The 72,089-nt window shown below is 38.1% G+C and overlaps 1 protein-coding gene across 2 annotated transcripts; it reads right to left on the bottom strand.

Annotated features, from left to right (window-relative positions):
• Positions 1-27,503: 27,503 nt before the first annotated feature.
• NMD3 (NMD3 ribosome export adaptor) lies at positions 27,504-60,480 on the bottom strand. Of its 2 annotated transcripts, none has more exons than XM_021702583.1 (16): positions 60,458-60,480; positions 59,784-59,840; positions 58,537-58,671; positions 56,323-56,419; positions 50,206-50,286; positions 49,312-49,440; positions 48,736-48,826; positions 39,614-39,692; positions 38,828-38,924; positions 36,628-36,745; positions 35,390-35,535; positions 32,950-33,062; positions 32,107-32,179; positions 30,119-30,225; positions 29,094-29,164; positions 27,504-28,655 (listed from the first exon to the last, which is right to left on the bottom strand). In XM_021702583.1, the coding sequence occupies exons 2-16, from the start codon at positions 59,825-59,827 to the stop codon at positions 28,522-28,524; spliced, it is 1,515 nt and encodes a 504-aa protein (XP_021558258.1). In that variant the 5' UTR covers positions 59,828-59,840; positions 60,458-60,480; the 3' UTR covers positions 27,504-28,521. The 2 variants fall into 2 exon arrangements, with proteins under 2 accessions (XP_021558258.1, XP_021558257.1); XM_021702582.1 differs by having other exon boundaries at positions 60,382-60,476.
• Between the last annotated feature and the right edge of the window lie 11,609 nt (positions 60,481-72,089).

Genomic DNA, 72,089 nt, shown 5'->3' on the forward strand with positions numbered 1-72,089 from the left:
TTTGTCTCTTGTCCTCCACTAAATGAAGGCAGGTTTCTGTTTTATTCACTGCTCTATTCCCAACACCTAGAAGAGGGCATGACGTGTAAAGTCCCAATAAATACGTGTTGAATGAATCAATGAACAAATTTATCACACTGTATAGTCAATTGCAAAGGTCCCTTTGAAACACCTGTAAGGGTAAGTCAGTCAAAAAGTGAACCTGTAAGTTGTCTGGACTTTTCAATCATCTGGTAATAATTTGAGAAAGACTTTGGAAGTCTTATGAAACTTTTTGGTAACAAAGGTAATTCCCCGCAGATTTTAGGTGGCATGTACTGTTTTATATCCTTAGGGTGAGTTCAGAATCAGCGATTAAGAGTCACTTTCAGCAGGGGCACAGCTAGATGGAATAGTCAAAATGCGGAGTAAGAATAAAGCATTATTGGAATCAAATCATCACTCTGTCAGTTCTTAATGGAGCCAGTCCAAATAAATCACAGGTGTTTATCATCCAGTTCTCTCCTGACAGCAAAGCAAGGACAGGAAAGCCAGTTATTAATGAGGACATCTTATTTCATGCATCAAAGGAACTCAAAATCCCATGCTTCCTAACACAAAGGCAAGTGTTAAATGTGCAGACCTTGGGGAGAGACACCAGGACACGTGCGGCTCCCGCTTAGCACTAATAGTTCCATGTCTGCACAGGCCTCTGCGGTTAGCAGCCATCTTTTCAATCAGTAGAAGGCAATCCAGCAGAAAGAAAACATGCCTCAGAAAGAATAACAGAAGTCAACAGATCAACGAGGTGAGTCAAGCTCCAGGTGGAGCTGGGAAACTTCCCAGTCCCAGAGGCAGATTGACCCGTGTCATCCACTTGTGGTGATAGGCCAAACTCAAGCAGTTGCCATTTCTGTACACCACTTTTTAGCCAAACTGAAAGGTGTGGGGAGGTTTTGGCTTTCCCATGGCTGCAGTATGAGAGCTAAGAATATTTCCATGATAAATGAGATTTCTTTATAAGGTATTCAGAAAAAGAAAGTTGGATTGACTAAGGCCGCATTCTGAGCATTCTGGGGTTGTCCTTATCTTTGTTCATGTCAATTGTGGCCTGAGCACAGACCTCACTGAGGTTCCCAACACGAGAGAGAACTGTGTGGCATGAATGGATGGTTGTGAAAGCACCTTGCTTCACGGCCCACAAAGCCATCCCATGTCCTCAGCTCACACCAGCCCAACCTCTTTCCGCTTGGGCCTCTACTCCAGTCTTCCGACCCTTAGTTCAATTCAACCTCATCTACTCCATTCTTTCTTTTTTTTTTAAGTGTGATTCTTTTCTCACAGCTAAGCTCTATAGCTTAAGGGACAGGGACCGCATTTTACAATTCTTCTCTTGCACCCAAAAAACTGGGCACCATTGCATTAACATAGAACATTAACATAGAACATTGTGAATTTACACATAACATTGTGAATATAACATGTAACATTCAACCATTGAATTAACATATAACATACATGTTATATAACATATAACAAGTTTAAGGTATACAATATGTTGATTTGATACGCTTATATATACCGTGATGTGATTATATTACAGGAGCATTAGTTAACGCCTCCAACGCTTTTATCTTTTCACCACAAAAACCAATTCAGTTTCATTGACTTTTTCTATTGTTTTTCTAGTCTCTATTTCATTCATTTCTGCTCTGTTATTTCCTCCCTTCTCCTAACTTTGGGCTTGGTTTGTTCTTCTTTTTGTACTTGCTTGAGGTGTAAAATTAGATAAAGATCTTTCTTTTTTCTTAATGTAGGTCTTTACTGCGATTAACTTCCCTCTTAGAACTGCCTTTATCGCATCCCATAGGTTTTGGTATACTGTTTCCATTTTTGTTTGAAGATTTTTTATTTTGCTTTTGATTTCTTGGATCCATTGGTTGTTCACTAGCATATTAATTTCCATATATTTGTTAATTTTCATATTTTATTCTGTTGTTATTGATTTCTAGTTTCATACCATTGTGGTCAGGAAAGATACTAAAGATTTCAATATTCTTAAATTTGCTAAGATTTGTTTTGTGACTTATCATATGATCTATCCTGAAGAATGTTTCTTGTACACTTGACAAGAATGTGTATTGTGCTTCTGTTGGGTGAAACATTCTGTATATGTCTGTTAGGTCCATTTGGTCTGAAGTATATTCAGTTCAAGTTCAGTTTCCACACTGATTTTCTGTCTGTATCCATTGTCAAAGGTGGGGTATTGAAGTCCCCAACTATTATTGTATCACTGTCTATTTCTCCCTTCAGTAGTATTTGCTTAATATATTTAGGTGCTCCAATGATGAGGGTACATATAATTGTAATATCATGTTGATGAACTGACCCCTTTATAATTATATAATGACCTTTTGTTTCTTGTTACCACTTATGGCTTAAAGTCTATTTTGCTGATATAAGTACAGCTACTCCTGTTCTCTTTTAGTTTGCACTTGCATTAAATATCTTTTTCCATCTCTTCACTTTGAGTCTATGTGCATCCTTAAAGCTGAAGTGAGTCTCTTGTAGGTAGAATGCAGTTGGGTCTTGTCTTTTTATCCACTCAGCCACTCTGTCTTTTGTTTGGTGAATTCAATCCATTTACATTTAGAGTAATTATTGGTAGGTAAGAACTTACTAATGCCATCTTGTTTATTACTTCCTGGCTGGTTTATAGTTTCATTGTTCCTTTTTTCCTTTCTTTCTGCCTACCTTTGTGAATTGATTTTCTGTGGTACTCTGCCGATTCCCCTCTCTATCTTCTGTGAATCTACTAGATTTTTGCTTTGTCGTTACCATGAGGCTTACATAAAATATCTTGTAACCAAAACAGTCCATTTTAAGCTGAAAGCAACTTCAATTGCATACAAAAGGTCCACTTTTCCCCCTCCTTTTGTTTTTGATGTTATAATTTACCTTTTTATATTATATATTCATTAACAAATGATAGTAGCCATAGTTATTTTTAGTTCTCTTGTCCTTGGACCTTATACTAAAGTGTTAACATACCACGATTCTACAGTATTAGGAATGGTCTGAATGTGACTATACACTTAGCTTTACCAGTGTGTTGTCTATTTTCATATTACTAATTAGCATCCTTTTGCTTCAGCTGGAAGAACTCCTTTCAGCATTTCTTGTAAGGCAGGTCTATTGGTGATAAACTCCTTCAGCTTTTGTTTGTCTGTTAAACTCTCTATCCCTCCTTCTTTTCTGAAGGGTAACTTTGCCAGATACAGTATTCTTGATTGACCGGCTTTCTTCTTGCACTTTGAATATATCATCCCACTCACTCCTGGCCTGTAAGGTTTATGCTAAGAAATGCACTCACAGTGGGGGGCATTGAAGCATGCAGAGCATTGGGGGTGCCTATGGGCCAAATGAAGGGATCCACTAGCATTCATGTCCCTTTAATGCCCCCCAAGAGTTCAATTTGCTGCCCTCCCAGCTTTTTCCTACCCCCTGCCACCCCAGTCATGGAGTTCATGACTTAGTACTCTGGATAGGGTGAGAGAGAAATGAGCCTCTGTGGCAGGGTCCCACACAGCTGGGGAAACCAGATGCTCACTCACATATTCCTTTCCCTCCACAGGAGAGATCACAGGCCAAGAAGATCTCTCTTGGCCCTAAGCTGAATTGCCTCGGGGGAGGAGTGATACAGGTAAAGTCAAACTGTTCCTCTTACCCTTCCGATGCATCCAAACTCCTATTTTGTTTGTTTGTTTGTTTCAATGGCATGCTGGCACTTCTCCACTGAAACTTGGCTCTTTTGTTTGTGGATGATTGTCAAGGACAGTGTTTTCCAGGGGCTCCTGGACTGCAGCCAAAAGAGGCTAGGTCACTACAGAGTCCACAGCCGGGACCAACGTCCATATGCCTATTACCTGTACACAGATGGGCAAGACTCTTCCCAGATCCCGTGGCATATGGTACTGGGTACCAAAGCTCCTACCAAGGCACTCTGATGGAGGTTAAATTGTTGTTGTTGGGAGAGAGACACAAATGAGGGGGATCTTAGTCAACCATAAAGCTGACATCACTCCCCAAACAGAGCAGCCCTGTATCTCTCAGCAAGCTGGGCAATTCAAGAACAGAAAACTATAGACATTCCAGCTCTCTTTACCACAAAACTATTGGATCCATCAACTACCTAACTCTTAACCTCCAGCTCCATTTCTTCAACTTTCAGCTTCATCCTTGTCCAGTATTTCTTCTAAACTTTGAACTCTGTCCCCTGTTTTCTATCTCATGCTTGCCCTTTGGATTTGAAATAGACTTGGCTTCTCTGATTTGATCCCCTCCTTACTCTCTGGCTCCATTCATCCTAAGTATTTACTGTAGGATGTCAAGCCCAGGCTCCTAGGACCCAACCTGTCATTCTCCACCACTCTTGAGCTCATCTAGAGTTCCCCTTGGGGAGAGCTGGGAAGAGAAGACGATGGTTGGACATGCTACAATTATCATGAACACAGTCAGAAGGGGAGGGTACAGTTCTCCTCCCTGTCTGCTGCTCCTACCACCAGCATCAGCAGCACCTTTCCTCGTCCTGGATGAGTGAGAAGGAACAGTGTGGCTGAGCTCACCACCACTGGGGCAACATGGCATGAAAACAGAGAAGACTACAAGACTACAAAAGCTCTGTGTGTCTCATTCCTAATTGCTTCTTCAGCACATGCCAGGGTCTAAGATGTTAGTAGGTTCTTGATAAATTTGTTGAAATAATTAATCAGGAAAAGAGTGGTACTATTTTTGATCTCCATCTCATTGTCCTTTAAGAGAATTTAAGTCAATAAACATGTATGTTCCAATCATGATGTGAGGCCCTGCAAATATACAAATAGATCAAATGAGTTACATGTGGTCTTTCCTCTCAAGAAGTCTACAGCTCCCTTTAAGCACAAAAGCAGACCCATTTTAGACACTGTGTGTTAAGAGTTTCACTAGAGGTATGGATAAAGTACTAAGGGCACGCAGATGGCACTGCATGGTATAGTATGCATATGTATGTATAGTAATTTATTCTGTTCAAGTTGGGAGCCTGCAGGGGGAAAAAAAAAAAGTGACATTTGAGCTGGGTCTTGAAATATGAAGCAGTATTTCAAAGAAACTTAAAATGATGAGATTGAAACTGACCACATTAGGACTGTATGAGCAACAGCCCCACCCTGACAGCAGAGTGGCATTCAGGGTGGCTCGTGACCCTCTGGCAGACAGAGCTAACTGCTGACAGCAGTCTCTAGCACAGAGAGTCCAGGACACACTTGAGATGTCCTGTCAGAACCATGGGGAGCACAAGGCGACAACTGCAACTCTCCCCAAAGGTCAACTAATGATCCATGCAGCTCAAACTGGAAAATGTCTCAGGACACTCATCAGTTCTAAGGCTCTCTCCAGGGTTTCTGGGCTATTCTGAACAGTCCCTGGGGATCTAAGTCGGACGAGGACAAGTCTGGTTCCTCAGAGAGTACCTGGAACCATCCGAGCCTCTAGACATGGCTGGCTCTCTGTGGTCACTCCAGGAAGGGATCTCCTGTAGCAATTCCTCAGCTCCTGAGACCACCAGAGAATAGAGCTTCCCTGGAGACCCAGACTGGTCTGCACATGTGTAGACATAAACTAGGGGATACCCTCTTACCTGCAGCACTTATACAATCAACAGGATATAGGCTGGGATCCAGATACTGATGCCCATATGGAAAGAAAAAGTCTATGACCAGTAAGAATGTGATGGGGATATATTAAAGCCAGAAGTTTCTCTCTCTTGAATAGAAAATAGCAACTCCACAGAGCAAGAAGCTAATTATACATAATTAAAAGGAAATGAGACCCCAAGCAGCACTGAATGCAGGTGACCTGGAGACCCTAGGAAAGCACCCCAGGCTATGAATCAGGACATTCGTCTATCTCCCCAAACTTCATCAGGGCTCCAGCTGCAGCATTGCTACTTACTGTTTGCCTATGGACAAATCACGTTTTTGTTAAGTAAAGAAGATTATCTACTTAAAAAGATAAAATCTTAAAAAAAAAAAAAAAAGTTGGGGGGGTGCCTGGCTGACTCGATGGAGCGTGCAACTCTTGATCTCAGGGTTGTGAGTTCGAGCCCCATGTTGCATGTCGAGCCCCTGAAAAGTTACTTAAAAAAATAAAATCTTTAAAATAAATATTATCAATAGTATTATCATAATAGAGGAATGAATCCATTCGCAAAGGAAAAATGAGCCTCATTTAAATTATCTCTATTATGAACTAGAATTGATGAGTAACAACAGCTTCTTTAGTAGTATGTAAGTTTCAGTTTTCAAGATACTTTCCCATTCATCATTGTATATAATGCTCATTATCCCTGGTAAGGTGGGCGAGTAAGACACTAACAGAGAGGCTACCTGGACCTCCCACTGTTTCATAGCAAATCAGGAGTCAAGCCCAAGAATTCCCAGTTCCATGGTTTCTTAATCCTGGCCGTGTGGCCACCGAGAAAAGCACTGTGATCCACTCATTTTACTTAGCTATTTCCAGATTTCCTCTGTGAGTTGCTTTCCATCTGGTATTTCTCTGGTGACAAATTGCTATTCTCAGCATTCAAAATACCTAACTTCTTAATACCTACTACATACTTTATGAAAATGTTTTGTGGTAGCGTCTGAAACAAATAATACTCACCTTTATTCTGTGTGTTCCCTTTTGTATCTGGTAAGAGGAATATAAAATAAATGATCTTTGTATCAGGCTTGTCTGAAATCACAATCTGGATAAGTGTATGTTTAGGGTAGATAGGACATGCTTGTTTAGGGAGTTCTGAGGAACAATTCATCACAATTCAGACTTCTAAAAAATTCCATATATTGCCTTATTTTAAAATCTGAATTCAGGGAGCGCCTGGGTGGCTCAGTCATTAAGCGTCTGCCTTCGGCTCAGGTCATGATCCCAGGGTCCTGGGATTGAGCCCCGCATCAGGCTCCCCGCTCAGCGGAGAGCCTGCTTCTCCCTCTCCCACTCCCGCTGCTTGTGTTCCCTCTCTCGCTGTGTATCTCTGTCAAATAAATAAAATCTTTAAAAAAAAAAAATCTGGGGGCGCCTGGGTGGCTCAGTTGGTTAAGCAACTGCCTTCAGCTCGGGTCATGATCCCAGGGTCCTGGGATCGAGTCCCACATCGGGCTCCCTGCTCTGCGGGGAGCCTGCTTCTCCCTCTCCCACTCCCCCTGCTTGTGTTCCCTCTCTCGCTGTGTCTCTCTCTGTCAAATAAATAAATAAAATCTTTAAAAAAAAAAAAAAAAAAAAAAAAAAAAAAATCTGAATTCAGGAATCAGGAAGGATGCCAGTGAAGTCTTTAACTGTTTGCCATTATATGGGAAGTGCCTGGTGCCCACCCCTGAGCAAGCAGGCACTCCGTCGGGGAATGCCCACTGGCCCACGGCACACCTCGCTTCTGGTCACCATAATGCTCACCATCATCTCCAGTCAGGATATGTGCCCCCTTCGCCACCTGGTGTTGCACTTGCAGCTTTGTCTTGTCTAAGTTCTGGCTCGGGTCTCTGTAATCAATTAGCACAAGCTTGAAAAGAAGCATCGGCCCACATGTTGGGTGGGTAATAAACTTATACAAAATCACAGAGGGATAAATGGAAAGCCCAGCAACACAGCTTAATGAAACTTGGCAGCAAGCATCAAATAAAAATGTCCTGCTCCTCTTTTTAAATCTATTTTTCGTGGACCTTGCTGCTGATATTATTTGGAGTGCAGCCATAGCAACGCCAAAGAGATGAGGAAAGGAATACGGAAGGAAAGAAAGACGGTAGCTGGCCAGGAGGCTCTAGCCTCACTCCGTTAGTTTTGCTCAAAATGACGAAGTCTCTCTGTCACTCAGTTTAATACATTAGTCTTTTAAGAATATATGTAACAGTTGAACCCAAAGAAAACTCAAAGGTTTGATATGTTAGTAGACAGAATTTAAGAGACTGTGACACCTAAATAAAGAAACTTAGAGGTAGGAAGTTTCTTGTAAAGACCTCTTACACCATGACACTCTTTTTAGATTTAAAGACAAATCTCAGGCACCTGGGTGGCTCAGTTGGTTATGTGTCTGCCTTCGGCTCAGGTCATGATCCCAGAGTCCCAGGATCAAGTCCCGCATCGGGCTCCCTGCTCAGCGGGGAGCCTGCATATCCCTCTGCCCCCCACACCTCTCTCTCAAATAAAATCTTAAAAATAAAACAAAGCTCAAACTTCATTATAAATTCTCATTAAAAGTTCTCACAACTCATCCTATTTATGTATTTATTTATTACATTTTTTTAAAAATGAACTCTACCCCAGTGTGGGGCTCGAACTCATGACCCCAAGTTCAAGAGTCATATGCTCTACTAGCTGAGCAGCCAGGTGCCCCTTGCAATCCTCATCCTAAAAGAAAACCATAAGACTCTACCTGTCATGTTCTGACTACACCACAGTCCATTCCTCTTTGGTAATCCATAAGCTTTTCTCTGATGCCAGACCATGCAGATTCCAATTGGTTCTGCCACTTACTAGCTGAATGACTTGGGGCCAAGTACTGACCTCTTTTTCACCACTTACTAGCTATATAACCTGGAATAAGTGATTTAACCCTCTTTCACCTCAGTTTCCCCATCTGAATGGAGATAATCCTATTAGCCACTTCATAAAGTTTTTGTAAGGCTTACATGAATTAATGTACATAAGGTACCTAGAATGATGTCTGACATGCAGTAAAAGCTGTTTGCCATTATTATTTCCTTTTAAGAACAGACATCCTATAGGCCTGTGATCTCAACTAGCGTCGGTTATGCAAATACCAACCAGAAGCCCTGGGAAGTACAGAAGAAAATAAGAAAACAAATACAAAGCAATGCTGAATCACAAATTCCACACTCCTTTCGCTAGCTTTAACCAGTGAGTTGCAGTTTCACTTTCTCTCCTTTCCTTTGCTCACCCTTTTGATCTAGTGATACAAGAAAGGTGATGAACTTGGAAGGCAAACAGCAAGAAGTAGGAATCAGGAAATAAGTGGTGGGCTTCAGACTGGACAGGCTGCCCTTGGTGTGGAATGCCTCACCTGCCCCAGTGCCGCTCCGATGCAGTTCCACCTCTTTCCTGCCTACTTCCTGGCTACAGAGGCATGGACCGATGGAGAGAGGACTCTGCTAGGACTGGCAAACTTTCAGAGCCATAAGATGCAGAAAAAAGGGCATGAATCAGGGAATCAGGCCTCTCGTCTGTGGCTCTGTCACCCACCTTTGAGTGTCCTGGGGTGAGTCACCTGAATTCTCCTGTTCTATTGCATCTACAGAATGAGACCTATGTTGTAGACCTCATAAAATGTGAAAATAAGTTGTAATAAGGCATGTGAAAGCATTTTGAGAAATACAAGGTACTATAAAAAGTTACATTAATGACAGGGTTTGCCTTAGTAGTTTTCCCTAACGTTAACATGTGATACACAAAAAAGGTTCTATTATCAAATTAATTTAGCAAATGCTGGGTTAAGAAAATTCTCCAGATTTCTCTACTTAGGATAGTGATGCCCAACCCAATTAGATCTAATGTGCCTTTGTTGTAAATAAATTATCTTTGTTAACACCTCCCTTACTACCCTGAAACAAAATTCACAGACATATCCTACATAAACGATTTCCAAAAGGACCACCACCAATAAAATATGTCTTTTAATACATAAATGCTTGAGAATAACTAAACCAAAAGACATAAGTAGTGAGACACTTGTATAGAGAATCATGAATATGACAGCTCAAACAAAGCTACAGAGTTGTGCTGTATCAGTGACTCAATACAACCAGCGGTGTTTGCTCATGATGTGCTTTTCTAAAATAGTAAATAATTCTTGGCAAAGCTCCAAACAAAATACAATCCTCCCTGGATTTACATGGTCATTGTACTCCTAAGACATTCAGTGTCTATTATAAAAATCACAATTACTTTGTATTTATATGTAAAACAGAGTTAGGACCTACCCTAATTATAAACAGATTTTTCAGCTACATGGCCACAAGGACAAGAGGAAGTCCCAGAGGGCCAGAGACAACTCTTGCTTTTGTGGGACTGTCTGTACACTGCAGGCTAGCTAGTGTCCATAACCTCTAGGCCAATCAGTATGACAATAAAATACTCCCACAGGGGCACCTGGGTGGCTCAGTCGTTAAGCGTCTGCCTTCGGCTCAGGTCATGATTCCAGGTCCTGGGATCGAGCCCCGCATCGGGCTCCCTGCTCCGCGGGAAGTCTGCTTCTCCCTCTCCCACTCCCCCTGCTTGTGTTCCCTCTCTCGCTGTGTCTCTCTCTCTGTCAAATAAATATAAAAGAAAATCTTTAAAAAAATAAATAAATAAAATAAAATACTCCCACAAATTTATAATTTATAAAACATTCCCTAGGGGACAGTACCTCTCCACTGAGAATCATCGGTATAGGGCTTCAAGAATGAGAAATGGCAAGCAAGACAGAAGTCACACATCTTTTAACACGGCAATGTGACCAATGAAGAGGAAAATGTTAGAACACTTTAAAACAGAACACTTTTCTTTCCCAAATAGTTTCTAAGAAGACTATGGTTTCACTAATCATACTTTGGGAAATATTGGTATTGATCATTTTTTAAAAAGGAAGATTTACTAGAGAAAGCATACTAAGTAACCTGCCACAGGTGATACGTTTCCCAGGAAAGTCTGATGCTTGGCTGGACCTCTCAATGTGTTACCATCTTGGGTCCTTGGGCTCTCCAAGCAATCGAAATTGACTGGGGCCAAGCAGGAATTTCAGGCAAGACTTTTATTGGGGCCTATGCTCAAGCACAAGGGAGATAGCACAAAGCAAAGGGTCCTTCAGGTTGACTCCTCAAGCAAAGGCCAGGGAAAGTTTTTAAAGAGGCTAAGGCAGGAGAGGGAGGAGTGCCAGCTAAGCACATAGGGGTGGAGAGAGATACAAAAGTTGGGTGCACAGGCGCAGTGGACAGCCCATGCTTCCTCATGCACCTCATGTCTCATTAGCATGTTTAAATCCACTCCTGGGTGTGATTTTCAGTATTAAAATGAGGGAAACAGTTGGTGAAAGCTCAGCACTGGAGTCCACCTTGGCATAGACTGGTTTGGTCTTCGCCGCTCTTCCTAGTCAAGTCTCCCCTTTGGTAAGCATACTGCTTCCGCATTCCTACAAGATATGCTACTCAAAGGGGCATAGTGTTTCCATTATCAAGGAACCTGGGTTTTGCAGTCAAGATTGAGGGGACCCGACTCCAGTCCCTGCTCTATCTCAAATGTATCAATAACACAGGAAAAAATATCATCTCTTCAAACACAAGAAAGATGGAGCTCATAGAAACTTTTCTAGGACACCTAGACATCACAGACACAGAGCCTGAATTTCATTAGTGCCATTCGGGATAAATGGTATGAAAGTTTGGTATTTGGAGTCCAGACTTTTGCTTCGAAGTCACTTTTATGGTCCTTGGACAGATTAATACATAAATTTATTTTTCAAGGCCTGTACATTTCTCTTCTGTTTATTTCCCAAAAGTAAATGGGATTTCTAGATCAGTCCAGTGAATGAGGCAGATAATGTTAACTATTTTTTCATTATCAATTCAATATATAAAATTAAAACAATGAAATATTTATCTCCATTAGTTCTCCAAACTTGCATTTATAAGCATTGAAAGATACATTTAAATTGTAAAATCTACATTTTAGATTTCACTTCTTCCAAACCTGGCTTTAACTCATAACCTAGTGACTACTAAAAAAATGACAGCCTCACTATTTAGGGCATACTGAGGCTAACAATGTCTCAATCTCTATCTAAGTGGAAGAAATAGGGGTGGGGCTCCCTGCTCAGCAGGGAGTCTGCTTCACCCTCTGCCTCTGCCCGTTCCCCCCCCCATACTTTCTCTCTCTCAACTAAATAAAATCTTAAAAAATAAAATAAAATAAAATAAAATGGAAGAAATAGACTCCAGTACATAATTACAGAGCAATCAGGTGAATGCTATTAGCTACAGGACTCCAGAGGAAAACACCTCACCCAACCAACCTGGAGACTCAGAAAAAGTTTCTTGAAGACTAATTTGTAGGGAGTCAGAATTATCTCCTTAATTACATGGTCAATACATTTTTAACAGATTTTAAGAGAAGTGTGAGAACAGTACATCTGATTTTGTAAGTACCTAGTGTGCACTGGTGCCATCTGGTGGACTTTTTTTTGAAAGCAAGCAGAAACTATACTTTGCAATATAGTTTATCTTACAGTTTCTGTAACTTGGGGACCAATGTATCAATTTACTTCTAGGTTTCCCTATCAACCTAACTCAGGTTACTTACTACATGACCACACGTCATTTTCATTCAGATTTGTGGATGAGTTAAGTTACCACATTATATGCAAAATAAGTACTTGACAGTGGTGCAGGCAAAGGAAATTCATATGAAATGGGCAACAAAATAATTTTTTTCCATAGTTCTAAACCCACTTCAAGTCATCCAAGAGTTTTTAGAGGAAAGACTTACTTAAAAAGTCTAAATTATGGATATCAATGGTCCTACATAAACAAGATCTAGAGAAGCACAAACCTTAGGGAGAAATAAATTATGATCATAACTACATCAGAGTTAAATATTTGTTTAATGAAGGACATTTGCAAATTTAACAAATAATAAAATGAGTGAAGATATCTGTAATGTCTGAAACCAACAAGGGCTATTTACACAAGACATTTCTTCAAATCAACACAAGAAAGAGGAAAGAAATAAGCACTGACCAAAAAAAGAAATGAAATACAGTATACATAAAATAAATATAATTAAAATGAGGTATCACTTTACACCTATCAGGTTGGCAAAATATAAAGGATATTAGCAAGTGCTAGTGAAAATGTGAGGAAACAAGCTCTCAAGTATTTCTGTTGGAAAGAAATCTGGCAGTACTTAAGTATGCATATATTCTATAACCCTACAGTCTTGTTCCTGGATATATTAGTCACTTATTGCTGTGTAACAAATTACTCCAAGATTTAGAGGCTTAAAATGACAAACACTTATTATCTCAAAGCTTCTGTGGGTCAGGAATCCAGATGTTTGGCTAGGCACCTGTGAGTTTGAGTTTCTCAAAAGACTGCAGTCAAGGGTTACCTGCGTTACAATTACCTCGAGAGTAAGTGGGGAAGTAACTGCTTCCAAGTTTTCTCACATAGCTGTTGGCCGGAGATGTAAGTTCCCTACTACACAGACCTCTCCATAGGTCAGTTCACAACATAGCAGCTTGTTTCCCCCAGAGAAGAATGAGAAATGGCAAGCAAGACAGAAGTCACAGATCTTTGGTAAACTATTCAGAAGTGACATCTCATCACAGTTGCCCTATTTTATTCATTAGAAAAGAATCACTTGGTCCAGCCCACATTAAAGGGTAGGAATTTAAACAAGGGCATGAATATCAGGAGGCAAGAACCACTGGGAACCATTTTAAAGGCTGCCTACCACACTGGGTATATGTCCCAGAAACTCTCAACAGATGAATAATAAAACAGGGATAAAGCTGTTCATTGCAGTATTGTGTGAAAGATAGTAGCAGGCAACTTAAATGCCCATCAATGGGAAAATAGATGAGAAGAGAAAATGTGATATAAACATATGAAAAAATACTATGCGATGAGAAATGGTGAACCAAATTTATATGCAGCAACATGGATCTACTTTAAAAACATAAGGCTGGGGCGCCTGGGTGGCTCAGTTGGTTAGGCAACTGCCTTCGGCTCAGGTCATGATCCTGGAGTCTCAGGATCGAGTCCCGCATCGGGCTGCCTGCTCGGCAGGGAGTCTGCTTCTCCCTCTGACCCTCTCCCTCTCATGTGCTCTCTCTCTCAGTCTTTCTCTCTCAAATAAATAAATAAAATCTTTTAAATAAATAAATAAATAAATAAAAATAAAAACATAAGGCTGAGTGTAACAAAGGAACGTACAACAGCCTTTATTTAAATTTAACCCATGAATAACATTACATATCTTTCAAGAATTTCCATGTATCTACATGAAAGCATGGAAGGCAGACATATGTGACAAGGGTGACAAAGGGAGAAAAAAAATGGGCATGATGATTTCCATGGACAACATGCCATAAAATGAGCATGAACAATTCAATTCTATGGTTCTAAAGGCGTGAAAACCAAGGCCCAAGAGACGGGAGTGTAACTAATGCATCCCTCTGTGGTGGTGCTCAGGCCTCCGAGTTCTTCCAGGGAGAGCCAGTTACTGACGATAAAGTCACTTTACCCTTCGATGTGCTATTCTGAACATCTTGGGGCTGGGAGACGTCAAACTGTGTTTCTACTCTCTTGCCAGGTGGCTTCCTGTTAGGCAGGGAAGGGAACGGAGGAAGCTGAAGAAAAAGAAAGGCTGGGGCTCCTGGTGTGCGGCAGTTGCTGGCAGGCGCCTGTGCTGCTATGACAACGGGTGCTTCCGGGTGAGCAGCCGGGCAGTTTTGGTTAGCCAAACGCCCTTCGGTTAAGTGACATCTCCACAGTAGATGAGACCTGCCTCTGAGTACAGCCACAGGTCACCACACAGGGCTTCAGCGTCTGCAGCTCCTCATCTTTTGATTGCTCCAGGCCCACTTGCCGTCTTCCTTTTTTGTACTTCTGGCCCCTTTATGTCAGTACACACTACAAACCAGCTGGAAAATACTGCTTTTCTGGGGTGCCTGGGTGGCTCAGTCATTAAGCCTCTGCCTTTGGCTCAGGTCATGATCCCAGGGTCCTGGGATCGAGACCCGCATCAGGCTCCCTGCTCAGCGAGAAGCCTGCTTCTCCCTCTCCCACTCCCCCCACTTATGTTCCCTCTCTCGCTGTGTCTCTCTGTCAAATAAATAAATAAAATCTTTAAGGGGTGCCTGGATGGCTCAGATGGTTACGCGTCTACCTTCGGCTCAGGTCATGATCCCAGGGTCCTGGGATCGAGCCCGCATCGGGCTCCCTGCTCGGCAGGAGGCCTGCTTCTCCCTCTCCTACTCCCCCTGCTTGTGTTCCCTCTCTCACTGTGTCTCTCTCTGTCAAATAAATAAATAAAATCTTAAAAAAAGAAAAAAATGGGCTCTTTTGTGAGACTCTTCTAAATAAATTCCATTAGATAGAACTGAATAAACACACATACACACTCTTTAGTCACTTTCACTTTTCTCTAAGGAATATCTCAGATTATCAAAGATGAATAAATTGCACAATAAAATGTCAATATTCACTCATTTCTTTCAAATAAATCACTTGATAACAGCAAAGAATTCTTTCTTTTCCTCTAATATTAGCTCTGATCATGGCACTGCTTTTGATCTTTAACTTTTAATTCTGAAATAATTATATACTCACAGGAAGTAGTCAAAAAAAAAAAAAAGTACAGGGAGATCCTGTGCATTTTTCATCCAGCTTCCTACCACGGTAATCTTACATAATTATAGTATAGGATCAAAACTGGGAAACTGATACTGACACAAACCCACAGAACTTATTATTCAGATTTTATAAGTTTTACAAGCATTTGTGGGTGTGTGGGTGTGTGTATGTGTGCGAACGCATTCACATGTGTGCACAATTTTATCACCTGGATAGTTTCATGTGATCATCACCACAATCAAGAACTATTTCATCACTGGGGCATCTGGGTGGCTCAGTCAGTTAAGTGTCCAACTCTCGATTTCAGCTCAGGTCATGATTTCAGGATCAGGAGATCGAGCCCCAGGTCAGGCTCTGTGCTCAGCATGGTGTTTGCTTGAGAGCCCCCTCCCTCTCCTTTTGCCCCTCCCCTGGCTCATGCTCTCTGTCTCAAATAAATAAAATCTTTTTTTTTTTTTAAAGATTTTATTTATTTGACAGAGAGAGACACAGTGAGAGAGAGCACACAAGCAGGGGGAGAGGGAGAAGCAGGCTCCCCACTGAGCAGGGAGCCCGATGCGGGGCTCGATCCCAGGACCCTGGGACCATGACCTGAGCCGAAGGCAGACGCTTAACGACTGAGCCACCCAGGCGCCCCTCAAATAAATAAAGTCTTTAAAAAAAAAAAAAAAAACTGTTCCATCACCAAGAGGCTCTCTCATGCTACCCCATTAGAGCCACATACAACCTCCACATACACCCCCATCCCTAAACCCTGGCCGTCACTAAGCTGTTCTACATCTCTATAAGTTTGTTGTTTCAAAAATATTACCTAAATAGAACCATACAGTATGTAACCTTTTGAGATTAGTTTTTTTCACTCAGCATAATTCCCCTGAGATCCATCCAGGTTGTTGTATCAATAGTTCATTCCTTTATATTGATGAATATTATTCCATGGTACAAATGTACAAGTGTGTTTATAGCAACAGTATTCAATTTCCTAAAAAAAAATACTCTTCCTAACAAAATCTTACACGAAAATCAAATATCTACATAAAAATGAAGCTGCTCAGCCTGACACAGAGTCAGGAAAAATTGGAGTTAGGTCATCTTAACCTTCCCCACCTGCCCAGGGCACCTTCCAGAGCACTAGCTAAACCATTAGAACCTATAATACAGAAAGGAGAATATATGGGAATGAAACCAAAATAATTTTTGTGCATACTCAGAATAACAGCGAAAGTAGGAGTGAACGTCAGGCTGCTCTGAGGGAATCTATAGGAGTACATCGACTGTCACCTGAACTTTAACCCTAATTAAAATTGCAAGTAGGAAAAAAGGAGGTTGCCTATTCCTATAATAAGAAAAAGTATTATCCATTAACTGCTTAATGAAACAAATTTTAAAGATGCAAAGACTATCAGTTATTGCCAATAATGCTGCATAAGAAACCACCCCAAAACTCAATAGCTTAACAATAATCACTTACTCTCACACTCATGGATTTATCAGCTGTTTAGGATGACACTACTTTAAATGTTCCATTCTGAGCCAAGTTGGGGAGGGCAGTGACTACTACCCAGGGATATTCTTCTTACAGTGATGACAGGACAAGAGCACCAAGTGCAAATAAGCAGAAGCATTTTAATCCTACCCTCTTACCATATCTGCTAACATCCCATTGCCAAAGCAAGTCACACAGCCAAATCCAAAGTTAAGGGGCGAAGAAATACATTCCACCACCATGAAGATGGGGCAAATATAAAGCTATAATATGTTACTACAGAGAAATTAAGAATTGTGACCAACAATTCAATCTATCAGACACAAAAGACTTGCTATCTCCCCAAATATTTCCTCCATCTGAATATGCCTTTGCTTAAGCCTTTGGTCCCTGACAAAAATGAAAATTCTGTCAGGGGTAACATTTTACTCCATAACTTTATTTATCCCTTAGTATCAAAGTATTTCCTATGAAAAGAGAGAAAGGGCAAATGTGACTAGGGAAGGCAAAGAGTAAGAGACTGAGGGAACCACCCCAAACAAACTTTTTGCTATCTTACAAATTTACCTAGGATCAGAGACTATCTATTCTCACAAAATAAAAGACAAAATACCACAATGGAACTCTATAATCAAAATACAAATTTTTTAAAGATCCTCTTTGAAGACAGAATTCCACATCCCAGACCATTCAGAGTTATTACCACCCCAGAAATCTGTCTGGTAACATTCCACGGAGACTTGTACAGCACTTAACAGTCACTCTTGAATCCAGATGAACACTGATTTATCTCAGCCTTTCTCAAGTAGTCAGCCCCTCGACATTATTCTGATCCAAATGTATAAATACAGGAAAACACAGAAAACACATTTTGTACTTGTGGAAGACCACCCAATAAATTCCTTTCTGATTAGAGAACAGCTTCTCTGTATAGGTCCTCTGTCCATGTGGTTATTTATAAATAGCATTTGTGCTGTTATATACAGTAAAGTACCCTGGAGGAAGACAACAATTTACTGTATTAAGCTGAACAGTGTGTGTTACACTACAACATCAAACCTCTGTGGTTAACTAATTAGCACTACTCACATAAAATCTACCAAAGTTTAGAATTAGATGCAGATTCTATTTCTATAAATAAAATGAAGTCTTGAACATCATGAACAACTCTCCCTATAAATCCCACTTACCATCTCCAATGCCATTAAGATCTGCTTGGTTTCTTATTTTATGGATAGACTTGTAAGGAATTAGTTAAAGCCAAACTATACCCAACAAAAATTTCTACCCATTTTCAAATTATTCACATAAATCAGATAGTACCATTAACTACTTATTTGAGGACCTGTGCATTGTGCTATATCTGCACTGCCCTAAAGAAATGTATAGTCTAGTTAGAGAGAAAGACAAATACATATAAAAATAGTAATAATAACTCAGGAGCATATAAAAACTACCAAAGTAGGACAGATAGTAACCGCTATAGAAGTTAGATCAGTGTGGACTGGACCTCACCTGAGTTAAACTAGAAAACATTAAATGTAGAGAGAGAGGATAGTACAAAATAAAATAAAATAAAATAGTACAAAATAAAAGAGACACTCGCATAAACCGTACCACATGGTAGTTATCTATCTAGAAAGGATTTTGTAATGTCCTGAGATTCTTATATACTCTCTGACAGTTATTTCCTTCATAAAAGAATAATGAGGAAAAGGGCGGGATGTGGTAAGGGGGGGGGGGGGGGGGGGGGGGGGGGAGGATGGAAACCAACCTGGAAATGCTCAACTTCAGAGACTAGCTAATAAGATATTGGTATATCAGTCTATCAATTGCCTAATGCCACAACAACGCTGTACATGACCCGAGCCGAAGGCAGATGCTTAACGACTGAGCCCCCCAGGCGCCCCCTATTTAAGACTTTTAATGGCTTAGAAAAGACTTATAAAATAATGCTAAGAAGTAAAAGAAGGTAAAAAAAAAAAAATTATATAGGCAGTACGATCTCAACTCTACATAATCATGTAGAAGTATGTGTATTACATATAAATAATTCATATACATATATTATTTTCATATATATTTTTAAAGGCAAGCCACAGACTAGGAGAAAATATTTGCAAGATACATATCTGATAAAAAGGACTTGTATCCAAAATATACAAAGTACTCTTAAAACTCAACAATAAGAAAACAAACAACCCAGTTTAAAAATGGCCCAAAGGTCTGAATAGATACTTCATCAAAGAAGATATACAGATGGCAAATAAGCATATAAAAAGATGCTCATGACATTGGTCACCAGGGAACTATAAGTTAAAATAACAATGAGATACCACTACCCACCTATTAGAATAGCTGAAATCCAAAAAACTGACAATGCCAAATGCTGATATGGATGCAGAGAAACAAGAACTCTTATACACTGTTGGTGTGAATGCAGAATAGACAGCCACTATGGAAGACATTTGGCAGCCTCTTCCAAAACCGAACATACTGTTACCACAAGATCAGCAATCATGCTCCTAGGTATTATCCAACTGATTTGAAAACCTATGTTCACACAAAAACCTGCACAAGGAAGTTTACTGCAGCTTTATTCATGATCACCAAAAGCTGGAAGTAACCAAGATGAATGAATAGGTGGATAAACAAAGCATGGGATATTATTCAGCAGTAAAAAGAAACAAGCTAGCAAGCCACAAAAAGACAGAAGAACATTAAAGGCATATTGCTAAGTGAAAGAAGCCAGTATGAAAGGCTACATATTATAGGATTTCAATTATATGACCCTCTGGAAAAGGAAAAACTAATGAAATGGTGAAATGGTCAATGGTTGCCAAGGGTTTGGGGTTCAGGATGAATTGGTGAAGTAGAGGGCATTTTTAGGACAGTGTTAAAACTATTCGATATGATTACCATAATGGTGGCTGCAAAACATCAATCTGTCAAAGCCCATAATACTTCATTGTACAAATAATGAACCTTCATGTATGCAAATTAAAAAAAACATTTAGGTCAGGGGATTGAATTCAGACTGTGACAAGAGATTCTAACTGCATTATAAATATATAAAACAAGGTCATTGAAGGGGATCTGATCACCCTGAAGGTGCTGATCTAAGTAACTCTAGAAATGAGTGCAGTCTGTAAGACTAAGGCAAAAGGAACCGCACATAAGCATAAGTTGTTTTTCATGGGATACAGGTTAACAATTTTGTATACTAGAATTGAACAATTAAATAAATGGATGGTAGAAGATGAGAACAATGGCTAAAGTTAGAACAATTCAAACAAAATAAAGTAGTATTAGATAATCACCAAAAATATAAAATAAATATTCATGAATCCATATTGCTATAAATAAATGAACAAATTAGTACATGGGAGAAAAGAAACAAATCTTCCATAAAGAAAAATTCCAAATAATTTATAGAGATATCCCACCCTCAAGGAGTGACAGTATGACTCACTACTTCTTAGGTATAGTCTGTGCATAATGACTTCCTTCTAAAGCGTACATTATGGAAAGGGGGGAAAAAAGAGTAACTTTACAGTGGAGAAACCAGACAAATACTACCTCAGTCAGGTGATCAAGGCCAACATCAACAGTGATAAATCATGTTGATAGTATGTGCCTTGATATAATGTCATGAAAATAGCACTTTGCCTGTGGTCTTTCTCCCAATAACCTATAACCTATAACCCCAGTTCCTTGAGAAAAATATCAAATTCCAATAGTGGGGTATCCTACAAAATATTTGACAAGCACTCCTTAAAACTGTGAAGGCCATCGAGAACAAGGGAAGTCAGAAAAACTGCCACTGCCAAGGGGAGACTAAGGAAACATGACAACTAAATTTAACATGGTAACCTGAATGGGATCTTGGCGGGGGGGGGGGGGGGGGCGGCGTACATTAAATAAGAACTAAAGAAATCTAAATAAACTACTAAACTAAAAAAACGTGAGTTAATAATAATGTAACAACACTGACTTATTAAGTAACAAAAGGAGAAGATGGGTGTGGCATATATGGAAAGTCTTTGTACCTTCCCAATTTTTCTGAAGATCTAAAACTATAAAAAATAAAGCCTATTAAAAAAAAATCAAAAACTTTAACAGTGATAATCTCCTTATATTGGAAATATGGGTAATTTATGCTTTTGTCCTTATAGTTCTCTGTGCCACACAGACTTTCTAGGATAAGCTCTATGTTGCTCTAAAAAGTGTAAACTTGTAAACTAGTGTTCAACTTGTTTAAATAGTAAACACCAGAACTGTGATTATAAATTTTAAAAGCAGACACTATTTATTGAATAATTACAATATGCTATATATTGTAGGCTAAGAATTTTAGCAATACTCTGTGTAGTGAACAGTATTATTCCTTTTTAAAATGTGAGGAAATAGAGCATTAGAAAGGTTAAGTCCTACAGCTAATAGGTGCAGGTAAACTGACCCCAACATATCTTTTTATTTCTATATAATACAGCTTCCCCAGAATTACTTGTTCAGCACTTCATAAACTAATGCTAGTACATATAGTATCTTAAATTACTTCACAACAGTGCTATGAAGTGAATTATAAAAAGCCGTATTTATGTGAAACTGTGTCACAAGAAAAATGTGTGGCAGGCACCACTGCAGGGCTAACTCCACCAAAAAAGAAAACAAAATCTCCATCAGATAACAACACAAGCTGCACAGCTATAGGAGAAACACAGTGGCTACCAAACCTACACCTAATAAGTTTTAAGTATTACAGAGAACTTGTTTTACCAGAAGGTATCATGAATCATACCTTTTCCCTAAGTAATAAAGCAGTCCTTTCAAAATGTGTCAAGTCAAAGAACTAAAATTGAATATTCTCCTCACACTACTTTGAAGTTCAAAGAGATATTGAGACTGACTTCTTGCCTTCATCAAGGCTTACCACCCCACCACTGCTCAAGTTATTTCAACATGTGACAGAATTGATAAACAGAATGAATAGCCTCTATCTGTGCTTTTTATGATGCCATTTCATGATTCCTTAACTCACAGGGTGACTCGACTGAGGCTCCTCTATTTTTAGGTAAATTGGTCTGTATCATGAAAATAAGCCAAGAACAGAGTGGGGCCTGAGCAAGGGAAACCCAAAACCTGCCCAAAGAGTTACATTAAAACATCAGTATCCATGAACAAGATCAAATACATGGATAATAATGTGGAGAACAGAGACAAAAGAAAAAAAATAAATTCCCTTACAACTTACAGCATTGACAAGTCCTTGAGACAGGCAGAGTGACCTTCCTCTAGGAACTCAAATGCCTCAATGTTTATACTTAGCTAAGGGTGAAAGGCAATCTTAGCTTGACATTAACCTGACCTCCATAGATCTCCTTTAACATATAATTGGAGGGGTGCCTGGGTGGCTCAGTCATTAAGCGCCTGCCTTTGGCTCAGGTCATGATCCCAGGGCCCTAGTATCACTCCCTGCTCAGCAGGAAGCCTGCTTCTCCCTCTCCCACTCCCCCTGCTTGTGTTCCCTCTCTCACTGTCTCTCTGTCAAATAAATAAATAAAATCTTTAAAAAAAAAAAAACCATATAATTGTGAACTTCTTTTATCTCTATCCCCACCCCCAAACATCCTCCAAGCATATGGCCCATTGATATACATCTGAAGGATTTCATGACTAAGGTTTTACTAGACAGTAGTAAATTACACTTTTCCTACTAACAGCTAGACCCTCAAGGTCCTGGAAGCCTTGCTTCTGAAATTCCTTAGAGACTTAGGCTATCCCTAACCACCTCCCAACTTGAAAGTATATATAATCATTCACTCCTCACAACCCTGGTACAGCTTTTTCTGCCCACAAGTCCTGTCCCCGTGCTTTAATAAAACCACCCTGTTTGCACTGAAGATGCCTCAAGAATTCTTTCTTGACCGGTCACTCCTGAACCCCAACATTTCCACATCAGATAAGAGCCTATCAAAATGACATAGAAGCCAGATTGATGGGGTACCCACTGGCTAATTCTGGGACAACAAGAGCATCAAAATAAAAAATTCAGGGGTGCCTGGGTGGCTCAGTCGGTTAAACCTCTGCCTTCAGCTCAGGTCACGATCCCGGAGTCCCAGGATCAAGCCCTTGTATCAGGCTCCCTGCTCAGGGGGGAGCCTACTTCTCCTTCTCCCTCTGCCCCTCCTCCTGCTTGTGCTCTCTCTCACTCTATCAAATAAATAATATCTTTAAAAAAAATTAAAAATTCGGGGCACCTGTGTGGCTCAGTCGTTAAGCGTCTGCCTTCGGCTCGGGTCATGATCCCAGGGTCCTGGGATTGAGCCCCGCATCGGGCTCCCTGCTCCTCGGGAAGCCTGCTTCTCCCTCTCCCACACCCCCTGCTTGGTGTTCCCTCTCTCGCTGTGTCTCTCTCTGTCAAATAAATAAATAAATAAAATCTTTAAAAAAATAAAATAAAATAAAAATAAAAAAAGTTTTAAAAATTTAAAAATTCAACCTATAAGGAAACAAACAACCCAATTTCCAAGTAAAGACAAAGGATGTGAACAGCCATTCTACCAATGAAGTTATACGAGTAACAAATAAGCACATGAAAAGATGCTCAACATAATTAACCATTAGGGAGATGCAAATTAAAACTACAAGAAGATTGCAATGACGTGGATGGACCTAGAAGGTATTATGCTAAGCGAAATAAGTCAATCAGAGAAAGACAAGTATCATATGATCTCACTGATACGAGGAATTTAAGAAACAAGACAGAGGACCATAGGGGAAGGGAGGAAAAAATGAAACAAGATAAAACCAGAGAGGGAGACAAACCATAAGAGACTCTTAATCTCAGGAAACAAACTAAGGGTTGCTGGAGTGGTGGGGGATGGGAGGGATGGGGGACTGGGTGATGGACAATGAGGAGGGTATGTGCTATGGTGAGCGCTGTGAATTGTGTAAGACTGATGAATCACAGACCTGTACCTCTGAAATAATACATTATATGTTAAAAAAAAAAAAAGTAGGAAAGGAAAAATGAAGGGGGGGAAATCAGAGGGGGAGACAAACCATGAGACTATGGACTCTGAGAAACAGAGGGTTCTAGAGGGAAGGGGTAGGGGGATGTATTAGCCTGGTGATGGGTATTGAGGGCACGTTCTACATGGAGCACTGGGTGTTATACGCAAACAATGAATCATGGAACACTACATTAAAAACTAATGATGTAATGTATGGTGATTAACATAACATCATAATAAAAAAAACTAATGATGTAATGTATGGTGATTAACATACATCATAATAAAAAAAACTAATGATGTAATGTATGGTGACTAATATAACATAAAAAAAAAAACAAAAACTACAAGAAGACATCACCAGCCACCTATTAGGATGGCTTTAAAAAAACCTGGCAACACCAAGTAGTGGTGAGGATGCAGAGTCACTGAAATGTTCACATACTGCCAGTGGAAAAGTAAAATGGCACAAACCATTTCAGAAAAACAGTCTGGCAAACTTTTATAAGTTAAATATACATTTACAATAGGATCCAACAATCCCATCCCTACTTTTTTACCTAAGTAGAATGAAAACTTGTACAGAAATATTCACAGCAGCTTTACTCCTAATCATCAAAACCTAGAAACTCAAATGTCAACAGGGGAATGGATAACTGGAACACCGTATTACTCAAAATAAAAAGAAACAAACTCTTGATATATACAACACCTTGGATGAATCTCAAGTACACCATGTTGTGAAAACAAACAGACTCAAAGGCCACATACTATATGATTTTATTCACATATTTTGGAAAAAACAAACCATGAGGTCAGAGAACATCTCAGAAGTTGCAGGGTGGGTGGTGTGTGGTTAAGGATGAGGAAAGGGCTTGAAAACAAAGGGGTAGCAAAGGGAATTTGTGGAGGGTTAGGGGAATGATAAAATTGTTCTGTTTTGATTGTGGTGGTAACTGCGTGAATCTACATGTGCTGGAAGTTATGGAACTGTACATCACAAGACTGAATTTCACTGTAAGTTAAAAATAAATTTAAAAAGAAAAATCAAGCAAAAATAATGATTATAAAGGAATAAATCCTCTAATTCCTTAAAACAGAAAACCAACTAATAACCAAGGAAGCTTAGGGACATCTGGACTAATCAACAGCACAAATCTCCTGATACAAATGCACTGAGAATTTGGTATTACTTCTGGGAATTTGGTATCACTTTTAGTCCTGCTAAAAGGGTTTACCCTAAATCTAATCATGAGAAAATATCAAAGAAGCCCAAATTGCTATCATTCTACAAAATAACTGGCTTGGACTCTTCAAAAATGCCAATTACATAAAATGTAAAAACTCAAGAACTGGTCCAGAAGAAAGAAGTCTAAAGAAATATGAGAACCCAGTACAATACACAAACCTAGATTTATTTTTTCTATAATAGACTTTGTAGTTGGGATAAACTGACAAAATTCCAATATGGACCACTGATTAAATCAGTACTGTGCCAATGTTAATTTTATCATTTTGATCATTGCACTAAGGTTATATAAGAAAATTCCTGGGCGCCTGGGTGGCTCAGTTGGTTAAGTGACTGCCTTCGGCTCAGGTCATAATCCTGGAGTCCCTGGATCGAGTCCCGCATGGGGCGCCCTGCTCGGCGGGGAGTCTGCTTCTCCCTCTGACCCTCCCCCTTCTCATGTGCTTGCTCTCTCTCATTCTCTCTCTCTCAAATAAATAAATAAAATCTTTAAAAAAAAAAAAAAAAAGAAAATTCCTTGTTCTTGGGCAGTGGGGGGAGACACTGAAATATTTGGGGGGTTACTTTAAATGGTTCAGGAAAAATTAATTACAAAGAACGCAAATGAAGTGAGCGTTTGCATTTGGCAAATCTGAGTGAAGGGTATCCAGGAATTCTTTGTAATAAACTTAGTCTGAAATTATATCAAAATTAAATTATTATTATTTCTTAAGCTTTTATTTATTTATTTCAGACAGAGAGAGAGAATGAGCAGAGGAGAAGGGCAGAGAGAGAAGCAGGCTCCCGGCTGAGCAGGGAGCCCGACGCGGGGCTCGATCCCAGGACCCTGGGATCATGACCTGAGCCGAAGGCAGACGCTTAACCGACTGAGCCACCCAGGCGCCCCTCAAAATTAAATTATTAAGAAAAAGTAGTAACACCCTTGGGCTAAAAATAACAGATCAAGTAATCTAAAGGACAGAATCAATATGAACACATTTACTAAAATAGTCCAGGGAAAACTTGGCACTTACTCAGTATTGACTACAGAGGAGTAGTGTCTAGTCCTGGCACTCAGCCTGGAGTTCTAGATTCTACTGTGGCAGATTAGCTTGATGCTGTTAAATATCTGAATTACACAAGTAACTCTCTCCCTCAACTGTTTACTTGCTCATAAAATGACTTTCGACTACAAAACAACACTTTCAAGTGAAGATCTGACTACACAAGAAGCTAACTGACCATATGGCTTAGAAATCACTCCTGTATTATAAATCAGCTTTTTGAGAATCTGATTAATACCAGCCTTCCCAAACTGTATCAACTCTGGGACAACAACAAGAGTATTTGGGAAACCACAGCCTGGGAACTTTAGAGTAACTATACTCTAAAATGGTAGGTTTATCAAGGCTGTGTAACTGAGAATTCGGCTTATTAGTTTTTCTATTACCTACATTCCTTCACCTTGTCACAGCATTCTTTCAGTCAACAGGTTTCATTACTCATAAAGACAACATCAAAAAGAGTAAGACTAGGGGCGCCTGGGAGCTTCAGTCATTAAGCGTCTGCCTTCGGCTCAGGTCATGGTCCCCGGGTCCTGGGATGGAGCCCCGCATCGGGCTCCCTGCTCCGCGGGAAGCCTGCTTCTCCCTCTCCCACTCCCCCTGCTTGTGTTCCCTCTTTCGCTGTGTCTCTCTCTGTCAAATAAATAAATAAAATCTTTAAAAAAAAAAAAAAAGTAAGACTAAATAAGTTTAGTGGGAAATTATACTTCTCAGTGAGAAAATCATATGACAAGTACTTAAATAATTCCACCTAGGAATACTGCATAAGATACTCTTGTCATTTAAATACAACACTAATACAATCACTTCAAGGACACACAAAAAAAGGGGAGAATGTTTTTATTTTCATGCTTTTTCAGGTCTTGACATAGAAGAGGTAAACACAAACCACAAGTGAAAATTTTAACTAAATATGCAGACAGAACAGGAACGACTATATAAAGTTCAGGCCTTTACCCATAACTTCAGAATTGGGGAGTCTAATCTTAAAAAAAGGAAATGCTCCATTCATCGCTTACTCAATTTCCTTATGTAGTGGTATAGCTAGAGTTTATGAATTAGCTTTTGGTTCTGGCATACTTATTAAGTCTAATCTTGCTTATAGAAATAGGATCTTAAAATTTCATTCTCCAAACACTTTAAAACTCAAGCCAATGCTTTTCTTTTTCTTTTTTTTTTAAAGATTTTATTTATTTATTTGAGAGAGAGAGCACATGAGAGGGGGGAGGGCCAGAGGGAGAAGCAGACTCCCCGCCGAGCAGGGAGGCCGATGCGGGACTCGATCCAGGGACTCCAGGATCATGACCTGAGCCGAAGGCAGTCGCTTAACCAACTGAGCCACCCAGGCGCCCAAGCCAATGCTTTTCATTCAAGGATGTAGAAGGCATTCCTTTTTCAAGTCTGACTCATGGTTTTATAAAGCATAAAGATCATTTTTATTATTTCATCATCTCTGTGGTAGATCTTAATATTCTTTTTGATGGTGATATATTCAATGACAGAAACTTATATAAAGAAAATTCCTTCTCAATTTGTAAACCAAAATTTCAAAAGCAAAAATGCTTGAAGTGATAGGAAGACATTTTTATGACACAAGCAAGCTACTGGTCTAAGCTGCTGGCATGAGCAAAAATAACAAAAGTACAAATTGTTAGTTAACCCTTAAATAATCTATGTTTGCTACAAATCCACAAATACTTTAAATATATTTTCTTCTGCAATAAAAATTAAGATAATCCCAATTTAAGCTTTTGAAGATGTTAATATTATGAATAAAATAGATTAACTTCCCCCTGAATGTCCAGTAATAAACTGAACCCCAACTTACCTATCCCAATGACATAAAAATGATCTAAAGTGGATCAAAGTGCATTAACAAGTTCATATAAAAATGATTCTTCATATGCTCTTTTACTAAAGCCATCAATGCAAAAAGAAATGTAAAAGCTTGTTTCATACTTGAAGATTTAGGTAACCTCCAAGGCATCACAACTTTTGAGATTTCAAATCTGGCGCTACAGTATGCAAAAATATTAGGGTATCCTAAAAAGGCAAACTTAAAAAATTCCACAATAAAATGGCCTAAATATCATTAATAATTACATTCTTCATAATCTTTTATCCAAAAACTTCAAAGCTATCAATCTCGTTCAGTGCTTTGAATGAGCAATCAAAATAGTCCTATTTATTCAAGTTTAAAACTAAATTTCTCCTTTCTCAATATGGAAGCATAGGCGGAATAGACAATGAAAGTTATTTCATCCAACATCCTGAGTCTACAGACATGGAAATCATCTACAACACAATCTCACTGTGTCATCATCGATTCAGCTTCTTCACCAGTAGCATCCTGGGAAATGTGGAGGTCTTCAAGCATCTCAGCCAGACTAATTCGAGGGGCTCCTTCATCATCTGTGTCACTTTCCACAGGAATGGTTGAATCTAAAAAAAAAAAAAAATACAAGGAGGATTTCAAATAAATACAAATATGGAAATATGCAAAATGCCTCCCCCCACCATCATTACTATTATTTAACCATATTATATCTGCAGTTCTTGTATCCTATCTAGAGCAGGCATTTATAGTCACTAAATGAATGAACTACATAAATGTATGAATAAATATCCATTAGTGTAAGAATCAGGAACTTGAGGGATTATAGCAAGATACAAATAATATCAAATGTGGTAAAACAACATTTCAATAAGTCTTACTGTTCTGCAAGTATTTTTATTTTTTGTAAATGTTTAGTCAAGTTTTAAAAACAAACACAGAAGTCATTAATGGAATGAAAGTTTAAGATACCAAAATACTTATACTGGGGTAATATATCTATACAAAAGCAAAAGATACAACTTAAACACTCCTAAAACACTAACCTCTATAAATGTTTACATTTTTCCTAATTGCCTCATCTTCTTCAAGATCTTCAAGGAAATCTTGGTATTGCCTACAAAAAGAGAAAGAAACATTTAACTATTTGATCTTTACCAACAAAGTATGAAGTTATGTTTTCTTCATTTTCAGCACTATAAGATAAATGTGTTCCAAGTATTAAAATCTTTAAAAATAATATCTGAAGGTCAAATATGGATGTTAAATACTCTGACAAGTTAAAAAAATCTTTTCTTTCAAAATTACATGATTAAAAAAATACATACTTGCATATAAGGTAATATTAAATATAAGACGAGAAAACGTCCTCCTACTTTACCATCCCCCCCCCAAAGTCTTGTGGCCAAGTTAAAATACATACACTTTTAAGACCATAGTTGAAATAAATATGTACATACAATATCTAATTAATTTAACATTATATATTTGTAAATACTTATTTTAAATTACCTTATGAGATTGTATTTTGGAAGTATTACTATTTCCCACTCACATTTCATGACATAATTTTATTTAAACTCTTCATTTTTTTAGATATCAGTGTCTTCACCATCATTAAGGCCACTTCTGAATTGTCCAATATACTTTTCTAGAACACAACATCTTCATTTCTCCTTAAGTTGTTTGAAAAATAGCATATCTGATATCAACGGGCTCTTTTCTTTTTATCCTAAGTCATAAGTACTGACTTGCTATTTGTGATATCCACAAAGTACTTATTTTAGCTTTTCAAATGCACTGTTTACAATAATGCTGCAATTCTCAGGCCAAAACCCCGGAAATAATAATATTAATATATATGTATTATATATACATACATATATAATATCATTATATCCCCTTATACTGATTTAATTAACACAATAGCCTCTTACACTGATACAATTAACACAATAAGAATACAAAACTAATACTGAATGCAACAATCATGTGATAACTATATATAAAAACTATACAGATTTATTATAAGGATTTCCTTTGAGACAATATATAAGGTTTAAAGTAGGACCTTTCATCATCTGTATCCATGTTTTCTTTATCTCTTGCAAGCTCTTTCAGTTTCCAGTTTCTACGACGCTGACGTTTGGTACGGTCATAATTCTTCTTGATTAATACCTAAAAGTAACAGCAGTATTTGCAAAGTTACAAAAAAATGGGAATGAAGTAAAGAGGCCTCAAAGTCCAACAAAGTTAAAAAATGAAAGACTATGAGAAAGCCAGAAAGTCACCAGACTGATGACAGTTGGTTACATCTTAGGAGACAAAAGTAGGGATCAAGAGTCAGTGTCAAGAAAACTTGCAATATTTTTCTACATGTACTTAGTATTTTACGAAAATGCATTCTGCCATTATTTTCATAACTGTTAAAATTTAATAATTGAAATTTTCCAGTGATTCAAATTGCTTTTTTATACCAAAAACTTCACATTTCTAGTGTCTTTTTTTTTTTTAAGACTTTACTTATTTGAGCGAACAAGAGAGAGAGAGGGGGAGAGAGAGTGCGAGCAAGTGAGCTCTAGCGGGGAGGAGTGGCAGAGGGGGAGGGAGTAACAGACTCCCCACTGAGTGCAGAGCCCGATGCGGGGCTCAATCCTAGGACCCCAGGATCATGACCTGAGCCAAAGGCAGCTGCTTAACCGACTGAGCCACCCAGGTGCCCCTCTGTTATCTTTCTTTCTTTAGACACAGCAGAGAGGGAACACGAGCAGGGGGAGTGGGAGAGGGAGAAGCAGGCTTCCCGCGGAGCAGGGAGCCCGATACGGGACTCGATCCCAGGCCCCTGGGATCATGACCTGAGCAGAAGCCAGGCGCTTAACCAACTGAGCCACCCAGGCGCCCCTGGTGTCTTTCTTTATACCAAAGTTCAGTTCTCAGCTACCATTCACATAATCATCCTGAAATATTACCACAGGCAGACATTTTCCCTCCCTTTTATTACTACTAATAAGCAGTTATAGATAGAACTATATCTTTTACAAATATATGTCCTAGGACAGTTTAAAAAACTGAGTAATAAAAATAATTTTACACAATACAAAATCTTGTATGACTGTCTTGATGGCCTCTTATGACTCTGTTAGGCTTTTATCTAAACTATGCTTCTATTTCCTAATTTACTAATTAATAAAAGCACAACTGGGTGGTGAGGGGGGGAGTCCTTCTTATACCATGACTTCATTTTTGCCCACATCTAAAGAGACTAGTGAAGATTAAGCAATCAGGAATTAGGGTCTTTCACATTCACTCTTGCTTATGATTCTAATAAACTCATGTTAGAATTTAACAGGCTTACAGGCTTTTTTCAGAAGAAACATTCTTTCTCTAAAACTCAACATTGTAAAGATTATTTTCAATTGCAATTACATGCAAACCTGAAAAACCTGAATAATGGTTTTAATTCTAAACACTTTAACTGAACAATATATGAAATAAGCTGAGCCAAGAAGAATGAACCTAAATTAAGTTCTAATGGTCATCATTTTTAGCTGCAAATTTATTTTTGCTCTACAGATGATATCAAGCATTTTGACAGAGAATGGAAATTCAATTATAAGAGCAATGAAAAACTCAATAAATCTTGGATTTTCCCCACAAAGACACATGATTAAATATGAAGACTTTTGCCATTATACCTTAGCTGCAATTTCTTTTTTTTTTTTAAGATTTTATTTATTCATTTGAGACACAAAGATACAGAAAGAGAGCGAGCGAGCACGAGCAGGGGGAGAGGCAGAGGGAGAGGGAGAAGCAGGCTCCCTGCTGAGCCAGGAGCCCGATGCGGGCCTCGATCCCAGGACCCTGGGATCATGACCTGAGCAGAAGGCAGACGCTTAACCATCTGAGCCACCTAGGCGTCCCCCATTAGCTGTAATTTCAAAAGAACCTCTAAATTGATTTGTTATTTTCATAAATGTGAACTCAACGCATCTTACCCATAAGTGTTATTATATCAATCCTCTTTAACACAGGAAAAAAGGAAAAAATCTAAAGCCTTACCACATCTGGGACTCTATCGGAGTTCATTTTGTTGACATACTCATCATTTAAGTTACAGTTGGCCAAATCAAACCTGAAATAAAAATAATTAAACACTTAACGACAAAAACATTTATTCTTTCCACATTCCTTCTTATTTAATGGATGTTCACCCGAAAGTTCTAGAATTAACATTTAATATGCTTTCCCACATTAAAAGTTTTGCAGTTTACTATACAATGAACATGCCTCTACAGATCGGGGTAAAGATAACAACATATTCTGATCTCTAGGTTTCACATATTACCCATCACTGTCCATCTTACTATGTACTTGTAAAAGAGTCGGAACAGACATATATCAGTATAACATTAGAATTCAGTTAGATGGTTCCATTTAATTAAAAAAAAAAAACAAAAACCCCACAAGAGCAAAAGTAATGCCTATGGCATGCTGGTAAGCTCTGTATTAGAATAGACTGTCCAATTCCTGTGAAGGATTCTTACATATATGGCTTCCATATCTTGAAAGTGAAATATTTGAGCAACAGCGTATTCATAATAAAAAACTATCCACTCCCCAAAAAAGCTACAAATATGATCTAACCATACAACTTCAGGGTTCAATTACTCAAAATCTTGGATTAAATGATTCTTTAAGATGATGGCCAAAATGGAGTAACTATGGGCTTTTGTCCAATCTAGTTTAATTTAGTTATCAATAAAGTGAACTATAAAGCTCCTAAGAACTCTTAAATTCTTTTTGGAAACACATCTTTGGTAGTATTTTAGATAGCTTTGCTGGCTCCCAAAGAAAATTTGCAATGCTAATTGCCAGTTTAAAATACTGTAAAATAATACAAACCCCAACACCAGGTCTCCAGGATTTAGAAGATGTCCCAAATGAGTACGACAAAAATACTGTTTATCTGTATTCATTTCAGAAGTTTTCTGTACCCAGACTTCCCCAAGGGTATGCTTGACAGGAAAGAAAATGCACACTTCAATAATCCAAGCATAACTCAAAATGCATCTCATAGAAACTAATACAATGTTAATTTTGGTTTTCTAATTTTCATTTTAAAGACAGCAATTGTTTTATTTTTCAGATCTCTGAAACACTGTCAAAATTAACAAATTACTGTACTGAGTACAGAAAAAGACTCAATAAGGAATATATAAAATAAATATCTTTATTAAGATTTTGAGACTTTATAAAACATTAACAATATCACCTAAATACAGACATATATAGAATTTTCAAAACAAATGTTTTCACAGGGAGATACATAATACAGACTGAGCAAAAAGAATAACTGAAAAATCTTAACTCCAGAAAATATCCTAACAAGCCCCTGTTTTACACACAGTGTTCAAAAAACCAAGGTTCAGACAAAGCAATCTAGCAATCCCAGGGGCACTACTACTACTAGAGAACCCAAATCTTTATGAAATCAATATTTTGGATGTGGGCTATGTGAAGTATAATCCTTTTTGTCCTGTTGCAGAAACAACATCCCAACTTTGATTTTTTTTTTTTTTTTTTTTAAGTAGGCCCCATGCTGTGCATGGAGCCCAACACACGGCTTGAACTCATGACCCTGAGATCAAAACCTGAGTTGAGATCAAGAGTTGGACGCTTAACCAACTGAGCCACCCAGGTGCCCCCCCAAGTTTGAAATTTTAAATTAAAAAACCATTAAAGTCCCTTTCCAACATAGGATTTTATAAGCAATTGTAACTGACATTTCAAATTTCCAGGCTGAATTAAATACAGCACTTGCCAATACTTTTTACTAACAAAAAGAGATGTAAGTAAATGGGATCAAAAGCAAAATACTAAGAGTTATAGACTGGGGAATTAAGGAATCACAAAGAGATAGAGGGAGAAACTGAAATAAATGATAGTTTCCAGATTTAGGAAAGAACGGAAAAAAAAAAAAGTGAATTACCAGTTTCTTCAAAATTAAACATACCTCACCAAATGATACCACAAACATGCTCCTTGGTATTTACTTGCCAAAGGAGTTGAAAGCTTATGTCTCTACAAAAACTGCAAACACAAGGATGTTTATAGCAACTTTATTCATAATTGCCAAAACTTGGAAGCAACCAAGATGTCCTTCACTAGGTGAATAGACAAACTGTGGTAAATCCACACAGTGAAATGTTATTTGGCACTTATAGATTATATGATTCTAACTATATAACATTCTGCAAAACTATAGACAGTAAAAAGATCACTGATTGACAGGGGTTAGGAGAAAGGAAAGAATGAATATGCAGAGCACAGAGGATTTTTAGAGCAGTGAAAATACCCTGTATGATACTATAATGAAAGACACGTCCTTATACATTTGACCAAACTCAAAGAATGTACAACACTAAGAGTGAAACATAATGTAAACTGTGGACTTTGGGTGATTATCAGGTATCCATGTAGATTCATCAATTTTAACAAATGTACCACTCTGATGGGTGGGTACTGATAATGGAGGAAGCTATGGCATGTGTGGAGGCAGGAGGTATATGGGAAATCTCTTACCTCCTCTTAATTTTGCTATTAACCAAAAACTGTTCTAAAAAAGTACAAGTTGTTAAAAAAAAAAAAATTTTTTTTAAGGCATGGGGGCTCCCACTGATTAAATCTGGGACAATATGAATGTCCCAAAGGAAAGAAGGAAGACAGGCAAGCTAATAAAAAAAAAGCTAAGGAAAAAAAAAGAGTGAAGGGGGCCATTATTAAGTAAAAGATTTAAGAGGTATAACATTCACATTCAACATATGGTCCCCAACTGGATACTAGTTTGAATAAGCCATAAAAGGCATTTTGGGACAAATGAGGAAATCTGAATATAAACTAAGTTTATACGAATGATAATACTTTGATTATGTAGAAAAACGTTCCTATGTTTTAGAGATGCATACTGAAGTATTCAGTAATTAGTGATAATATAACATATACTTAAATTCAAAATGTTTGAAAATTTTTAAAGTAAAAAAAGGTTGGTTTGTCATTTGGTCCTCCTATACAAAAGTAACGCTAGGAAATCTTTTTCACAATAAACATTTTTAAAAATGTTTCTAACATTAAAGAGAAAAATGAACTTACCAGATAGTGTAAGTCTAATAAATTTCACCACAATGACCACATGTTAAAAACAAATAACATACAAACATGGAATGCATTTGTAACCTAATGAGGTGTTAGCTTTATGTGGAACCACATAAAAAACATAAAAATACAAGAGAGGGACCAGAACAGTTAAGTTGGGGGGAAAAAAGATGGGGAGGATGGAACTTACCTTTTTTGATATCATTCCAGCACCTGCATTGCGTTTTGGATCTCGGACTATGCTGCATTCCATCACAATAAACTCCTCTAGCTGTTTGGGATGGCATAAACTATTGAAAGGGTGACTCCAGAAAGTGCTTCCATCAATATCCGCAACTAAGTATAAACATAGAACATCAAGAATGAAGTATTTCAAAAGCCACCAAATGTATTAGGAAGAAGTTGATATATATGAACTGGGAAGCATGAGGTCAAGAGACCACAGTGGCAACTCTCTAGAATCATCATTTATTCCTATAAATCAGCCCCAAACTTCTCATAGCACAAGAAAAATTTCAGGTGTCAATATCTTAAGTAGTTACTATCATCAGGACCCCACATAGCTAAGTGCCTTTAGAATAAGATCAGGGCGCCTGGGTGGCTCAGTGGGTTAAGCGCCCTACTCTTGATCTCAGCTCAGGTCTTGATCTCAAGGTCATGAGTTCAAGTCCTGCGTTGGACTCCCCAAAAGAGCCTACTTAAAAAAAAATAAAGTAAGTAAGATCAGATCCACTCAGTTATATAGTTGTTTCATGTGCTGGCACTTTAGAAACCTTATCAGTCATCTTAGCTGCTTAATAAGAAATAAAGTTCTACCTGACAGATATTCATCCCAATACTGCAAAAAGACCTTTGACTTATGAATTCTAATTGACAAGAATAAGTGACTTTCTAAAAAATGTAAACCTGATTTTTTATAACAGAAAACTTACAGGAAATACATAAAAAAGATCAAGAAGTAGATGCTCCTATCAATATGAGATCTTCTTTAAAAAATAGTTTTACAAAGGGAATGTTAAAAATTGTGTAATATGATAAAATGAATTAAAATTCATATTTAAACTAAATGTTTTACTGCATTATAAGTGAAATGTTCTAAACTTTAAATAGTTGCTATACACTAAACTTGGCAATGAACTTAATTATTCACAAAAATTAAATGAGGTAAATAAGTCAATTTCAGTAAAAATAAACGGACTAACCTAGTAAATTTTTTAAAATTCACAGACTTGTTTCTTCAAATAGAAAATTCAGGGGTAACTTATCAAAAGCTTTAAAAATTCCAGTGTTTTTTAAGAATTAAACAGCAGTAAAAATCTTAACTAGTTTTTCATAACAATATTACTGAGAATATTTGATGAAATTAGCAATATAAATTATTACAGCTTGCTGGACAAACTGTCAAGGCAAGTATTTCCTAAAACTTACCTTGTAGGGTATTTGGATCTATGAGATGAATGGCACTGGTCACTCGAATACACACACAAATCTGGTTCATATTTCCCAGGCTTTGTGCCAGTTTTGGAGACAGACAAACAACATTATCCTAGGCATAAGAACTAACATTTAGAGTGAAGCAAATCCTAAGTAACTGTCTCCAATAAACACTCATCAATATAAACCTGATCCAAAGTATATGTGCCCAAACCAAAATGTTATTGTTAATTCTATTTATTAACAAAGGGCCTAAAGAAAAGAATCAAATCTTGGAGAAACAGAAAATAAGCTATTCCTTCTAACGATGGGAAGATCTGTCTTAATAAAAATGTTTTAAAAGTATTTTTCCAGATCTTATTCACTAAAGTATTAAGTTTATTTTCAATTTTATTGAATTTTAATTGCTTATTGCTCTATGGTAATACAGTGTACATTCTAAACAAGGTATTGTAAGCATCTGAAGGAGGGTGATTTTCTATATCTACCTGTGACTTCTTTCAATTTCCATAAAAAATAAATTTCAGAGGAGCCACATGTTTCTTTCAGGGCTACATGCACCAATAGATAATCAAAAATTTAATGCCCAAAAAGCATGTATGTCCATGTGTACATTAGAGGAGATATTACCAGCAATGTAGTTACCTGTTTTTAAACTGTATTAAAATACAAAAAGATCTGGCTTGTATTTTAAGCTGTATCAATTCACAATCATAGGCTCCTCCACTGAAGGGGCGTTCTGTGCATCTCTAATAGCACCTAGTCCAGTACTTTGTTTTTCACTTAGGAAGAGTCTCAACAGATTAAATGAAAATACTCTTACATTGTGCATTTATTCAGTTACTATCATGAATCACTCAAAGCACTTAACCCATGGCCTAAAGATGACATCACACCTAGATTCACCCTTCATACAGGCTTTGTACCAGGAAAATGTTCACTGTTTTAAACCAGGGGTCTGCAAAATATGACCCTCAGGCTAAATTTGGCCCACACCATTTATGTGAATAGTTTTGCTGGAACATAGCCTTGGCTATTCATTTACCTATTATCTATGGCTACTTATGTAAAATAAGAGCAGAGCTGGATAGTTACAAAATAGACTACTGGGCCTGAAAGCAAAAACATTCACTATCTGGCCCTTTACAGAAAAAGTATGCTGACACTGCTTTTTTTTAAAGTAGGCTCCATGCCCAACGTGGGGCTTGAACTCATGACCCTCAGATCAGGAGTCACATGTTCTACCAATTGAGCCAGCCAGGTGTCGCTGCTGACCCTGTTTTATGCTATCATTTCATGCCTGTTACTATACACTGCACCATAAATTAGTATAGTATTTTTAAAGCTTTAGAGTCACAGACCTAGGCACAAATCCTGGCTTCATTTTGTAGTTACGTAACTCTGGGCAAGTCATCTAACCTCCCCAAGCTTCAGTTTCCTCATGTTCAAAATGATGAAATGATTTACCCCAGGTATAACGAGACATGAAGAAGTGAAATATACTCAAATACTTAGATACTAACTTTATATGGAATGCTCACAATAAATTATGGCACTTATCGTTATTAGTAGATATTGACATTTAACTTCCTATATGGTAGAGACCTCTAAATAATAATCCTTAATACACTGCCTTCTCTGTAGTAGATCCTCAGTAACTATGTGTTGCATTTTAATTCATTTATATTTTTGAAGCAGGGTTTTACCTTAATACAATGAAATGACATGATAATCTACATTTTAAGTTTTATTCAGACTGTTTTTAAATCACAAAAATGATTCTACGATTTCATTTCCACAATACTGTTTAATTTTATCATGCCAAAATCCACTTTATACATATTCTACAAAGTGGTTCACTGATATTTATTTTAATGTCATTTCCTGTATTCAAACTTTTTATGTGTCCACCAGGATCACAAATTTTAAGGAATGTGAACATTAAAAAACTGCAACCAGACCTTTAATTAGTATACCAAAGTGAATGGTATGCCAATTTATAATTTTAAGCATGATTATTTTTTAACATCTTTTTAATATGGCTGAATATGTCAGATAGGAATCCTTTAAGAAGGAAGTTATTCTAAATTTTTAACCAATCCCAGAAGGAAATCAGGAGCTAATAATTACATATAAACCAATTAATTACCTGTATTCTTTTATAGACATGGATTAATTAAATGAGAAAAAGTACCTTGCATATTGGAACAATTTCCACAGAAAAAGTGCTTTTGTAATTGTATGTGTTACTATGGATATCCTGAGAGATCAATCTCTGTGAGGCTTTGTGTCTGTTAAGAAAAAAAGTTTATAGTAATAAAAAGACATAAAGATTCCTACTTATGGTAGTCTAGGGAATATCAATTTTTATCAAATCAAATGATTACTGTCCAAGGTGTGAAACAGCATTCTGATGCCTGCTATGGCAAAGCCTAATTTCATCCACTTACATTTCAAAACCTTCACCAACCCAACTGCACACTACCTCTTTTCAATTTTATCTACTCAAAACCTCTAAAACATGCACTTGGCTCAGACCAATGTAGTCTATATATAGCATCCATTAAAAGCCACACATTGTCCACCACAAGTCTTTGTTCACACTAATCTCTCCTTTCACTATAAACTCTACCTTTGAAAATTTCCCATTTTAGGAAATTTCTTCTTCTTCCATGAAGCTTGTCCCCAAAGCCCTCTACCCCCATCTTTCTTTTGTATTATTTAAATACATTCAAAGGTTTAGCACTATAGTACTTATCACAGTGTGAGGTCTAGCTCCCTGAAGAGATTCTTACATACTCTTTGGCTAATAATTCCTGTAAAGTGGCTAATCCAATAGATGCTTACTAATCATGTAAATATTCCTATTACAATTTTAAACTTTTTAACATAAGAGATGTAGTCTAAGCCTGAAGAAAGGATAAGATTTACATTCATTCCCAGCTCTTTGGGTTTAATCATATTTAGGTTCAGAACATACCTACAGGGAACTGCACACTGAAGAAATTCTACCATTTTCTGAGCATGCTGTTTTGAGGAATAATAGAAATCCAGACCATCTTTAAAAAGAATAAGAAAAGCCACATGAAAATAATTCTGCAAAATAAGACTTTCCTCTACTAACATGACTATATCACAAATTAAATGTGTAGTAAACAAATTATTAGAAAACATAAAAAATGTATCAAGACTTAACAAAAAGATAAGACAAATCACACAAATAGTAACAAAAGAAAACAAGATTCACAATTTTAATTTCAGACAAAATAAAATTCAAGATCAAAGGGGGAGAGAAATGGGGCGCCTGGGTGGTTCAGTCAGTTAAACATCCGACTCTTGATCTCAGCTCAGGTCTTGATTTTGGGTTGTGGGGCGGGGGGAGCTACACAGAAGAAGTGTATTTTATATAATAATCTCCCAAGAAGATAATAGGAATGCATCTAATAACATAGCACTGAGATGCAGAAAACAAAAACTATTAAAAAGAACAAAGAAATTAATAAATGTTAACACATGCACAATCACTGTGGGAGGCTAGTCTGAGACTATCAAAAATAAAATGACCAAGAGAGTATTATGCTAAGCAAAATAAGTCAATCAGAGAAAGACAATTATATGATTTCAATCATATGTGGAATTTAAGAAACAAAACAGGATCATAGGGGAAGGAAGGGAAAAATAAAATAAGACGAAATCAGAAAGGAAGACAAACCATAAGAGACTCTTTTAACTGTAGGAAACAAAATGAGGGTTGCTGGAGGGGAGGTCAGTGGGGGGATGGGGAAACGGTGATGGGCATTAAGGAGGGCACTTGAAGTAATGAGCACTGGGTGTTATATGCAACTGATGAATCACTGAACTCTACCACTGAAACTAATGATACACTATATGTTAATTAAATTTAAATAAAATAAAATAACAGAAAACAAAAACAAAATGACCAAACTGACTAAAAATAGGAAGGATACATAGAACTTGAATAACTCTCAAGGTTGATTTAACTGAGATTATAGAACACGGTCCCAAGAATACATATTATTTTTAAAAACTCATAGAATATTCATAAAACAATCATGTACAAAGATTTTTTAATTTCAATAAATTCTAAACAGTATGAATTATTAGACAGTATTATCTGATCACAATGCAGTACCATTAAAAATCAGCAACAAATGGATAATTAAAAACACACCTACCTGCTAGGAAATGCTTACAGAAATACTCTTCCAAACAACTCAGCTAACTAGGAAACTAAATAACTCAGAACAGCCGAAAGAATTCCGAAGATGAACAAAGTGGTTGGGAACTTAAACTTCCCAATTTCAAAACCTGGTAACTTTAGTCAAGACAGTATGGTATTAGCATAGGATAGATACACGGATCTATGGAACAAACTTGAGAACCCAGAACTAAACTCTGACATTTAGTGTCAACAGATCTTTGACAGAGGATTCAAAGAATTCATTGAGGAAAGGATAGCCTTTTCATTGGGCAAACAGGATATCCACATGGAAAAAGATGAATTTAGACTCTTACCTCACACCATGCACAAAAAACAGCACAGAAAGGGTTAGACCCAAATTTAAGAGCTAAAATTATAAGACACAGAAGAAAATCTTTATAACACTGATTAAACAAGAGTTCTTAAACATGACAACAAAAGCATAATGGACAAAAGAAAAAAATTTACATACTGGACTTCAAAATTTTAAACTTTTACAACTCAAAAGACATCACACTTCCCGACTTCAAAATATAAAGCTACTGTAAACAAAACAGTTTGATAATGACATAAAGACAGTCCTAATAACCAGTGGAACAGAACAGAGAACCCAGAAACCAATCCACATATCTAGGGTCAACTGATGTCCAAATGCTAAGAATTATACCCTTGGAAAAAGATAGTCTCTTCAACAAATGGTATTGAGAAAACTGAATATCCACATACAAAAGAATGAAGCTGGACCTGTTTTACACTATTCACAGAAATCAACTCAAAATGGATTAAAGGATCAAATGAAAGACCTGAAACTATAAAACCTCCAGAAGAAAACAGAGGGAGAAAAGCTTCGTGACACTGGTTTTGGCAATGATTTCATGAATATGACACCAAAAGCAGAGGCAACAAAAACAAACTGGTACTACATCAAACTAAAAAGCTTCTGCCCAGCAAAAGAAACATCAACGCAGTGAAAAGGAAACCTACAAAAAGGGAGAAAACGTTTGCGAACCATATGTATCTGACAAGGAGTTAATCTCCAAAATATATTAGGAACTCCTACAACTCAACAAGAAAAAAACTAAACCTGATCAGTTAAAATGTTTAAATTTTAAAAATGGGCAGAGGAACTATACAGACATTTGTCCAAATAAGACATATAAATGGCCAACAAGTACATGAAAAATGCTCAAGGTCAAAATTATCAGGCAAATGCAAATCAAAACTACGAGATATCACTTCATACTCATTAGGATGGCCATTACTAAAACAACAACAACAACAGAAAACAAGTATTGATGAGGATACAGGAAAACTGGAACTCTTGCACACCAGTGGAAATGTGAAACAGTGCAGCCACTATGAAAAATAGCATGGAGTTTCTTCAAAAAATTAAAAATAGAACTACCATATGTTCCATTAATCCCACTTCTAAGTATTTATCCAGAAGAGCTGAAATCAGAATCTCAAAGATATATCAGCACTCTCATGTTTATTGCAGCACTGCTCACAGTAGCCAAGATGATGGGCACTTGGGTTGTTTCCACAACAGAGGAATAGATAAAATGTGGTGTGTACATACAATGGAATTCTATTCAGCCTTAAAAAGGGAGGAAATTCTGCATTATGCAACAGCATGGGTGAACCTTGAGGACATTATACTAAGTGAAATAAGCCAGTCACAGAAAGACCAATACTAGATGACTCCACTTATATGAGGCCTCTAAAATACTCAAATTCAGAGAATCAAAGAGTGGAATGATGGCTGCCAGGGGCTGAGAGGAGGGGAAAATATGGAGTTACCAATTAATGAGCATAAAGTTTCAGTTAAGCAAGATGAACAGGCTCTAGAGATCTGCTGTACATTGTACTTATAGTCAACAATAATGTATAATACACTTAAAATTTTGTTAAGAGGGAAGATTTCATGTTAAGTGTTCGTATCACAATAAAAAAAAGACAACATTAAGACAATGAAAAGACAGGCTATGGGCTATGAGAAAATACCTGCAAATCATATATATGATGAGGAACTAGTATCCAGAATATATTTAAAAAAACTTAAAATTTAGTAAGACAAACAATCCAATTAAAAAATGGGCAAAAGATCTGAATAGTTATGTACCCCAAGAAGATACAGGAAAGGCTAATAACCTCACGATAAGATGATCAACATCATTAGTCATTAGGAAATGCAAAGTAAAACCACAAAATGAGATATCACTTCACACCACCCTCTAGAATGGCTATGAACAAAAAGAGACAATAACGTTGGTGAGGAGATGTAGAAACTGGAACCCTCAAACATTGCTGATGGGAACATAAAATGGTACAGCCACTTTGAAAACAGTCTGCCAGTTTTTAAAAAGATAAACATAAAAAAAGATGAAAAACATAAATTTACCATATGACTCAGCAAGTCTACACACAGGTGTATACCCAAGAGAACAAAATAGCTGAGATGCTGAAAATAAAAGAAATACGCAATGTATAGTGGAAAAAGGTAGCTATAAATACCAGCTACAAAACCAACATGTACTCATGAAAATTTATAAACTTCAGTACATTTATTAGAAACTAAAAATAAAGTAAGCTTCCAATTAATTCAAACAAAATAAAACTTTAAAAAGTATAAGGAAAAAAATTTTGTAATATATACGGTGATGGATGTTAATTTTTTTTTTTTTTTTTTTTTTTTTTTAAAGATTTTTATTTATTTATTTGACAGAGAGAGAGATAGCGAGAGCAGGAACACAAGCAGGGGGAATGGGAGAGGGAGAAGCAGGCTTCCTGCCGAGCAGGGAGCCCGATGTGGGACTCGATCCCAGGACCCTGGGATCATGACCTGAGCCGAAGGCAGACGCTTAACGACTGAGCCACCCAGGCGCCCTGGATGTTAATTTTAAAGCAAAAATTAAGAAAAAAGAAAAGACTTGATTAAAGCTAGTTCTCTGAAAAAACTAACGGACAAAACTGGCAAATCTGATAGATGTAAAGAAGTGAGGGGAGAGGAGAAAAGACAAACAACATTAGGAAGAATAAAGAAGATACAACCATAGTTTATGGATGAGATCTAATGTTACAATATATATTCTAAGTTCGATTTTATGCCAAGAATGTGAAAAGCTAGGTGAAATTATTTCCTTGGAAAATGCTATTAAAATTAATTCAAGAAGCAAGAGAATACCTTACAAAGACTAATACCCTAACAAAAGAAACTGAAAAGCCTTTACCCCCTCCCCCATATCAAAATGAATGTCTCAATGGGCAGGGTTTTTTTTTTAAGATTTTATTTATTTATTTGAAAGAGAGAGAACGTGCATGTGCACACGAGCAGCGGGGAGGGATAGAAGGAGAGGGATAAGCAGACTCCCCGCTGAGCAAGGAGCCCAATGCAGGACTCGATCCCCGGACCCTGGGATCATGACCTGAGCCAAAGTCAGATGCTTAACCGACTGAGGCACCCAGGCTCAATGGGCAGGTTCTTACAAAACTTCAAGAGGTTGATAAACACTAGGTAGAAAGAGGGCAAACTTTCCAATTCTTTCGATGTCACTAACATAACTGATGACAAGACTGGATTGAACAGCTTATATAACTATGAATGCATATGTATCAAATAGAAATCTCAACATATTAATATTACACTTAGGGATGAAATACAGAAAGATAATGCCTGACATATGACCATGTTACCATACCATGTAACTCTCCATTCCTAGCCAGAGGGAAAAAGAAAGGAAAAAGAGGAGGAAAAATACTGCAAAAGATGAAATAAAAATACCATTACAGATAATGGTTTACCTAGAAAATCAAGAGTATCAGCTATAAACTATCAGTGACATTAAGAAATTTCAAGAAGATCAATATATAAAATCAACAGCTTTCCAATATATCAGCAATAATCAATTTAAAAATGCATGGGGTGCCTGCGTGGCTTAGTCGGTTGGGTGTCTGCCTTCGGTTCAGGTCCTGATCTCAGGGTCTGGGGATCAGGCCCCGCATCAGGCTCCCTGCTCAGTGGGGAGTCTGCTTTTCCCTTTCCCTCTGAACCTCCCCCTCCACCCCACTCATGCTTTTTCTCAAATAAATAAAATTTAAAGAAATAAAAATGTAATGAAATTGCCATCCACAATGACAAATAGTGTAGAAGAGCCAAAAAAAATAACAAGAAACATTTAAAAATCTTTATAAGGAAACTATAAAATGTTTCACTGAAGTACAGAAAAGAACTAAATAAACATGATTATGCACCAGGCAGGGTTCTAAGTGTTCTGCATAGATTATTTGATCTTAAAATAATCCTATGAGGTAAATGCTATAACCATCCTTTCTGTTTTATTGATGGGAAAACTGAGGCTCAGAGAAGTTAAATAACTTGCCTAAGATCACACAGCAAAAAAAACTGGAGGGACAGAGTTCAAACCCACAAAATCAGTTTCGGAATCCATGTTCTTATTTACTATCAATCAAATCTTGCAAAAAAATTAATAAGGGCATACATATTATAAAGGATAATTCACATACTGTGGTAGAAGCAGTGAGACAAAACAAACCAGAAGTGAGTCATGCATATAAAGGAATTTAGTGTATGTAAGAAAGGCGATCTTTCAAATCAGTGGGAAAGGATAGAGTAACCTAGGAAAAACTCCAATGGTTAAGATTAAAAATCTAAACGTAATTTACTTTTAATAAAAATATAATGATGGGAGCATAGAAAGCTTTCCTATGTAAGACACAAAAGTTATAAGCCATAGCTATATAACTAAAGAATAAAAAATTTAAATGATAAAAGGCATGTGACAATGCAAGAAGTTATCTGCTCCCTTAGGCTCACTCAAATGCATGCTAGCTCTCTAAACATACATACATAATACACACACACACACACACATGCTAGCTCTCTAAACATACATACATACATAATACACACACACGCACACACACACACACGTAATGAGATTGATGTCCAGAATAAGACAAAATAAATGAGGAAGAAATAGACATATGAAAAACAGACAATTCACATCAGACATAAACATAAATGGCTAATAATATATAAAAATGTTAACCCTCGGGCGCCTGGGTGGCTCAGTCGGTTAAGCGACTGCCTTCGGCTCAGGTCATGATCCTGGAGTCCCAGGATCGAGTCCCGCATCGGGCTCCCTGCTCGGCAGGCAGTCTGCTTCTCCCTCTGACCCTAACCCCTCTCATGTGCTTTCTCTCAAATAAATAAATAAAATCTTTAAAAAAAAAAATGTTAACCCTCATTAGTAATCAAGGAAATGCAAATTAAAACAAGATACCATTATTTTCTCTAATAGAACAGCAAAAATCATAAACAATGTTGACAAGTGTTTGGGAAAAAATGAAAATTCTTACAAGTGTTGGGACAGTACACTGGCACTATTTTGAAAGACAATCTAACAGTACATATAAAAATTTAACAATTGCATACTCCGGTCTAGTCATTGCAATTCTTAAACTCAATCCCAAAGAAAAACCACCAAATATACATAAACATAAGGATAAGTTAATATAGTGCCATTTGTAGCAGCAAAAAATGGAATATCTTATAAGCCAGTCAACAGGCTATAACTAAATAATTAAATATACATTGATTAATGAATACATACACATACACACACACACACACACACACACACGGTGGTTAAAAACAATGGAATAGGACCACATTAAATGACATGACAAGGTTTCCAAATACAGTAAGATGGCAGGTCACAGAATATTACAGAATGATCAAACATATGAGGGGAAACCAATGCCATCACAATTTACATACAGAGTATATATCATAGGGGCGCCTGAGTGGCTCAGTCAGTTAGGGGTCCGACTCTTGATTTTGGCTCAGGTCATGATCTCAGGGTTGTGAAACTGAGCCCCACATCGGGCTCCACACTGGACATGGAGCCTGCTTAAGCTTCTCTCTCTCCCTCTCTCCTCACCCCCCCTCAAAAAGAGTACATATTATACTATCTTGTTTTAAAGGGCTACCTCTGGAGATAATAAATGGATAAAAGGGATGTAGAGGTCTTTAATTCACATATACATCTATGTGTGAATTTTTACTACTACTATGATTTTATAAAAAAAACAAAGTTACGAATAAACCACAAACAAAAAATTCATTTAAATCAAACCAAGATCTAGCATGTGGGAAAAAAACAGATTAACTCCTCTGGGTGAAAAAAGGGCCTTTAAACTTGCAATATTTTTGGTTTGAATATGATTGCAAAAGCATGTCCCAGGATGTATCCAAGTCTTTCGCTACAAAAAAATTCTTTGAGTATATTCCTGCCATGGTGATAATAATAGCGGTTTGCTTTCTTAGCTATAATATTTGGATCTACCTATCCCCGAAAGAGTTACTTAAAAGAGAGTTACTCAGAACAAAGGTGTATTTTTGCCTGGTGGCTGGCCACAAGTAGCCAGGCACCATGTTAAATAGACACCTTACCCATAGTAAATATTAAATTGTGTTTCACCGACTTAGGAGCGCCTGGTCAGTTGAGCGTCTGCCTTTGGTTCAGGTCATGTTCTCAGGGTCCTGGGATGGAGCACCATCAGGCGCCCTGCTCAGCGAGGAATCTGCTTCTCCCACTCCCTCTGTTCCTCCCTGCCCCCACCCCCACCCCCAGCTCGTGCTTGCTTGCTCTTTCTCAAATAAATTTAAAAAAAAAAATTTTTTTTTTAAAGATTTATTTATTCATTTGAGAGAGCGAGAATGAGAGAGAGTACATGAGAGGGGGGAGGGTCAGAGGGAGAAGCAGGCTCCTCGCTGAGCAGGGAGCCTGATGCGGGACTCGATCCTGGGACTCCGGGATCATGACCTGAGCCGAAGGCAGTTGCTTAACCAACTGAGCCACCCAGGCGCCCAAAAAAAAATTTTTTTTAAATAAATAAAATAAATTGTGTTTCATGGATTTAGACTATTAACCTTATGTCTACCGGTAAGGCATTCAGGTCAGATACAAAGCTTAAAAGATTTTCTCCTGGTGACATCACTACATACATCTCCCCCCATTTAAGGACCCAAGACCACACTTCTCTAAGTACTTTCCCAAGACATACAAGATATGAGTAACAGATCAATTAGTAACAGCAGAACTCCCAGTTTTAAAATGAGGAGTATGATGTAAGAATTTGGTCATTCCTTCAAGAACAGATATCTCTAAACCTATACTTTAGAGACTAGGAAAACAATGTATATAGATGTTCACCAGTATCAAGCACCATCTAAAAATATTAACCTTTAAGTCTGCTTAAAAACATTTATATTTTCTACTATCAATTAGAGAAATATCCATCCGCCATCTAGTACGTATACTATACCAACAGTAAGTGCTAAGACAGAACACACTCTAAGGAACCATTATGAAATCATGCAAAAAATTTTGAATTCTACCTTTTAAGAAATCTAACTATATCATTTGTATATCAAAACCAAAAATATTACAAAAGAACTTACAGATCTCAAAAATAATTTTCTTCCAATCATAAACTGATCTCCGCATGAAACAAGTTTTTGATGAGTTTTCCATCATAGCACTTTACACTGTATTAATGCAGTTACTGGTTTACTCATCTGGTAGCTACTTAGTGTAAATTTAAATTAAAACAAAAAAAAATTAAGAATTCAGCTCCTCAGTTGCACTAGACACATTTCAAGTATTCAATAGCCATATACGACTAGTGGCTACCATATTGGACAGTGCAGATAAAAAACCAAGATTTTTTTCTTCCTAACAGAAGAAACTGTTCTTTTGGACAGTTATTATTCTAGATATTATCAATAAAGATAAGACTTACGTTAGTTGAAATAATTCTGACATCAATTCAAATGCTTTTAAATTTTAACTCACCATGAATCTCTTTGATACGAAGTGTATTCTGATGCATTCCATATTTTAAAATCAACTGTTCCAGATAGTAGAAAGTTTTTTTGTGCAAAGTCTAAATATAAATGCATTATTTGATTAGTAGAGGAAATGAAAAAAAAGCCATCTATAGGTATAGCACCCTGATTTTTAAAACAAAAATAATCTTTAAAGATTATCTAAAACGTGATAGTGACCTATTTTTTTTTTTTTTAAAGATTTTATTTATTTATTTGAGACAGAGAGAATGAGAGACAGAGAGCATGAGAGGGAAGAGGGTCAGAGGGAGAAGCAGACTCCCTGCCGAGCAGGGAGCCCGATGCGGGACTCGATCCTGGGACTCCAGGATCATGACCTGAGCCGAAGGCAGTCGCTTAACCAACTGAGCCACCCAGGCGCCCGATAGTGACCTATTTTTAAAAGTGAATGTTTCAGAAACCTAGACTATCGCTGGTGCCTAAAGGATTTGAAAAGGGAAAGGAGGAGGTTTTACTAACTGCTTGTAACTGACAAAAATGAAACACAAGATGAAGGATTCACTCATCATCTTTCTCTCAATACCTTTTGCCTCACTTGAACCACAGCCTTCCAGAAATCCTTAGCTTCTACTCTGTGGCAATCTCCACACATCTGAGGCTGAACAACATAATCCACCACAAACACTTGCTGAAGGATAGCACCATTCATCACCTGATTAGGGGGGAGGAAAAAAAAAAAATCACACTCCTTCCTTCTTTCCTTTCTGTTTAATAACAAATGTTTTTCTTAAAAGAAAATAATATTTAGTAACTTTAATACTTAAAGTTAATAACTTAAAGTCTTTTTCCATGAATGCTTTGAGGACATCCACAATAAATCAATTAAATTAAAAGTCATAAAAATAAGTAATCCTATTTCAAGAAAAAGACAGGTTTAATTTGTAGGATTAAATTAACATTTCATATTTACCTTTAGTTAAAGTGGTTGTGAAGACAGTCTTTGAAGAATTTATATATCTATATATGTGTGTGTATATGTATAAAAAAATAAGACAAAGAAAACTCCCAAAAAAGAAGACATTCCTTAATTTAATTGTTCCCAAACATAGCCAATCATCAGAAATAACCTGGGCAGCTTTTAAACACAGATTCCTGAGTGTCACATCCAGATGGATCCAGTTTGATTCACTTACTGTGAATTATAATGATGATCAGCCAAATTTGAGAAACACTGTCTTAGCTCATGCTTTTACCTCAATCTTTTTTTCTAATAAAAATAACTTTGAAAAGATGAGCTATAGCTGCTTTACTAATGACCTGATCATCTGGCAGATGACCCCAAGAAAAAAAACCCAGAAAGGTTAAAATTAAGTGTAATCTTTTCCTTTTAAGCTATTCAAATAAGGTAACTTACCAATATCCCTTCATTTTCACTACCTACACTCCAGACATGTTGAGAAAACTATATACAGCTTACCTCTTTCTGAATAGTCAGTTTAACTTTAAGTCTCTTAGAATGGGGCTCAGTCCAAACAAAACCTGCATCTACAAGCCGTACCTTCAAAATAACACAAACAAAAAGAAACGTAAGTTCCCACCTGAGAAAGAAGATGAAAGAACAAGTCATTAACAAATAGATTTCATAAGTTTAAGGACTCTGTGATTAGCATGACTACTCAACATCACCAGTAAAAAAAAATTATCATCAGAGGTCTGGCAACAAAAAGTGCAATGAAAGGACCATCTAAGGACTACATTAATGCAACTGGTGTAATTCAAACAAAAATTAAAGTATTTGCATAGAAAAAAATTATTTTCCCTTAAAAAGTATACTTTATTTTTTTATTTTTTTTTTTTTTAATCTGACAGAGAGACAGAGAGAGAAAGGGAACACAAGCAGGGCAGTGGGAGAGGGAGAAGCAGGCTTTCCGTGGAGCAGGGAGCCCGATGCAGGGATCGATCCAGGACCCTGGGATCATGACCTGAGCCAAAGGCAAACGCTTAACGACTGAGCCACCCAGGTGCCCCAGTATACTTTTTTAAAAATGGAAATTATACTTTTTAGAAGAAAGCAAAGATCTGTTGATTCATCATCTACTAGAAATCTCATAAACAAAAGTTTCTACTTGGATTATTCTATCTACATTAAGTATGTGGCTTTAAAAAAAAAAAAGTTCAGGGGCGCCTGGGTGGTTCAGTGGGAAAGCTGCTGCCTTCGGCTCAGGTCATGATCCCAGGGTTCTGGGATCGAGCCCCGCATCGGGCTCCCTGCTCAGTGGGGAGTCTGCTTCTCCCTCTCCCTCTGCCTGCTGCTCTGCCTACTTGTTCTCTCTCTGTGTCAAATAAATAAATAAAATCTTTAAAAAAATAAATAAATAAAAAAGTTCATTAGAGGGCATCTCATGCTGAATACTGAAACCACAATGGTAACTCACTGCTATATCAGCAAAGGCCAAAAAAGTTTGCTACATGTGAGGAACTCAACGTAGCTCAATATAGCTAAAATGGGTGTTTTGAGAAAGAGAGAAGAACAAAAAAGGGAGGTTGTTTCAATAATCTGAGCAGGAGTTGTAGGTGATCTGAACTGAGAGGTGCTGGAAATAAAAGAAGCAGAAAGACATAAGAGTTATTTAGGAAATAAGATCTACAGAACTGAGTGACAACTGGATATGGCAAGGAGGAAAAGAACAGAATCTAGGATGAGGTTCAAGTATCCAGCTTGGGCATCTAGGAAATAACTATTTTTCTGAAATAAATAAAGGACAGATTTGATGGAGAGAAGATGCTGCATTTGGTTTCAGACATTTGAGTTTAAGAGGATTTATCTATAATATACCTATATGAAGTTGTTAAGTGGATGTTAAGATACACATTTGGTTTGGAGTTCTATGGAGAAATCAGAGCTGTAGATAACAGATTTGGGAGACATCAGTGGGCAGATGATAATTTTATCAACTCCTGTCTGGTGAAAACTAGACTAGTTGTAGATGCAGGACTCCAGGGTAAAACCCTCCTCATATAACTGGTTCCACTAAAGCAAAACCTACTAGTCAATAAGCCACACCAGGTACAGAGGGTAACAGGCAGCTTCTTATTCCCTCAGCCACCATCCATCCGCAAGGGTCAAGAAGACCCAAGGGCTCTAGGACTGCCCTTCTCTCAGTTTCCAACCTCATCTACAGGTATGGAGAGAAGACCCTTGACATCTACTTCAACATTCACCAACACAGCCTCACCGCACTATCTGTCCTCAGACAATCAGAACTGATCAACTTTACTGGACCCTTTATCCTTCTTTACAACAGTCCCAGACACTTCAGTCACCCCTCATCCCCCACACTCTAATCTCTATATGGTTGGTTCCACATACTCCCTATTCTGTCCCATCTAACACTCCTCCCAAAATTCTGAAACGCTTTCATTGTTCCCTCTGGAACGCAACATTCACTTAACAACAAAACCTCCTAAATTCTCAATCTCTTTGCTGAACATTCCATTCATCTTCTAATCTCCTGATTATATATATTGCTCCCCTGCAGCTAATTAAAGTAATGACTATTTTTTTCTCATTCTTATCACTGGACCAAGAGCCAGAGAGGTGTCCTCCTTGCTCTTAATTGCTAATTCCAAACCACTCGCCTGCCTCCTCCTTAAATACATCCAGTTTTGAATCTTAAGGATATGCTACCCACTCTTTGTGATAGTCATCTGTTAACCTTTGCAAGGTCACCTTCTCAAAGACTTTAGCTCCTGGCTCACTGTTGCTCTTTCCAACAATATTAATACTTGGTGATTTCAATATCTCATATTTATCACCACAATACCCTAGCATTTCCATTTGAGTCTTTAAATTTATAACAGTAACCATACAACATCATTCTAGTATATTCCCTCTCCCACTCTCTAGAGGACTATTTTATACCTTCCCCTCTCTCCTCAAACATCTTAATAATTTTTCCTTCATAACTACTCCCCAGGCTTTTGTTTTCTCAATTATAAAAAGTAATCAGAAGAGTTTCCAGAAGCTCCCACTTACCAGCACGTTCTCTCCTATTACCACAGATGAACTGTCCTTGCCCCATCAAGACCAACCTTAAGAACGCCCCATTAGTGAGCAAAGATCTTTGTTTTGTTGCACAAAATATTCCAGGCTCCGAAATTAGTGCCTGGGAGAGAGTAAATGCCAAATACTTGTTGATATTCTTCCACTAATAGGCTATATTCTCTCTTTTCCACTCCTCAAGGTCATCCCCCAGTCAATTAGTCTGTCTCTGTGCAGTTTCACAAATTTTTCCCTCTGTTCCCACAACTCCCAGATAGCTTATAAATATACTATAACATCTCACGTCTTGAGAAATGGGTCCCTTCCCCTTATTTCCCTCTACCCACTACCCCATTTGTTTCCCTTTACAGCAAAACTCAGAAAAATTATCTGTACTTGCTATCTCCAATTCCTGTCCTCCTATTCTCTCATTTCAATTCCAATCAGGTCTTTATTTCCACCACTAAACAGAAACTGCTCATCAAAGTCACTAATGGTCTTCACATTACTAAATCTACAGAATTCATTACTTGACCCATCAGCTGCAATTACATAGCCAGTGACTTCCTTTGTAAAATACTTCCCTTGTGTTCCAAGACACTACACTCACCTAATTTTTCATCTACCTCACTAGCAACTCCTTTTCAGTCTCCTTTGATTTATCATCTCTCCAAGCTTTTATCAGTAAAAGACCCCAGGATTCAGTCCTCAAATTTCTTCCCTTCTCTAACTAAACTCCCTAGGAAATCTCATTCAATTTCATAGCTTTAAATACCATCTATATCCCAAATTCATTATCCCCAGTCTGGACCACTCCATTGCTTATTTATACACCTGCCTACTATGTCTACTTCCATGTTTAATGGACACCTAAGTACCACTATGAGATAGATGGCTCATCTCTCCCACCCTGACCTGCTCCTCTTGAAGCCTTCCCTACCTCACTAACAGCAACTCCCTCCTTCTGGTTAATCAAGTCAAGAATCATAGAAGTCAAATAATCCTTATACTCATCCGTCACATACACACTTTCATCAGTAAATCCTACTATCTTCAAAGTAGATCCAGCCTGTCCACTTCTCACCACCACCACTACTGATCCAAATACCACCACTCATGATTACTACAATCACTTCCTAAAGGTCCCCACTTCTATCCTCACCCCCATTTCCCTCATATGTATTCTAAACACAGCAGCGAGGGATCCTGATAAATCATAAATCATTCATCTTACTACCCTACCCTATGCCCTCTATACCCATTACACTGAGAGTAAAAACCTGACCTTCTGGGACTTTCCATGATTGTTGTTTTCATCCCCCACTAGTTTTCCCCTTCCCCCCATTCACGCTAACCACACAGCTATGCCCTTGCCTCTAGCCTAACACTTGTTTTCTCTACCCATAATTCTTCTCCAGATTTCTGCACAGCTCCCTTCCATACTGCCTTTAATGTTTACTCAAATGTCACCTTATCAGAGAGGCCTTACCCAACCACTCTATTTCAATTATTTATTTTGTTTGAGTATAGTTGACATATAATGCTAACCACTCTATTTTAAATTGCAACTCTTCCCTATGCAGTTCTTATCCCCTTCCTGGTTTTTCCTTCCACAGAATTTAGACCCTTTTAACATACTGTATAATACACCTACTCCACACCCTCCCCTCCAACTAGAATAAAAGTTACCTAAGACAGACATTTTTGTTTCTGTCATTCACTGCTATATCCCCAACACCAAAAGCAGACTGACACAGAGTTGCTACTTAATCAACATTACTGAATGAACTAATGAATTATTAAGACTCACCAGGCATTTGACAAAAGCCTGAAAGCCAGAGTATGAAAGTGAAAGTTACACAAAAAACTGACTCCAGAGACAAATCAGGGAACAGAAGGAAATTTTTTAAAAACCTATTATCAAACCTTCAGAAAAATTCAAAAGAAAGCACTGCTGTTGGTGGGAATGCAAACTGGTACAGCCACTGTGGAAAACAGTATGGAGGTTCCTCAAAAAGTTAGAAATAGGAATACCGTATGATCTAAAAATGCCATTACTAGATATTTACCCACAGAAAACAAAAACACTAACTTGAAAAGATATATGCACTCATATGTTCACTGCAGCATGATTTACCATAGCCAAGATATGGAAACAACCTAAGTGTTAATCGATAGATGAATGGATAAAGAAGATGTGGTATAGAGAGAGAATGGAATATTACACAGCCATAAAAAGGATGAGAGCTTGCCATTTGCAACAACATGGATGGACCTAGAGGACATTAAGCTAAGTGAAATAAGTCAGACTGAGAAAGGCAAATACCATATGATATTACTCATATGTGGAATCTAAAAAACAAATGAATAAACAAAAGGCAGAGTAAGACCTATAAATACAGAGAACAAACTAACGATTGCCAGAGGGAAGGGGGCTATGGAGACAGACAAAATGGGAAAGGGAGTGGGAAACGAGCTTCCGGTTATGGAATGAATAAGTCACAGGGATAAAAGGTATAGCACAGGTAATATAGTCAATGATATTGTAATAGTGTTGTATGGTAAAATATGGTAGCTACACTTATATGCACAGCATAATGTACAAAGATGTCAAATCACTATGTTGTATGCCTGAAACTAATGTGATGCTGTTTGTCAACTATACTCAAAGAAAAAATTTTAAAGAAAAATTTAAAAAAAAATTTTTTTAAAAAGAACAGAATGCATCAAAACATTGAGACTATGGTAAAGACTCTGGAACATAAAAATATCACTGCTGGAACAAAAAATCAACACAGAAACCAGAACATAAAGTAACTCACCAAGAACACAGAAAAAAAAAACAAAAAGATTAAAAACAGTAAGGGGAAAAAGACAGTTTTAAGCCAGTAGGGCCAACACAGACTAACGGAAATTCCAAGGAGAAAAAAAGAAAATAAAGGAAAAAATTTCAAAGAACTATTACATGAAATTTTATCAGAGCTTAAAAGAGAATCTGAAGACTTTCAAACCAAGAGTCCACTTCAATTAAAAACATATCTGGTGGAAGTGAGTCAGTCATAAAGTTTAACACAAAGACAACTGAAAGTTTTGTGCAGAGAGGTAAACTAGGCTAAAATTCTATTTGTTTTCTGGAGATATTAATGCAATGACTTTAAGTAACAGGCACAAATATTTTCTTTCTAGAGTAATACTGAAAATAAAAAGAGACTGAATACCATAGCCCTAATACCATAACCTTCTAAATTATGTTTAGCGATGGTTTTATATATTTTCAGAAAAAAATCTATTGCACATAAGAGGTTCTCAATAAATAGTGAAAAAAATGATTCTACATTAAATCTTTTAAAGCAAAAAGATTTTCATTTCCATAAAAAATATATATGTATATATATAACTTTAAAAATGAACATAGTTTTGTAGTAGGATGCTTACCAACATTTAAGTTATTTTGGGGAAACCTAATCATATAGGATCTTCTGAAAATAAGAGATTAAAATATAAAAACAAAAACACATACCTACAAAAACTGATTTTAACTGACTGACCTACCTTACTCAGAGGAGCTTTGATTTTTTTCAAACACAAAGCAAGAAGCTCCCTGGATTCTAATGCACACTGTATCCAAGTTCCAGGTGGCTGGAAATATCTGAGAAAAAAAAAAATACTGAAACCCAGCATCTCTCAGGAAAAACAAAAATTTCAATGTGAATCTGCAGATATAACACTGATTACTAATCAGACAATAATTCCCAAGGTTGATATGAAGCATTTAACCCAAATATATTTAATAGTTTCAGAAAACTTTCAATTAGATCAGTAGCTTTAGTTTAAAAAGTGAAATCCTAAGTATATTTGAGAAAGCCAATCTGATATAATCTATTAAAGAGGTCTTATTACTTCAAACACCAGCAAAGAATTCCAGTGAGGTCTGACAAAATGCCTAAGAGTTCCTTGAAGCTATACTTTGAAAAACAGGTAAGAAATCATCTTAAAATGGCATTAAAATGGTTAAAATAAACACCTAAAATGCTTAAAAACTGCGGATTTCTCACACACAAAAAAGGTAAATTAGTACCTCATACTATATGTATCAACAGTAGTTCAGACTATTCATCTATTTCAAGTCCCTTCCCAACTTTTAAATTGTAAAACTTGTTTTTAAATTTTACATAAAACCTAATTAAATTAAAATTTCGGGCGCCTGGGTGGCTCAGTTGGTTAAGCGACTGCTTTCGGCTCAGGTCGTGATCTTGGAGTCCCGGGATCGAGTCCCGCATCGGGCTCCCTGCTCGGCAGGGAGTCTGCTTCTCCCTCTGACCCTCCTCCCTCTCATACTCTCTGTCTCTCATTCTCTCTCTCTCAAATAAATAAATAAAAAATCTTTAAAAAAAAAAAAAAAAAGAGTCACATGCTCTACTTAGCAACCCTTAGGAACCCTGGGGTCATGACCTGAGCTGAAGGCAAACACTTAACTGACTGAGCCACCCAGGCGCCCCTAAATAAAATCCTAAAAAAAAGACTTAGGAGAGTGCCAAGCACATAGTAAGTGCTCAATAAATGTTTGTTAAACACATAACACTTCTAAATATGTTATATGAGTGTTTGTTTTTGCTATATTTGTTAAGTGAATGTTCTGATTTTCACTTTTATTTATTTTTAAGATTTTAAGTAATATCTACACCCAATGTGGGGCTCAAACCCACAACCCCAAGATCCAGAGTCACAAGCTCTACCTACTGAGCCAGCCAGGCGTCTGATTTTCACTTTTAAAGGTTCATTCAAAAACCTTATACAGGTTCCTTTATTATAAGCATGCTTTTGGAGTCAGAAAGGGCTTCATCTATCACCTAATAAAGCCCTTTCATTCTGATGAGGAAATTAAGGCTTAGAGAGGTTAACTGGCAGAGTTTCAAAAAGCTAGTCTGTGAGAAATCCAAGACAAACCAGGTCTCCTGATTCTTTGTCCTATGCTTTTTTCACTCCACCATCCTTTTAAGAATAGCAAATATCTGTAATTGATCAAGCCTAATACTTGCCAAACTGGCAACCTGTAAACTCCTTGAAACAGTACAGAAAACTTTCATGTGTTTGTATATATGTACATTTTAAGCATTTTTCTGGAAAGATAGTTTTCAAATTCCCAAAGGGATTCATGAGCCAACCCTCTCACCCCCCCCAAAAAAGTTAAGAACCATTAGAGTCCTAACCCACTTAGGAAATCACAGGCAATTAACTTTATCTGGGCAGTGTCACTAGGCAGTTTTGTGTTACTCAAAGCTAACCATAATCATTTTGTTACACTGGCATTTTAATAGATTTTTAAAACACCTTGCTAATCACTTAAAACATTAAAACTTGAGGTTTTTTTTTTATCATACATAGCTTCTCGTGACTAAAATGAAAAAAAAAAAAAACCCTCATGATAATAACAATATTATGTCCTTAGTTATCTGCTTTCACTTACCCTTACAAACACTAACTCATACCTATTAACTGTATACATCAAACCTATTAAACCCTTACAAGAGAAAAGGCAGATTCAAATACCTTTACACTAACTTACCAGCTTACGAGGGCAAACTAGAAAAGTACACTACAAAACTGCAAATCCTAAAATCTTTGGCGACACCAACATAAATAACAATTATATCTCAATTACTTGTGCTTTATTCTATGTACCTTGGTGTCATCTCAGCATATCCCACTGGCTCTCCTATATAGAAATCTCAACTTCAAGTAGAATAAAATAGTACTGCACCATACCTTTGACATTGCTTGCAGAAAGATACAGAGACCTGTTTCGGAATGCCTTGGCTGATGTCTACTTTACTTCGCAAACAGGCCACACAAATATTGGCAGGATTTGGACTAATTGGGACACCACACTCACAGCACAAGCTTAAATAAATAAAACATAAATTTTTCAAATTAGGTTTCACAAATGCACTGGTTATCAAACAAACAAACAAAAGCCTTCAAGGTTAGGCCATAATCTCTCTGCTTTAAAACAACAACAACAACCTGGCAAAGACATCTTCAAAGATGCTGTAGATAAAGTGTCACCTTGGAATACTAAGGCAAGAAAAACAAGGACGGCTATAATTCCAAAAATCTTCAAAGTATGGTGTTGTCCAAAGAGTCTAGAGAGTCTAACAGAGTTCTAAGAGTAATTAATCAGACAGCTTTATAGTCCAAAGACATTTTTTTTTTTTTTTTAAAGATTTTATTTATTTATTTGAGACAGAGAGAATGAGAGACAGAGAGCATGAGAGGGAGGAGGGTCAGAGGGAGAAGCAGACTCCCCGCTGAGCAGGGAGCCCGATGCGGGACTCGATCCCGGGACTCCAGGATCATGACCTGAGCCGAAGGCAGTCGCTTAACCAACTGAGCCACCCAGGCGCCCCCAAAGACATTTTTTTAAGGTGCCAGTATAAGAGTGCCAAAATGCAAACATTTAACCAGAGTAGAAAATTTTTCAAAGGATGAAAAGAATATCACATCTAGTGATTCAGTATAATGGACTGGTGTCATAACTCTATGTGCACTGGGGACAAGAAATTTTTAGCAATCACTGATGTTGTCCCAAAGAAATATTCTCTAATCTATGATGTTCAATAAGGTAGCCACCAGGCACATGTGGCTACTGAGGACCTGAAACGTGGCTAGTATGATTGAAGAACTTAATATTTAGTTTTATTTCATTTTAATTTCTTTAAATTTAAATAGCCACATATGGCTAATGGCTATCACATGGACAACGCCAATCGAGAAGATATAGGGAATATTTTAAAAGTCTTAAAGCAAGTATTTACTACAACAAACTTTCCAACTAAAAATGAATTTGATTGTCTCAGGAAATAAAGCTTTCCACATTTCCCACTAAGAGAAAGAATTCCCCTCCAAAAAATAAAGAAAGAAAAAAAAAAGCTTTCCCCACAGGCAGTAAGTTTCAAAGACTCACTTTAATATCTTTAAATTTAAAGGGAATGGGGGAAAGAGATACGACTCACATGTGTCCAGGGGTGCGGTCGGTGGATTCCGTCATATACTCCATTTTCCTGTATGTCCTGATTTAAGAGAGAGAATGAATTGTGGGATTTAAGTCATTCGTCTATTCAGTTCTATACAAATCTTCCTTCTCCTCTTAATAAGGCAGCCAAGCCTCGTAAAGCAGTAAATAACAACCAATTCCACGTGGCAACTCCAAGAAATAACTTCCTTTAATATCAGAACCCAGGGAATTCCGGAGTTTCCCATAAGTAAGACCCTCGGGCCCTTAAACTCGGCCGCTGACCGCTGGCATCACCTCGGCGCCAACCCCTACCGGCCCAAGCAGGGGTCTGAAAGGCTGGGGCCGCCACCCTCACCCTCACGCCTGCAGCGACCAGGCCTCGGACCCGCGCTGCAGAAATCGCCGGCGGTGTCACGGCGCTCCGGGCCACCTACCCCGACCCCCCACCCAGCGGGTGGGACCTCACGCAGACTCCTGGACCGCGGAGCACACGCGGCACGCACGCGGCCTGAGGCCTGCCCCAACTGGGGGATTCCGCCCTACTCTCTTCAGGGACCCCGCGCGACAACAGGCCGGATCTCCGCCCCAGAACCTACTTTGCTAGTCTGGAACAGACCCAGACTTGCGGGGAAACAGCAACAAAACAGCCCCTATCGCCCCCTTAGTGCCGACCTCAGCCTGCTACAATACAGCGAAGATCTCGCGAGAGAAGAGCTCGAAATCCCGCAGACCGGGAGAAGGGAGTTAAAGGGGCGGCTAGGGGGCGGAGGAGGGGAAGGCTTAGGCGAGCAGTGGGGGTGGGGATGGAGCTTAGAGGCGGGGCAAGTGGGGAGGCGTGGGAGAGGAGGCGTGACCTCCCTCGTGCAACGGTGCCCAGACTCGCACAGACTTTCCAACTCTTCTCTTGGGTTATCGTCCTTACCGATTTTCCCTGGCCAGAATTCACTCCAGGCTAACCTCGCCCATCAGATATCCTGATTGGGAGCTTGCTTGCTTCTTGTTAAGTGATTATATAAAAGCTATCTGTAAACAGTACCACACACAATACACAAACAAATTAAACTTCATCGAGGGCAGTGTCTTTGTCTCTTTTGTTCCCATCCTGTCTATGCCTAATGCCTGTTACATCCTAACTAAAATGCGTATTTGTTGAAGAGATGAAAGAAAGAAAGGTAAGACCCAATTATTTGTGAAGTCTGTTATTTTTAGTCCACTAATTGTTAGAATGTGCTTCCCTTAGTGCATTTAATATTTCCTTATGACTTTATACCTTCATCTTAGAACAGCACAGACCATGCCTAACCACTTCTTCTCATGACAGAATTTCAAATATTTAAAGAACACAATCATTTTTTCTGTCTTCTCACCCCAAATTTCAAGGAATAAGCAAAGTCATCTTATAGAAGGTGACCAAAGTAGGCCTCTCATTTCTTGCCTAGGGTACTTAAGTAATCTTCCATTCCTTCTCCTTGCTTCCAGACTCCAATCTATCCTTCTAAGTGCAAATCTGATTTTGTCACATTCTCCTGCTTTTAATCCTTCAGTGGTCTCTGACAACTTTCAGATTCTTTCCAATTTCTCTGCATGGAAAGAAGACCCTTCAGGATCTAATCCTGACATACCCTGTCACGTTCCCAAGCATGCCCTGTCACATTCCCAAGCATTCAGCCATACAGACTAGTTGGCAGGTCCTACAGGAACTAGTCCACCTTTGCTTATGCCTGGGACAGTCTGCCTTAAAGATTAAGCTATAGTATCATATATTAGTTCCCTATTGCTGCTGCAATAGAATAACACAAATTTATTATCTTATACTTCTGGAGGTGGTAAGTCTAAAAAAGATGTTCTTCCTTTGTGTGTGGTCCTACAACATCTTTATAGAATGGTGCCAACAACATTAAATTGGATCATAAATTTTCTACTCTGCATGTTCCACAGGTTCAGCTGCTGGAGAGAAGTCTGAGTCTCGTTCTTCTCCATCTTCCCTGCACCTAGCACAGTGCCTGGTGCAAAACAGACCCTCAATGTATTTTGGTGAATTAATTATTCATTTGATACAACAACTCTGAAGAAAGAGCTTATCTTCCCACTTTTTCCATTCATATTGTCATTTCCCTTAAGCCAAATACCACTAGGAACACAACTGTAGTTAAACAGATTGTGTTTATTACTCACTGAAGTGAATGCAAACATATTGTGAGGAATCATGGAGTGTCTCATTAAGAGGGTGTTACAAAAAACCCATCATAGGGGCGCCTGGGTGGCTCAGTTGGTTAAGCATCTGACTCTGATTTTGGCTCAGGTCATGATCTCAGGGTCATGAGATCAAGCCCAGCGCTGGGCTCTGTGCTCAGCGGGAAGTCTGCTTGAGATTCTCTCCCTCTCCCTCTACCCCTCCCCCAACTCATGCTTGTGTGCACGTGTGAACGCGCTCTCTCCCCCCCTCAATAAATAAATAGGGGCGCCTGGGTGGCTCAGTTGGTTAAGCATGTACCTTCGGCTCAGGTCATGATCCTAGGGTCCTCCCATGGAGTACTCCCTATCCCCATCAGGCTCCCTGCTCAGCAGGGAGGTCTGTTTTTCCCTCTGCCCCTCCCCTCCCACCCCCTTTCTACTTGTGCTCTCTCTTGCTCACTCGCTCTCTCAAATAAAGAAATAAAATCTTTAAAATAAAAAAGAAATAAAATCTTAAAAAAAAAGAAAACGAGCATAGAATTTGGACTTTCTTGGGTAACGAGAGAGTCTCTAAGAAAGCAGGGGTCTGCTCTAGATTGGATGCTGTCAGAAAGTAGGGGTAATTCTATGATTGGATATCTCGACAAATCCTATGTATAGGAAGAGAGGCAAAAGATAAAACTGCGGTTGGTAAAGAAGTAGCCATTACTCATTTTGGCCAAGAGAGGGAGTATTTGGTATTTTGTGGGTGGCACAGTGACCTTGTATTTATCTATGGTTATACAAAATTATGCAGTGGCCTTGCTTTGTCTCATTTTAGTATGGTGTCAGAGTAACCTTGGCAGAGGTGGATGTTCCGTGAAATTGTTTTTGTCTAACAGGAGTATAATGTGGGCTACCTGTGAGTACAGGGCAGCTTCTGAATGTCAGGGGCAGTTCTTTTCTTTCTCAGTATAGTCCCTTAATAGCCTATTTGATTTGGCACCAAGTGCCACAGTGCCAGGCTTGTTAGGCACCGGATATACAACAGCGAACAACACAGACAGCCCTTGTGGAGCTTACACTTTACAGACAAGGTGATATTCCAGAAGCTTAGGCAACTTGCTGAGAATTCTATAGCAACTTAAGCAGCTGGGACCTGAACTACAGTTAATCTAACTGTACCCATGCCCTCACCAGGCTGCATGCCTTTCTGAGGCTCAGGACATCTATTATTCACAGACTTTTTTCTTTTCTTTCTTTTTTAAGAGACTGTTTATTTTCCATTAACCTTATTTCCTTTTCAGGAGAGATCCACTTTCTGTTTAAGAGTCTATGGAAGAGGGGTACATGGGCGGCTCAGTTGGTTAAGCATCGGACTCTTGATTTTGGCTCACATCATGATCTCTGGGTCATGAGATCCAGCCCCACATTGGGCTCCGTCCTTAATGTGGAGTCTGCTTAAGACTCTCTCCCTCTCCCTGTGCCCCTCCCCCGACTTGCACACATGAACGCACTCTCATGCACGTTCTCTCTCTCTCTCTCTAAAATAAATAAATAAATAAAATCTTAAAAAAATAAAATAAAAGAGTCTGTGGAAGAGCAGCTTAGGATCACGCAGGGGTTGTTCCTACCCACCGAGTGGCCTGAGCAGTGGGAGCTGCAGAGCAGTCCTGAGCCATGGCTGGGAGCTCCAGTCTTCCATAGGGAACTGCACGACACGTGCACACCATCTGAGACCTCAGGCTGAGTAGCAGTAAATTCGGGATCTGGGGCAGCCCATTCACCCGGAAATTCCCCCTAGGTCACGGCCTTTTCAGGAGAGATCAAGCCTGGCCTCCCCTGGGGGTTCACGAGAGATGGTGCCACACGTGTGCAGAACTTCCCCGGCCAGCATCCCCCGCCCCCGACCCACTGCGTGAGCTCCCGCGCTGTTGTGTGGGTGGCCGTGTCCACACAGCGCAGAGGAGAGTCTGATTACACAAAGCGATAGCAGGCCGGTTAACAGAAGACATCTCTGTGAGAGGCTGGTGGTCAGCCCGGGGATCCCTAACCACCGGGAGACACAGCCCCCTGCAGGCCGCCAGCACCTGGTTAGCGAAGGTTCCGGGAGCGAAGCGGCCACAATCAGAGTGGCTCCCGCGGCAGCAGCTGACTTGAGCACAGCCCCCGGGCCACTGTGCCTGGACGATATGACACTGACATCAGCCGGGTTTTTGATGGCAACAACGGCACCAGCTGCTGGCAGAAGCTTCTCATAAGATCTCTCCAGATTTGAAATATGCCATCGCTTTCCCTTTTGTATATGTGCTGTTTCATTTGGAAGTCAGGGTTGGTGCCACCTAAGTGGGTTCCTGCTGCAAGGAATTACAGGACATCCTCCTCCCATAGCAGGAGGATGCCAAGGGCTCTGAACATTGTGAAAGTTTCCCTTTAAGTTCCATGGGGACCCAGAACAATGTGGACCCTCATATGGACCCCTCTCTTGTTAGCACAGAAAGGCCACAGGCTTTTGACAAATGAAATACTTATGTGGCAGAAAGTACCTATATCTCTCCTCACACTTCTCTCCCTCCAGATAAGATCTCCAGATGTCAGAAGTAAGTGTTTGGTCTCAAATGTCTCAGCCACAAGCCTAAGATGAGCTTGCTAAGATTGGCCTCGGAATGAAACAATACAGGCAAATTACACCAGAGAGAAATTTGTTTTGCACTCTTATTTAATTCTCAAATCTCATCTTGGAAAAATGGGTCATGATTCCAGGGTCTGGGATCCTGGGATGGAGCCCCACATCAGGCTCCTTGCTCAATAGGGAGCCTGCTTCTCCCTCTACCTGCCGCTCCTCCTGCTTGTGCTCTCTCTCTCTCTCTTTCTCTCTCTGTCAAATAAATAAAGTCTTTAAAAAAAAAAAGAAATGTAATCACCGAATGACCTCTAGCTTCAAGATGTTAATGATGGAAGAGAACTACTACTACAGTAGTAGATGAAGAAATATTTTATAATGATATATTTTATAGGCTTCATAAAAGAGAAGATGAACAAAGAAAAAGCCAGAAATGAACAACTTTAGAAACACCAAAATAAATTTCAACAAAAAAACTTTGTATGTGCTGGGTCCAAAAGAACTAAGAATCTGGAGATATGAAACTGACATTTTTGCTGTAATCCTTCTTTTCAGTAATTGCTACCATGACATTGCCCCATGATGAAATCCTCCTCACCTCTTCCTCTCAGGTGATCTCAAAGATTACTGGTGCTGTTTTCTCATTGCACTCCGATAGCAAGAATGGAGAAGACATCAAACTGTACTTGCAGTGGCCAGCCAGTCTGGAGATGATGGGGAAAATGTGCCTTTCTAAACTGTATAGAAATGAACTTACTTTTATTATGTGGGCATTCTATAGCATTTAAAGTTGAGTTTCAGGGCAGATCCCAAGGATGTACAGGGAGTGTAAGTAAGCAAATTTGGATTTCAGAAAAAGTACTTTCTTTTTTTTTTATTAAAGATTTTATTTATTTATTTGAGAGAGAGAGAATGAGAGAGAGCACATGAGAGGGGGGAGGGTCAGAGGGAGAAGCAGACTCCCTGCCGAGCAGGGAGCCCGATGCGGGACTCGATCCAGGGACTCCAGGATCATGACCTGAGCCGAAGGCAGTCGCTCAACCAACTGAGCCACCCAGGTGCCCAAAAAAGTACTTTCTAAAATGTCTTGGTGTGTAGCTGATTTGTTTTGGGACACTTTTCAGTTAGTTGACTATGGTCTCCCAATTAATCTCACAAATTATTATAAAAATTATTATTGAAAAACTAATCCAAGAAATATTTTCCAAAATGTAAGGACATGAATTTACCAATTGAAAGAATCTATCATATTCTTATCAAAATGGATATAAATAGGTATATACCAGAGATCATTATCATGAGGTTTAGAACACTGGTGATGAAAGGAAGATTCTGGAAACTCCTGAGGGGAAAAAAACAAGTCACATACTGAGGATCAAGATCAGAATAGCTTCAAACTTTCAACAGCAATGCCAGAAACAAGAAAGCAATGGAGAAATACTTTGAAAATTCTGAAGTAAAATTATTTCCAAACTTGAATTGTATTCTCAGCCAAAATTATCAATAAAATATGAGTGTATAATAAAGATCTTTTCAGTTTCACCCTTCTGAGTAAGTTACTGATGGATATAGACCAAGAAAAAGGAAGGCACAGAACTTAGGAAACAGGAAAGAAATTAAACAAAATCCCGGTGACAGCTTTATGCTCCACAGAGGGTGCAATAAGATGGCTCCAGGAGCTCCTGGGTGGCTCAATCAGTTGGGCAACCAACTCTTGATTTCTGCTTGAGTCATGATTTCAGGGTTGTGGAGTTGGGCACGCAGCATGGAGCCTGCTTGGGATTCTCTCTCCCCCTTTCCCTCTGTCCCTTCCCTGCTCATGCCCTCGCTCTTAAAATAAATAAATAAATAAATAAATAAATAAATAAATAAATAAATAAATAAGATGGCTCTACACTGGAGCAACAAGATGGCTTTGAGGGCGATTTCTACAAGAAACTAAAAATTGATGATACATACAACGTTTTTTAATATCTTGAAGATTTAGATACCTGGGAAAGCATCAGAGACTGATAAGGGAATACTATGAACAAATCTACACACAAAAATTTGAAAACTTAGATGAAATAGTCCAGTTTCTCAAAAAGTACAAACCACCACAACTTACCTAAAATTTAGTAGATGATTTAAATACCCAATAATTAGTAAGGAAATTGAATTTGTAATTAAAAAAATCCCACCTCCCCCACAAAAAAACTTCCAGATATTTCACTAGAGAATTTTACCAGAAGTTTAAAGAAGAATTAGCATCAATTCTACAAAATCTCTTTCAGAAAATAAAAGAGAAGATGAGAACTTCCAATTCATTTTCTGAAACTTTTTTTGAAACGTTTATTACCTTGATACGAAAACCAGACAAAGACAGTACAAAAAAAGGAAGGAAGGAAGGAAGGGAGGAAGGAAGGAAAGAGAAAGAATACTAAAGCTATAGACCAATACCCTCATAAATATAGATGCAAAAATCTTTAACAAAATATTAGCAAATAGAATTCAACAATACATACAAGGAATTATACACTATGACTAAGCGGACTTTATTCCAGGGATGCAAGCCTGGTTCAATAATAGAAAATTAATGTAATGCACCATATTAACAGGCTAAAAAAGAAAATCACATGATCATATCAACTGATGCAGAAGAAACATTTAACAAAATTCAACAACGATTCATGATAAAAATTCTTAGTAAAATAGAAATAGAGCAGAACTTGTTCAACTTGATAAAGAGCATCAACAAAAACCCTACAGCTAACATTATATTTAATGGTAAAAGATTGAATGCTTTCCCCCCTAAGACTGGGAACAAGGCAAGTATGTTCACTCTCACCACTCCTGTACAGCATAGTGCTGAAATTTCTGTTCAGGGCAATAAGGCCAGAAAAGGAAATAAGCAAACACATCAGAAAAGAAGAAATAAAACTCCCCTGAACTACAAATGACATGATTGCCTAAATGGAAAAATTGCAAGGGATCTAGAAAAAACAAAACAAAACCAAAACAGAACAAAACCCTCCTAGAATTAAGAAGTAAGTTCATCAGGTCACAGATCCAAGATAAACATTAAAAATCAATTGTAGGGGTGCCTGGGTGGCTCAGATGGTTAAGCATCTGCCTTCGGCTCAGGTCATGATCTCAGGGTCCTGGGATTGAGCCCCACGTCGGGCTCCCTGCTCAGTGGGGAGTCTGCTTCTCCCTCTCCCCTCCACTCATGCTCTCTCTCTGTCTCTCAAATGAATAAATAAAATCTTTTAAAAATATATAAATAAATAAATACATAAATAAATAAAATAAAAATCAGTTGTACTGGGGGCATCTGGGTGGTTCAGTCAGTTAAGTGTCCTACTCTTGGTTTTGGCTCAGGTCATGAGCTCAGGGTCCACGCTCAGCAGGGAGTCTGCTTGAGGATTCTCTCTCTCCCTCTCCCCTTGCCCCTCCCCCCACTCACACTCTCAATCGCTCTCTCTCTCAAAAATAAATAAATAAATCTTTTAAAAAAGCAACTGTATTTATATATACTAACAATGAACATGTGACACTGAAATTAAAAATACAATACTATTTACAATTGCTTAAAAAAAAATGAAAAACGTAGGTAAATCTAACCAAATGTGCACAAAATTTGTATGCTGAAAACTACAAAATGCTGATGAAAGAAAACAAAGACCTAAATCAGTAGAGAGACATGCTCTTTTTATGGACTCAAAGACTCAACACAATAAAGATGTCAATCCTCCTCAAATTAATGTGTAAATTTAATCCAACTCCTGGCAAAATTCCAATAAGATATTTTTTTGTACATGTAGACAACGTTATTCTAAAATTTATATGGAAAGGCAAAGGAAATGAAATAGCTAAAAAAATTTGGAAAAAATCTTTCTATCAGATTTCAATATTTAATATGGAGCTATAATATTCAAGACTGTGTGGTATCGGTGGAGGGATAGACATATGGATCACTGGAACAAAATAAAGAAACCAGAAATAGACCCCCACAAATACGCCCGAATGATTTTTGAAAAAGTATAAAAGAAATTCAGTGGAGGAAAGATAGTCTTTTCAACAAATGGCGCTGGAACAAGTGGATATCCATCCAGAAACATAAATAAACAAACAAACAAACAAACAAACAAACAAACCTGGACTTAAGTTTCACACCGCCCATAAAAATTAACTCAAAATGGATCACAAATTCAGGATGAAATGTAAAACTATGAAACTTTTATAAAAAATTTCAGAAAAAAAAATCTTTGGGATCTAGGACTAGGCAAAGAATTCTTATACTTGACTCCAAAAGCATGATCCATAAAAGAAAAAATTGATAAGTTGGATATCATCAAAATCAAAAACTTGCTCTGTGAAGGACCCTGTTAAGTGGATAAAAAGCAAGCCACAGAGTGGGAGAAAATATGTTCAAACCATAATCCAACCAAAGACCAGGATCTTGAACATATAAAGAACTCTTGAGGCTCCTGATCGGCTCAGTTGGAAGAGAGTGAACTTCTCGATCTTGGAGTCATGGGTTTGAGACCCACATTTGATGTGGTTTTAAAAAAAAATAAACTTTAAAAATAATAAATAAAATAAAGAACTCTCAAAATTTATAAGTGAAAAAACAATCCAATTAAAATATGGGCAAAAAACCCATGAAGACACATTTCACTGAAGAAGATATCCTGTAGTCAAAAAAGCAGATATGAAGATGTTGAACATCATTAGCCTTTAGGAATATGCCAATTAAAAACACGAGATATTACTATCCATCTATCCGAATGGCTAAAATAAAAAAATAGTGATAATACCATATGCTGGCAAGGATGCAAAGAACCTGGATTACTCACACACTGCTGGTGGGAATACAAAATGGTATAGTCACTCTAGGAAACAACTTAGCAGTTTCTTAAAAAGCCAAAAATGCAACTATCATACAATCTAGCTATTATACTCCTAGGCAGTTATCCCAATGAAATTAAAATTTATGTTCACATAAAGACCTGTACACAAATGTGTATAGCAGCTTTTTTGTTTTGTTTTGTTTTGTTTTGCAATAGCCTAAGTACCCAGATATCTTTCAAAGAGTGAATAAACTGTCTTAAATCTACACAATGAAATACCATTCAGCCATGAAGAAACAAACTATTGTACAGAGGACAACCTGGGTGAATCTCCAGCTTCTCCAGAGAATTGTGCTGAGTGAAAAAGCCATTTCCAAAAAGGTTTATACCGTATGATTCCATTTATGTAACATTCTCGAAATGACAAAATTAGAGAGCTGGAGAACAGATGAGTGGTTGCCAGAAATTAAGAATGAAGGAAAGGGCAGGAGGGAAGTAGGTGCAGCTCTGAAAGGACACCATGAAGGATCCTTGTGGTGATGGAAATGATCTGTATTTTGATTATATCCAAGTCAATATCCTAGTTGTGATATTGTACTCACAGTTTTGCAAGATGTAACCCTTTGCGGGGACAGATTAAAGGGTTCAGGCGGTCTTTCTGTGCTATTTCTTACAAGTGCATGTGCATCTACAATTATTACAAAGTTTTAAAATGTCTGATTTATTTAAAGAATAGGTAAAATTTTCTGTTTAAGGAAAACAACTCCTCGCTTCTATCTCTCATGGTAATTTTTTTCACAAGGCTTCAGTACTTTTGTCTACACTGTTGGTTGGCTGATGAACCCCTTCTCCCCAGTGTCCTTAGGACTCGGAACAACCATGAGATACAATATTGGCCAACAGGTTAGAAGGGGAAGTCTATTGGGCAATCTTCCAGGAGAACTTCAGCTTTCTTAATAAAGAGGCACAGGCTCAATGGATATGCCATTTTGCCCTCATTCTTTGCTCCTTTGCCTTTCTGTCTGCTTCCTCTCTGGAATGCAAATGTGGTGCCATATCTTGACCAGAAGGCAACAAGCAGTGAGGGCATATGCCATCACGCTAAGGATGCTGAGGCAGAGAGCTAGAAAGAAGCTGTGTCTTGACTGTGTTATTATGAGATGGCTCCAACCCTGGACTATTCACCTTTAGAGTTCTTTCTATTTAAGAAAAAAAATTTTTTTTTATTTATTTAAGCAGTTTAACAATGCTGGGCAGGTTATCTCTTATTTGTAACCAAACACATTTCTTTTCTTTTTTTTTTTAGATTTTATTTATTTTATTTGACAGAGAGAGACACAGCAAGAGAGGGAACACAAGCAGGGGGAGTGGGAGAGGGAGAAGCAGGCTTCCCGCGGAGAAGGGAGCCCAATGTGGGGCTCGACGTGGGGCTCGACGTGGGGCTCAATCCCAGGACCCTGGGATTATCACCCGAGCCGAAGGCAGACACTTAACAACTGAGCCACGCAGGCGCCCCTATAACCAAACACATTTCTAACAAATTCCTTATCTTGGGAGATTCTCAGCAGGGCTGATACACTCTGCCCACCTTAAAAGACTATTGTAAGGATGAAAAGCACGATAGCTACTTAATATTCTTTGCGTGTTTCAGAAACCAAATTGCTGACACTGCATTTTCCTTTCTTCCTTCTCTCCAGTATTTTGTTTCTTATTCTCCTCAGCTAGGCCTGCATTTGTATTATAATCAGACTCTTGCCAGTTGCTCTCCTAATTGAATTGGGCTTTTGTTGTTGCTGAGATGGCTCAGAATTTTTTAATGGTCTTCCAAACCATCCCAGCCCAGGGCAGATGCTCCCTTCTTCGACATCACAGCACTTACTGTCTGCACTTCCCGATTGCCAGTTCATCATGCACTGCCCCATGCCACTTCTCATACAGTTGTCACAGAATAATCGATGTTTCGAGCTGGAAGGGACATTAAAGATCATCTTCTCCAACCACCTCCATGTATGTGAGTTGTGGCTTAACTCTTGGATTTTTCTTTACCCCCTCCTGGGTGTACAGCATATAGTCCCAACTAGATCTTAAACTCTTAGAGAAGAGAAAAATACAGAACAGATATTTGTTAAATTACCATGTGACAAGCCAGACACCTTACACTCACTATTTAATTTAATTTTCACAACAATCCTAAGAAGTTGGTGGTGATCCCTATTTGACAGGTGAAGGAACTGAAGCTCACTTAGCAAAAGTATGATACCTAGAAAGAGGGGAAGCCCAGATTTTGACTCAGATTTTAAGATATTTAAGTGCTTTTAACCTCTTTCCAAGTTGCTAAACCACTTGATTGGATTTCACCTTTTGTGGTTCTTCAACCTTTAAACTTCAAATTCTGCGTTCTGTTTATAGGCTTTCTCTCTTAATAAAAGATTTAAATTATATCTGTGACAATGAGATGCATAATAAGAAATATATAATTGGTCTTCATCCCCAGTCCCTGACACAGGACCCCTAAAACCCTTATAAATACCTAAATGATAAGAGCACTAGGAGCATTTTTTTTCTATTGAGGCGACTCTGGGTGGGATCCTCTTTGGTTCCTGGATGGGGGCTGGTTATCAGAAAGACCAAGTCATTATTAGAAGCTTGAAATCTTTAGTTTCACTGACCCCCATCCTCCAGAGGGGGAGAAGGG

The sequence above is a fragment of the Neomonachus schauinslandi genome, chromosome 1 (genome assembly GCF_002201575.2).
Source record: "Neomonachus schauinslandi chromosome 1, ASM220157v2, whole genome shotgun sequence".
Classification (NCBI taxonomy): domain Eukaryota; kingdom Metazoa; phylum Chordata; class Mammalia; order Carnivora; family Phocidae; genus Neomonachus; species Neomonachus schauinslandi.

Bases quoted from the DNA above. Each gene is read 5' to 3' on its own strand.
- NMD3 (XM_021702583.1), bottom strand. From the start codon at position 59,827: ATGGAGTATATGACGGAATCCACCGACCGCACCCCTGGACACAT. The intron at 49,441-50,205 runs GTAAGCTGTATA...CCCCCTAATCAG, and splicing joins AACTGACTATTCAGAAAGAG to GTGATGAATGGTGCTATCCT. The intron at 32,180-32,949 runs GTTTGTATTATT...TTTTTATTTCAG, and splicing joins CCTGGAGACCTGGTGTTGGG to GTTTGATTTGGCCAACTGTA.